This window comes from Rutidosis leptorrhynchoides, chromosome 4 (genome assembly GCF_046630445.1).
Source record: "Rutidosis leptorrhynchoides isolate AG116_Rl617_1_P2 chromosome 4, CSIRO_AGI_Rlap_v1, whole genome shotgun sequence".
Classification (NCBI taxonomy): domain Eukaryota; kingdom Viridiplantae; phylum Streptophyta; class Magnoliopsida; order Asterales; family Asteraceae; genus Rutidosis; species Rutidosis leptorrhynchoides.
In genome coordinates this window covers 174825223-174897311 of record NC_092336.1, presented here as the reverse complement: position 1 = coordinate 174897311, position 72089 = coordinate 174825223, and the positions used below count along the sequence as shown (strand labels likewise).

The window sequence follows — 72089 nt, the reverse complement described above, 5'->3', positions numbered from 1 at the left end:
AACGGCCAGCCCAAATCTGTAAATTCTACAATGGTCTTATGGTAAATCATAGGACGACAATCGATGCAGCAGCTCAAGGGAATCTGATGAACCAAACCGCAGACGAAGCATGGTAATTGCTCGAGAACATGACAATGCATCATCATGACTGGAACAATGGTGAAACAACTTCATCATCTGCCCCACTCTCTGCACTTAACAATCAAACAGAGGCCATCAAATCCCTCACGGATAAGATGGAATCTCTTGCTAAACCACTCGGAGAACTGAAGACGCAGCCGCAGCAGGTTAACCAAGCTCAGGCTTATGTTAATTGTACCAACCCGCAACCTACTAAAGAATATCAAGTTGAGTACGAAAACCCTGACGGTTCAGTCTGTTACGTCCAATACCCAGCTCGTCTATCAAATCCCGGATTCAATCAACCACCTAGGGTTAATCAATTTCAGCGAAGCAATTAACCTTTTCGCTATCGCTATCCACCTTATCCAGCCCAACAATCTCAATTCACCTACGATCAACCACTCCCACTCACTGTCCCCCCCAGTTGAGGAAAATTCCCCTACCACCCAGATTACAAAAGCAACTAACCCCACTCTCGGAGCTGATGATCAGTTAACTCGGTTCATTCAAGAGCAATAATAGTTAAATCAGAGAACTGCAACCAGACAAGATCAGACGGAGATACTAATGAGAAATCAATTGGCTCTGCTCAAAAGTTTGGAAACGCGGCTTGGACAGTTATCACAACGCCTTGAAACCCGACCGCAGGGAAGATTGCCAAGTAATACTATCCAAAATCCCCACATAGAAGAAGCAAAGCAAATGGGCGCCGTAATCCCAGACAAAGAACCACGGAGAAGGTTAACTAGGCTCAAGAACAAATCGACATATACTCAGAAGCTGACTCCTGAAACTCCAGTTCGCGTACCTTATCCTGGAAGGCTACAATAAGAACCATCCAAGCTCGATTCCTTCAAACTTGATGGAAGATTCCTGGACACCATGTCCAAAGTTCCCAACCAGAAGAGATACATCCGAAGGCTTCTCTCTATAAAGGAGAGGATACCAGACTCTAACAAAATTCCACTGAGTGAAGAATGCTCTGCATTACTCAGAAACTCTTTACCACCAAAGCTAGGAGATACAGGCCAATTCGTTTTCCCGTGTTCAATCTACCAATATGGAACCATTCATGCGCTAGCAGATTTAGGAGCAAGTATCAACCTAATCCCCTACTCTCTCTATCAGAGATTAGAGTTAGGAGACTTGTCACCAACCAAAATGACAATTCAACTTGCCGATCACACAATTCGATATCCTAAGGGCATAGTTGAGAACGTCTTGGTGAAAGTCGACAAATTCTTGTATCCTACGGATTTCGTAGTGATGGACATTAAGGAAGACCTACACACACCAGTGGTGTTAGGAAGACCTTTCATGAATACGGCTAGGACTGTCATTGATGTGTACAATCAAACCTTGATCTTACGATCACATGGGGAGAGCGTTACCTTCAAAATTGACCGACCAACCGATCTTTCTGGACAGGCAGAGATGTTTGCTATTTCCACCAGATGGATCACTTACGATGACGAGTCTTCACCACCAGCCGACGATATTGAGATGGGTGTTGAATCACAGTCTGCAGACGACCCAGAAATGGAAGAAGAGGATCCCAGCGAAGAAATAGAGGAAGAGGAGGACTCTGAAGAGGAAGAGGAAATGGAAGACGTAAAAGAAACTGTAACAATACCCGCTCCAAGCATTGAGCGTCATGAAGAAATAATGAGGCTTGAGACGGCAGATCACAGTTTAATCATTCGTTTCAAGAAAAAGACCGATAAGGCTGAGGTTAAGGATATAGAAATTGATCCTGCAAGTATCAAAGTGGAGAATCAGAATACTAACGAAACCCGTTCATCAGACGCATCCTCAGAAGAACAATACACTGATGATGATGAGGTAGAGCAACATGAAGACATTCTGAATAACTCACACTCTCCAACCGAACCAGATCAAGGGGAGCCAGACTCTTCTTCAGATCGAATTCCGGTTATATCCACACACGCAGACATGATAACCTTCATCAACGATACTGATGAATTTGAAGACATTCTCGAAGCCATCCGAAAATCAACCATTGATTTTTCGCTACGCTTAACAGAACGAATTATGGCTATCCGAGAAGAACACCACCTCTATCTCCAAAGAGAAGACAATGATGTTGAAATCCTAGAAGAACGCATTCAAGACTTTATCAATTCTCTTCACGGTCATATCTATCACGAAGAAAGGCAACGAGAGCACAATTCAGTGGTTCGCACTATTCTCAGGATTTTTTCGCCAAGACTCACTTTCCCTCAAAAAGACCAAGATCACAACCATCAGCGAGGAATGTTTGATTTTTGAAGCATCACTACGGTCGAGCCAACGACCTTAAACAAAAGCGCTTCTCGGGAGGCAACCCGTGCAATAAAGTAGAGTAGAAGAATAAAGAACGACAAATGAGCCGATAAAGATGCAAGGATTGGAAACCATCCGCATCTGCTAGGGGAATTTCTTTCTATTCGCTACTAGCTCAAGATTCAAAGTATGCTACATCCTAGCTTATCACTAAGTGTGGGATAACACCCAATTAAAACACTAGACAAATACTCCCAAATCTTCAGCTAAAACTCCTAAGTGTGGGATACACTAGGAACATTGAGGACAATGTTCGTCTAAGTGTGGGATGTTGGTATAATCTTTTTATGCTATATTATAATAACCCATTACGAAGATTCCAAGTCCTTAAGCCAAATTTCAAATTTTTGCAAAAGAAACCCTTTTCGAAAGAGTATTTTTGAAAACCTGAAGCGTTTGTCAATAAAAATAAGGCTTAAGTAAGGTGAAAATCTTGTTAGATTGAAATCTCTAATAGAGCATTGCATGACTAAGGCATTATCGACCTAAATTGATTATGGTGAGGCACCCCATCATTGACAAATGACCTATAAAGCTGAGATTACTACCGTTCTCGCATTAGTAGCAAGGATTTGAGTCTTTATCAAGCCTATGACGATGGGTGCAGCATGACTGGCTATGAGTGTATTCATTTCTTAGATCTATAGGGAACCCTAAACAATTGAGTGATTCGAGTGACCCATGAAAGCTAGCCTATGTCATGTAACCTCCCCGCATGCTTGCAGAGATAATTTCAATCCTAACATAGATAACTCATCATCTTTTGCTCTTACAATAAAAGTAAACCGCTTAGGCTAATAGAAAAGAAACGCCGAAAAGATTCTTAAGGAAATGAGAGTTTGCTTGAGGACAAGCAAAGTCTAAGTGTGGGATATTTGATATCGGCTAAAAAGTCACGTTTTCATCCCGGTATTAGGGCCCAAAAAGAACAAAGATTTGAACTTTATCGGCAAAATACTTACTTCGTCGGTTAGAATTGAAGAACAAGTAATTACGAAGGCGGTGCAAAAAGAATCAAGAGAATCGGAGCTAAAACGAAGATTCTAGAGCGAAAACGGTGAAAGACAATAAATCAAGTTACGATCCAGTGAATCAAGGCTGACCAGCGTCAAAAACAGCCTGCTATATGGCCTGTCATACGGCCTGCCAGTATGGAAACAGCCTGCCAAATACGGCTCACCAAGCGGGCTGCCAGGAAAATGACCTGCCAAATACGGGCCACCAAACGGCCTGCCATACGGCCTGCCATACGGCCTGCCATACGGCCTGCCAGCCGTATTTTGGCAAATTCCTAGTCTATTTAAAGGGTCTTTGCCATTCATTCCAACACACACTTCAATTCACTTCTTTCTCTCTCTTGTACAATATTAGTCATACTCTCAAGGCTTTCGACTCCGTGCGGGAAACCTAGTACCCGGAGAAGAACGCTGAAGATTGTATTAGGAGCGGTCTGGAGTCTTGAAGTTGTCACTTTTGTATTCGAAACTTGTTTAATCTACTGGTACTTCTATCCTTTATCTTATATAATGCTTTATGATATTGTTGCCATGATTAGCGAGTAGTTATCTTTAGTGTATGCTACGATGTAAGCAGTTATAATGCCGAAATAATATTATGGTCTGTGTATGCTGTTGAAATGCTTTCCGATTATGCTTTAAACTCAATCGCTTTTCCAACTAATAGAACGTAGTTATAGGCTCTGTTATTGGGAAGTCACGAACCCCGATTCAGAGTACACTATCTGTGTCACCCCTTGGTAAGAGAAGTCTATCGGATACAACGTAAGATCGACCGAGGCATACCGGTTGTAGTAAGTCTATCGAGCTTTGGATTCTGACTGAGGACTCTTTCATAGTGAAACATCTGACTAGACCCTTAGTACATTGTCGGTCCTAGACCATGCTAGTGTAGTCACCAAGCATATAAACTTCGTATGTGCACGCTGAAGCACATCGGTTGTTGTAAGATGTACCTCTGCTAAGTAAGGGCATGGAACCCGGTTAGTGTTGACCAGTACACTGCACCATAACGCGGTCTCATGCATTGCACCCTGCTTGAGGGATTCTTAGTTAATTAAGGAACTGTTTGTTTAGACACATAAAGGATTGTACCGTTAGGATAACCGAACGTGTTCATGAAAGTCAGCTTGACTTGGCCATGGTGTTCTTTATGGTTGAACTCTTTTTAAGGGCCTAACTACCTTTTACCAATCATTAACGAAAGCATTGCAACACATCACGTCTCTCGGATATGGTAAACCATGTATTCTATTATGCTTAAGAAAGTTTAGACCATTTCGGAATGTTAATACGTCACCCAACCGAGTCGCTCAATTGGATGAGCCATCTGAACGTGTATGCCTGTAGTCAGACTGCACGGGCGTCGGGGGTAAGGGACGTTGTTGTCTATTCAGAATCTTCAAGACTAACGCAGTACCCAGTGACATGTCTTATGACATGGGCGTTTAGGACCAGTGTAATGAATACAGGGCCTCTACCTATTCATGAGCCAGCATTCCATAATCTCGGCAGAATAACTGATGAAGTCATAGTATGCACTCACTTTAACCTTATCTGAATTACGAATTTTATCGCATTTAATTTATCTGTCTTATAAATTAGAAAACCCAAAATAAATATTCACTACTCCCTAACTATCTTAGGCTTAAATATAGGTTCGATTCTACTGATATCTCAAAAATACTACCCTAGGTCATACTTCCCTTACTTATAAGGAGTAGTAAGATTTATGCCCCGCTAAATATAAATTTAAAACAAGTACCTTCCTCCCACGAGTGGCTGATCCTGGTGAGCCGCGGCCTGACGACACCGCGCGAATAAAAAACGTCCGTTTCGGCCATATCACATATCATAGCGTATCTATTACTGTAAACTTTGCCTGACATATTCCGTAAATCCCTCCGTAATCTACGAAATCTTTTGTTCTATATATATATATATAGATATTCTATGTAATTAGAACACCATTCGATAACCGAAAATCATTTCACATTGGAAAATCCTTTATTCAATCGTACGAAATGGAACTCGCCACTAGTTCAAGTCCCTCGAATTTCGATATGGAATTCCACTCAAGCTCCGAAAGCAGTGTGACCGGAATGGATCAACTAATAATCCATCATCTATTCTGGATGAATTGGGGATGGGTTCGTAGTCTACTTAATCACTGAAGATAAGAAGAAGGTGATCCATTCCATCCACCACATTGCCCTCTTGGCGAAGAACCTGAAGCACTTACCGGTGAACCTGTTCGAGACACCATTTTCTATCTCATCTCCAGAGTGTCTCGTCATGATTATATATTATCTCAGATTCTAGATCTTATTCATCCGCTCGTCAGAACCGACAATCATTCCGGTGTAATAGAAGAAGTCAACGAGCTTCGCGCTCGGGTGGTGGCTTTAGAGAATATGGTGCAAAGGTTACAAGCACCAGCAGCAACACCGGCATCAACGACACCACCATCAACAACAACAACAGTACCATTACCACCACCAACAACAATCACATCGCAAACCTCAACTTCACAATCCGTCCCACGAGCATCGACGTCATACACACTGTAGATACCAATGTGTACAACAACAATAACCGATGAAGTATGGATTCATAACTTCATTGGAGAAACATCCTGCGGTGATTATGTAATCTCTAAAGTCTTAGAGATTATCTATTCTAGCCCTAACCATAAATCAGATGAATGAACCAAAATAATAGAAGGAAGAATAGAAACCCTGACAAGAATGGTGCGTGATTTACAAGCTAGACTTGTTTTACCAGCAGCATCAACAGTAGCGTTAGCATCACCAGCACAGTCAGTGCCGTCAGCATCGTCAGAATCAGTAGCACCTATAACATCACAAGCTCCGCCAGTTCAAGAATCACCGTGGACATCATTATGAATCAACAACGATTATATTGTATTAATAAAATTATGAAGTATTAACTCAATTCGTCTGAAAAATTTATTTGTATATCTTATATATATAAATTTTGAAACCATCATAAATCTTTTCGTACTAAGTTATTATGTATGAATTGAAAAAGGGTAGATATTACTCAGTTAAATTCATATTACTAACATGCTATAATCCTTCGTTAACAACTTAACTATCGTTAACTACAATTTCTGTTTCAATTCAATAAATTCCATTTCATAATAAACCAAGTGTATTATTCACCTATATGTTTGATTTTACACCTTCATCTTCGATGTACTCGAAACTTTCTAAGAAAACATCATTCGTACCTTGCAAAGTTCGCAAGAATTCCACAAGCACCAACATCATTCACCGAGGAAATATCAATAAAAATAAATAATGAAGTATTGATTCATTACGAAATTTCTAAAGTTTTAGAAGTTATTCATTTCTAGTTTCAGCTGAAAATCAAATGAGTTTAATTTAATATTAACTCATTAAATTTGTATTACATCTGAAGAAAATATACATACATATATATTTTCATAGAGACTGTAATAAAATTCATTTGTACAAAAATGTTACTTGTGAATTTTTTTTAACGGGTAGGTAATACCCGAAAGAGATATAAATTCACAATTAATATGTTACATTCTTCGATTCTGATTCAGCAATCATCAACTATACTCACTACCTTCACAACGATATACATTCTTTCATAGAAATCAAAACAACCATTCTCATCCAAATTCAATTTCATATTCTAATCAGAATCCAAGTCAAGACTCAACAGGAGACATCACTCTTAAATCTCTACATCTTTCAAAGCTATACTTTGACTTCAAAATTGTGCTAGAACATCACTTCTACTCCAAAAAATATTCGTAACATTCTAGAACATCATATGTATATTAACGATTACAATTTGTGTTCAAATCCTTCGAAATTCCTGAAGGCACTTCAAATAATGAACAAAAAAACTCTCGAAACCAAAGTCATAGTTTAACACGTATTCGTGTCAGACCCTTTGGCATTTATTAGCTAAAATAATTTTTCAATCCCTTTTTCAAAATAGACAGTTTTGTCACAGCTCCAGCAAGTCAACTTCAACTTTTTAGTTGAAACAGTCTTATTATAACCTCGATATATATGTTGCCTTTCGCCATCGTTACCGGAGAACCGTTTATGTTCCACCACATTAGCAATAAGCTTACCAACAACTTCGCTGATCTTTGATTGTCCAAAAAATCATTATATATTTATCGAAATCCCATCATTTACTCATCCGCATCTTGTAACAAGAATTGTCATGCCAATTACTGGGAATCAGCAATCAGTATTTTGAAATCTCGCAGCATTTCTACGCCAACAGTTACATGTATACATATAACATCTATCTCCTATACTTACGTACTTCAAATGTGACGTTTCTGAAAAACATCTTAAGCTGCGAACTAGCTCTCCGAATTTTTGGAAAAATACTGATGAAGCAGCAAAAACTGTAAACGACCTTAACGGTCAAAAGTTTGATGATAAAAAATAGTGTATTGGTAAAGCTCAAAAAAAGAGAAGGTTTGGAACTGGAAAACGGATTGAGCAAACTAGGAAGGAGGCTGTGGACAAATCACAAAGACTAAACCTGCCTTCAAAGAATCCAAATGATTCCGTGTCTGCTGAAGTCTTTAGCGAATACCTTGCTCCTTACTCTCAACTTTTGTGGATAATATTCTTCATCATCCTCTGATATTAGAAATTCTAAGATATCGTCATATCTTTCATTATAAATATCTTCGATGTTCCTGAAGATATCTTCATACCGATTGTTATCCGAAATCATTTACCTCTTCGCGCTATCTGTGTAATATCATAAAAGAAACTATTTTAGTTTCTAAATTTTGAAACCTTCGAGTTTAAAATATGAATGTTTTGAAGTAGTGTTGGGAACTGAAGCATGAGTTAGTATAATATAATGACACTTGATCAACGTGATTATATTACAGTAAGCCATGTTGAGTTTCTAAATGGAACGTGATAATTCACAGATCATAACGTCATCATGTGTCATGTTACACGACTCTTGTATTTTACTTAACCTCTAAATATATCAAGAAAATATTTTTCTTGATGATTCGGTCTTTTCCAGGTATTCTGGTAAGTTGACAAATCAAGATCGTGCCATTACAAATTCCTTCTTAGAACATTAACTAAGTTCATTTCGAAATTCATTTCTACAAATTCTGGACCATTACATGTGGTGCATAATCGCAAGAAGAGGAAACGAATGAATGAAGCTCCGAAATAGAAATAGGAGTATAAATCGCAGCAAATAGAAAGGAATATTAACTGTGGATGACAGTGATTATAGAAGACAGAAGCAGGGACTTCAAAAAAAATAAAGGAAGATATAAAGCCCACCAACAACCCAGAAATTACAAACCATATATATCGATGCATATAGCAATGTAAAGACACGGGAGAACTAAAAACACTAAAAAACCAAGAGTATAATAGAAGTAAATAGATTCTTCCGGTGGTAGATGAAAAAGAAGAATGACAGATATGAAAGTTAGGAATATATCAAGAAGCAGAACCGGATGGAGAATATTAACGAATGCTTTAAAGTATGAGTTGAGGGAGAAAGAATAGAAAGTATGAGTTGTGGAAATAAGGAAACGAAGGGAGTGGATTTATAGTAAACTATCCGACAGAAAAATCGAAACAGATTATTACATTTAACCAAAGAAGATCTTAATTTTCTTGATTACCGAATAATCAAATCTTATTTCGAAGATTTTATCCAAATCCCTTGAACTCTGAAAATCAATCCTATCTACGTCAAAAGATATGACGAATCTACAATTACTCATTTCACTCTTTTGTGATAACTTCACTCGTACGCTTCACTTAAGCAAATTATTTTATCCATATTACTCGCTGAAGATAAAACTCAAATTTTCAGATCGTATGCGTCATGAAAACATATTTATTGTCAACCATAACCATCCTAATCAAATTTCGGGACAAAATTTCTTTAACGGGTAGGTACTGTGACAACCCAGAAATTTTTGACCAAATTTAAACTTGATCTTTATATGTTTCTAACACGCTAAGCAAAGTCTGTAATGTTGAAATCTCAAAAACTTTGAACTATGTTATGTGTTCAATTACCCTTCGACTGCTCTCGACGATTCACGAACAATTATGTGTAAATAGATATGTATGAATATATACATATGTGTGATTATTAAATTGGGAAATATTAATAAAACATTTAACGGTTTGGTTGAAATGAAAATAAGTTATGAAATCTATTATATGATTTGAAAACAAAGTATTAAGCATATAATGTTATACTCTTTTGTTTTAAGATAAACATATACGTAATAAACGTGTTATGTGAAACGTGTATATATATAGAGATAAAATATATTGAACTTATATATAAGCGGTTTCGAATACAATTAATAGATATAGTAACACTTGATTATTATTAAACTAGTTAATACAAACTTATAAGGATTTAAAATAAACATAAGTTCTAGTAATAGATTATGTGATCTGAATATAATTAGTTTTAGAAGAATAAACTTTATAATAGTTATTTGATTTCAAACTTATGAAAACATTTTCAGTTTAAAAGAATTTTATTACTAAAACGTTTGATAATATAATTTGAATATGTATATAAAACCCAATTAAAGATTTATGCTATAAAGTACATATAGTTATTGTTTCCAAGATATAAAACGTACTGCGATATATTTCAAAAGATTTGTACATTTTACAACATGTCAAGAAGTAGATTATTAAAGTTATTATCATTATCTTTTAGAAATTATATAAAATAATTTGAGTGTCACGTCTTCTTTAAAAAGGAATATAACTTTATAAATATCTGGAACCACTTTTGACAAATTGTTACCGAGTCATTTTAATAAGGGTAAATGTTTTAACGTTATCTTAAAATTTAGAATCTTTCTATAAACCTTTTGACAAGTTATAAATGATAACGGTCCGTGATTTAATATAAATATATAAATAACTTGTAACGTATAATTAAAAACGTGTTTATATATATTTCAAACTATTTAACGATATTAATATTCGATTAGTGACTCGATTGATATTTAAATGAGTTAATTAGAATATTTGAGTAGTCAGAGTAAATGCTAGTACATAAAAGATTCATATCCAATTATGTTATATTATGAAAACGATTTTAAATTATATATGATAAACTCAGAAATATAATTAGTTTTGAAAACCTAAATATTATACTATTAAATAAATATTTTCTAATATATATAAATTTACGTTTCTAAATATATATATTTTACAAAGTGTTAAAATATAATATTAACTTGGTCATAAAACGTTTTGATTTAAAACAATATTAATATATATATATATATATATATATATATATATATATATATATATATATATATATATATATATATATATATATATATATATATATATATATATATATATATATATATATATATATATATTAGTAAATAACGAAATGACAATTTACAGAAGCAAATGACCAAAACACTCAAAAAATTTACACTTTGAGTGGGTTAGTTTTTCATTAATTTAAGTCTAATTATTAATAAAGGTACACGTCGCGTAACATAAAGTATCAGTTTTCTAAGCGTACGAAAATGCGTTCGAGAAACCGGAAACGAGACATAAGTCGAGTGACAACGTACGATATATTGGAACGAAAATTTCAAATTAACTATGCACATGAATATAATATAATATATAATTAATTATATAGATTAAATATTAATTTATATATAATATTAATTATAAAACCGTCGACAAGATAAAAATAAGCGATTATGAGCTGGCCAAGGTGCCCATGCGATCGCATGGCCCCAAGGTACACACCCCATGCGATCGCATGGGGGTTAGTTGTGGATTACATGTATAAAAGCTCGAGCATTCAGTTTCTGATTCATTTCTTATCTATCTCTCGCTCACTACAAACACACACACACACACACACACACACACACACACACACACACATATATATATATATATATATATATATATATATATATATATATATATATATATATAAATTATATACTATTATTATTATTAAGATTATTATCATTATTAATCTTATTATTATTATTATTATTATTAGTATTATTATTAGTATTATACATAAAATACTACGACGGAGTGCTGCTCGAGTGATCTAAAACGAATTTTCAAAACTGGTTTTTGAGAGGGATAGAGCTAAGGAAATTATGGGTTATTGCTTTGGAGGTTATGGGGATGATTTGGGGGTATGCTTGAGAGGTCGAACTAGTGTTTATCATCTCCGTTACGTCTACGTACTTTCCTGCTGTAGTGACCCGAACTTTTCCATGTTTATATATATTAATTGAGATTGATATTTACATGATTAAATGTTTCCAACATGTTAAGCAATCAAACTTTTTAAGACTTGATTAATTGAAATAGGTTTCATATAGACAATTGACCACCCAAGTTGACCGGTGATTCACGAACGTTAAAATTTGTAAAAACTATATGATGACATATATATGGTTATATATATAGTTAACATGATATTATGATAAGTAAACATATCATTAATTATATTAACAATGAACTACATATGTAAAAACAAGACTACTAACTTAATGATTTTGAAACGAGACATATATGTAACGATTATCGTTGTAAAGACATTTAATGTATATATATCATATTAAGAGATATTCATACATGATAATATCATGATAATATAATAATTTAAAATCTCATTTGATATTATAAACATTGGGTTAACAACATTTAACAAGATCGTTAACCTAAAGGTTTCAAAACAACACTTACATGTAACGACTAACGATGACTTAACGACTCAGTTAAAATGTATATACATGTAGTGTTTTAATATGTATTTATACACTTTTGAAAGACTTCAATACACTTATCAAAATACTTCTACTTAACAAAAATGCTTACAATTACATCCTCGTTCAGTTTCATCAACAATTCTACTCGTATGCACCCGTATTCGTACTCGTACAATACACAGCTTTTAGATGTATGTACTATTGGTATATACACTCCAATGATCAGCTCTTAGCAGCCCATGTGAGTCACCTAACACATGTGGGAACCATCATTTGGCAACTAGCATGAAATATCTCATAAAATTACAAAAATATGAGTAATCATTCATGACTTATTTACATGAAAACAAAATTACATATCCTTTATATCTAATCCATACACCAACGACCAAAAACACCTACAAACACTTTCATTCTTCAATTTTCTTCATCTAATTGATCTCTCTCAAGTTCTATCTTCAAGTTCTAAGTGTTCTTCATAAATTCCAAAAGTTCTAGTTTCATAAAATCAAGAATACTTTCAAGTTTGCTAGCTCACTTCCAATCTTGTAAGGTGATCATCCAACCTCAAGAAATCTTTGTTTCTTACAGTAGGTTATCATTCTAATACAAGGTAATAATCATATTCAAACTTTGGTTCAATTTCTATAACTATAACAATCTTATTTCAAGTGATGATCTTACTTGAACTTGTTTTCGTGTCATGATTTTGCTTCAAGAACTTTGAGCCATCCAAGGATCCATTGAAGCTAGATCCATTTTTCTCTTTTCCAGTAGGTTCATCCAAGGAACTTAAGGTAGTAATGATGTTCATAACATCATTCGATTCATACATATAAAGCTATCTTATTCGAAGGTTTAAACTTGTAATCACTAGAACATAGTTTAGTTAATTCTAAACTTGTTCGCAAACAAAAGTTAATCCTTCTAACTTGACTTTTAAAATCAACTAAACACATGTTCTATATCTATATGATATGCTAACTTAATGATTTAAAACCTGGAAACACGAAAAACACCGTAAAACCGGATTTACGCCGTCGTAGTAACACCGCGGGCTGTTTTGGGTTAGTTAATTAAAAACTATGATAAACTTTGATTTAAAAGTTGTTATTCTGAGAAAATGATTTTTATTATGAACATGAAACTATATCCAAAAATTATGGTTAAACTCAAAGTGGAAGTATGTTTTCTAAAATGGTCATCTAGACGTCGTTCTTTCGACTGAAATGACTACCTTTACAAAAACGACTTGTAACTTATTTTTCCGACTAGAAACCTATATTTTTTTTGTTTAGATTCATAAAATAGAGTTCAATATGAAACCATAGCAATTTGATTCACTCAAAACGGATTTAAAATGAAGAAGTTATGGGTAAAACAAGATTGGATAATTTTTCTCATTTTAGCTACGTGAAAATTGGTAACAAATCTATTCCAACCATAACTTAATCAACTTGTATTATATATTATGTAATCTTGAGATACCATAGACACGTATACAATGTTTCGACCTATCATGTCGACACATCTATATATATTTCGGAACAACCATAGACACTCTATATGTGAATGTTGGAGTTAGCTATACAGGGTTGAGGTTGATTCCAAAATATATATAGTTTGAGTTGTGATCAATACTGAGATACGTATACACTGGGTCGTGGATTGATTCAAGATAATATTTATCGATTTATTTCTGTACATCTAACTGTGGACAACTAGTTGTAGGTTACTAACGAGGACAGCTGACTTAATAAACTTAAAACATCAAAATATATTAAAAGTGTTGTAAATATATTTTTAACATACTTTGATATATATGTATATATTGTTATAGGTTCGTGAATCAACCAGTGGCCAAGTCTTACTTCCCGACGAAGTAAAAATCTGTGAAAGTGAGTTATAGTCCCACTTTTAAAATCTAATATTTTTGGGATGAGAATACATGCAGGTTTTATAAATGATTTACAAAATAGACACAAGTACGTGAAACTACATTCTATGGTTGAATTATCGAAATCGAATATGCCCCTTTTTATTAAGTCTGGTAATCTAAGAATTAGGGAACAGACACCCTAATTGACGCGAATCCTAAAGATAGATCTATTGGGCCTAACAAACCCCATCCAAAGTACCGGATGCTTTAGTACTTCGAAATTTATATCATATCCGAAGGGTGTCCCGGAATGATGGGGATATTCTTATATATGCATCTTGTTATTGTCGGTTACCAGGTGTTCACCATATGAATGATTTTTATCTCTATGTATGGGATGTGTATTGAAATATGAAATCTTGTGGTCTATTGTTACGATTTGATATATATAGGTTAAACCTATAACTCACCAACATTTTTGTTGACGTTTTAAGCATGTTTATTCTCAGGTGATTATTAAGAGCTTCCGCTGTCGCATACTTAAATAAGGACAAGATTTGGAGTCCATGCTTGTATGATATTGTGTAAAAACTGCATTCAAGAAACTTATTTTGTTGTAACATATTTGTATTGTAAACCATTATGTAATGGTCGTGTGTAAACAGGATATTTTAGATTATCATTATTTGATAATCTACGTAAAGATTTTAAACCTTTATTGATGAAATAAAGGTTATGGTTTGTTTAAAAATGAATGCAGTCTTTGAAAAACGTCTCATATAGAGGTCAAAACCTCGCAACGAAATCAATTAATATGGAACGTTTTTAATCAATAAGAACGGGACATTTCAGTTGGTATCCGAGCGTTGGTCTTAGAGAACCAGAAAATTTGCATTAGTGTGTCTTATCGAGTTTGTTAGGATGCATTAGTGAGTCTGGACTTCGACCGTGTTTTCTTTAAAAATGATTGCTTAACATTTTTGTTGGAAACTATATATTTTTAACATATGAATATTATGTGATATATTAATCTCTTAACGTGTTTGATATTATGTGATAGATGTCTACCTCTAGAACAAGTCCCATTGACTCACCTAATAATAATGAAGAGTCAAATGTAAATTGGAATGATTTGTGGACTGATTCACAAGTTCCCGAAGAGGAACCGGAAGAAGAGTCAGAACCGGAAGAAGAATCGGAACCGGAAGAAGAATCGGAACCGGATGAAGAAATAGAACCGGTGGGGGAAATAATAAAACGGTTAAGTAAAAGAAAATCCTCAACCAACCGACCAAATTTAATTATGGTCAATGGTGTTTCCGCCAAGGAAGCAAAATATTGGGAGGATTACCAATTCTCCGATGAATCGGATTCCGACGAGAATTCCGATGATGTTATAGAAATTACCCCAACTGAATTTAAAAAGGCAAAAGAAAATAATAAGGGAAAGGGCATAAAAATAGAGAAATCTAATTCCAACCCCGATGAACTTTATATGTATCGTCAACCCCCGAAGTCCTTAAGTTGTAACAATGACTCGGGAACCTCTAAACCACCAGGTTTTTCTAAACCAATGTGGACAACGACGGCTCGTATTAGGGGAACATCATATATCCCTAGAAACTTGGCAAAACGAACCAAAACCGAAGAAGAAGAAACGAGCGAGTCGGAATAAGATAGTTGTATTCGTGTGGTGTAATATATGTAATATAGTGTTCTTATGCTTTATGATATATGTAAAAATTGCTTGTATTAATAAGTATTTTTTTATGAAACTAACTCTTGTCTATTTTACAGTTTAAAAACACAAAATGGATAGACAACCCAATATTTTAAGAGACCTACCCGGAGACATGATTGATGAAATCTTGTCTAGAGTCGGCCAGAATTCTTCGGCACAACTATTTAAGGCGAGATCAGTTTGTAAGACATTCGAAGAACGTTCCAAGAATGTCTTGGTTTATAAGAGACTTTCGTTTGAAAGATGGGGGATATCACATTGGGAAACCCATAAGTTACGATGTGTTTACTTTGACGCATATATTGCGGGGAACCCAAATGCTATTTTACGCAACGGGTTAAGAAATTATTTTGACTCAATATATCCGAATATTGGACTTCGTGATTTAGAAAAAGCGGCTAACATGCAACATAAAGAAGCATGTTATGCTTACGGATTAGTAATGTTCGCTTCTCACCAAAGTGAGAACAAGAACATCGGGCTACAACTATTAAACAAAACGTTTCCACAAGTGACGGAGTCGGTAATTGGGGTAAGAAATGAGGTTTTTAGATTATTACGGGACTGTTGGACATTACGTAACCCTCGTCCCTTTGATGACGTTACAACACGCTGTCTTATCAACGGCCATAACGGTTATGTTGCACAAGACCAAGGATGGGAAGTAGTCCTAGTAAAACCAGAATGCATGACTTGTTTCTGGACGTATGAATTACGTGTCTTTATTGCCTTTGCCGAACGACTTGTGTACTAGCTAGAATTGTCTTCACAACTATCTTGTATCAAAGTTATTGTGTGCTATATTTCATGCTTTATGTAAAATAAGCGGTATTGTAAGTTTGTAAAATATTGTATAAAAGTTTGAACGCGAAATATTATTACAATCAGTTTTTCATATAGAATTGTAGTAGTTGAATTGTATATTAGCTACTAAGTATGAACTTAACGGGTAGGTACTACCCGAATTTAAACTTATAAAACGCTAATATGAAGAAAAAGCTTTTATAAATGAGTTCATATTATGCTACGAAATACTATTAACTACTCTTAATATTCTGTATGATTAACTTGTTCCATTTAACTATTTTGAAGGAAATGGCACCGACTACTCGACACACCGTGAATATGAATGAAGAGGAATTCCGTACTTTTCTAGCTTCAAACATAGCCGCAGTACAGGCTGCGCTACATACCAACAATAACCTTGGATCTAGCAGTACAGGAAATCGTGTAGGATGCACCTACAAAGAATTCACTGCCTGCAAACCTTTGGAATTTGATGGAACCGAAGGACCGATCGGATTGAAACGGTGGACCGAGAAGGTTGAATCGGTGTTTGCCATAAGTAAGTGTACTGAAGAGGACAAAGTGAAGTACGCTACGCATACCTTCACAGGTTCTGCGTTAACATGGTGGAATACCTATCTAGAGCAAGTGGGACAAGATGATGCGTACGCACTACCGTGGTCAGCATTCAAGCACTTGATGAACGAGAAGTACCGTCCCAGAACCGAGGTCAATAAGCTCAAGACAGAACTTAGAGGGTTACGAACCCAAGGATTTGATATTACCACGTACGAAAGACGATTCACAGAATTGTGCCTATTGTGTCCGGGAGCATTCGAAGATGAGGAAGAGAAGATCGACGCGTTTGTGAAAGGATTACCGGAAAGAATCCAAGAAGATATAAGTTCACATGAGCCCGCCTCCATACAACAGGCATGTAGAATGGCTCACAAACTAGTGAACCAGATTGAAGAAAGAATTAAAGAACAGACTGCTGAAGAGGCCAATGTGAAGCAAGTCAAAAGAAAGTGGGAGGAAAACGGTGATAAGAATCACCAATACAACAACAACAGCAATTACAACAATAATCGCAACAATTATCCCAACAATCGCAACATCAATCGCAACTACAACAAACGGCCCAACAACAACAACAACAACAACAACAACAACAGCAACTACAACAATCATCCCAACAACAATAATAACCGCAACAACAACAACAATCAGAAGCAGCTATGCCAAAGGTGTGAAAAGAATCACTCGGGGTTCTGCACCAAATTTTGCAACAAGTGTAAAAGAAATGGTCATAGCGCGGCGAAGTGTGAGGTCTACGGACCAGGGGTTAATAGAACGAAAGGAACAAATGGTGTCGGAACGAGTAATGGCGGAGCAAGTAGTGTCGGAGCAAGTTATGCCAATGTAGTTTGTTATAAATGTGGAAAACCAGGCCACATTATTAGAAATTGCCCGAACCAGGAGAACACGAATGGACAAGGCCGTGGAAGAGTTTTCAATATTAATGCGGTAGAGGCACAGGAAGACCCGGAGCTTGTTACGGGTACGTTTCTTATTGACAATAAATCTGCTTACGTTTTATTTGATTCGGGTGCGGATAGAAGCTATATGAGTAGAGATTTTTGTGCTAAATTAAGTTGTCCATTGACGCCTTTGGATAGTAAATTTTTACTCGAATTAGCAAATGGTAAATTAATTTCAGCAGATAATATATGTCGGAATCGAGAAATTAAACTGGTTAGCGAAACATTTAAGATTGATTTGATACCAGTAGAGTTAGGGAGTTTTGATGTGATAATCGGTATGGACTGGTTGAAAGAAGTGAAAGCAGAGATCGTTTGTTACAAAAATGCAATTCGCATTATACGAGAAAAAGGAAAACCCTTAATGGTGTACGGAGAAAAGGGCAACACGAAGCTACATCTTATTAGTAATTTGAAGGCACAAAAACTAATAAGAAAAGGTTGCTATGCTGTTCTAGCACACGTCGAGAAAGTACAAACTGAAGAAAAGAGCATCAATGATGTTCCCATTGCAAAAGAATTTCCCGATGTATTTCTGAAAGAATTACCGGGATTACCCCCACATCGATCCGTTGAATTTCAAATAGATCTTGTACCAGGAGCGGCACCAATAGCTCGTGCTCCTTACAGACTCGCACCCAGCGAGATGAAAGAACTGCAAAGCCAATTACAAGAACTTTTAGAGCGTGGTTTCATTCGACCAAGCACATCACCGTGGGGAGCTCCTGTTTTGTTTGTCAAGAAGAAAGATGGTACATTCAGGTTGTGTATCGACTACCGAGAGTTGAACAAACTTACCATCAAGAACCGCTACCCACTACCGAGAATCGACGACTTATTTGATCAACTACAAGGCTCGTCTGTTTATTCAAAGATTGACTTACGTTCCGGGTATCATCAAATGCGGGTGAAAGAAGATGATATTCCAAAGACTGCTTTCAGAACACGTTACGGTCATTACGAGTTTATGGTCATGCCGTTTGGTTTAACTAATGCACCAGCTGTGTTCATGGACCTTATGAACCGAGTGTGTGGACCATACCTTGACAAGTTTGTCATTGTTTTCATTGATGACATACTTATTTACTCAAAGAATGACCAAGAACACGGTGAACATTTGAGAAAGGTGTTAGAAGTATTGAGGAAGGAAGAATTGTACGCTAAGTTTTCAAAGTGTGCATTTTGGTTGGAAGAAGTTCAATTCCTCGGTCACATAGTGAACAAAGAAGGTATTAAGGTGGATCCGGCAAAGATAGAAACTGTTGAAAAGTGGGAAACCCCGAAAACTCCGAAACACATACGCCAGTTTTTAGGACTAGCTGGTTACTACAGAAGGTTCATCCAAGACTTTTCCAGAATAGCAAAACCCTTGACTGCATTAACGCATAAAGGGAAGAAATTTGAATGGAATGATGAACAAGAGAAAGTGTTTCAGTTATTGAAGAAAAAGCTAACTACGGCACCTATATTGTCATTGCCTGAAGGGAATGATGATTTTGTGATTTATTGTGACGCATCAAAGCAAGGTCTCGGTTGTGTATTAATGCAACGAACGAAGGTGATTGCTTATGCGTCTAGACAATTGAAGATTCACGAACAAAATTATACGACGCATGATTTGGAATTAGGCGCGGTTGTTTTTGCATTAAAGACTTGGAGGCACTACTTATATGGGGTCAAAAGTATTATATATACCGACCACAAAAGTCTTCAACACATATTTAATCAGAAACAACTGAATATGAGGCAGCGTAGGTGGATTGAATTATTGAATGATTACGATTTTGAGATTCGTTACCACCCGGGGAAGGCAAATGTGGTAGCCGATGCCTTGAGCAGGAAGGATAGAGAACCCATTCGAGTAAAATCTATGAATATAATGATTCATAATAACATTACTACTCAAATAAAGGAGGCGCAACAAGGAGTTTTAAAAGAGGGAAATTTAAAGGATGAAATACCTAAAGGATCGGAGAAGCATCTTAATATTCGGGAAGACGGAACCCGGTATAGGGCTGAAAGGATTTGGGTACCAAAATTTGGAGATATGAGAGAAATGGTACTTAGAGAAGCTCATAAAACCAGATACTCAATACATCCTGGAACGGGGAAGATGTACAAGGATCTCAAGAAACATTTTTGGTGGCCGGGTATGAAAGCCGATGTTGCTAAATACGTAGGAGAATGTTTGACGTGTTCTAAGGTCAAAGCTGAGCATCAGAAACCATCAGGTCTACTTCAACAACCCGAAATCCCGGAATGGAAATGGGAAAACATTACCATGGATTTCATCACTAAATTGCCAAGGACTGCAAGTGGTTTTGATACTATTTGGGTAATAGTTGATCGTCTCACCAAATCAGCACACTTCCTACCAATAAGAGAAGATGACAAGATGGAGAAGTTAGCACGACTGTATTTGAAGGAAGTCGTCTCCAGACATGGAATACCAATCTCTATTATCTCTGATAGGGATGGCAGATTTATTTCAAGATTCTGGCAGACATTACAGCAAGCATTAGGAACTCGTCTAGACATGAGTACTGCCTATCATCCACAAACTGATGGGCAGAGTGAAAGGACGATACAAACGCTTGAAGACATGCTACGAGCATGTGTTATTGATTTCGGAAACAGTTGGGATCGACATCTACCGTTAGCAGAATTTTCCTACAACAACAGCTACCATTCAAGCATTGAGATGGCGCCGTTTGAAGCACTTTATGGTAGAAAGTGCAGGTCTCCGATTTGTTGGAGTGAAGTGGGGGATAGACAGATTACGGGTCCGGAGATTATACAAGAAACTACCGAGAAGATCATCCAAATTCAACAACGGTTGAAAACCGCCCAAAGTCGACAAAAGAGCTACGCTGACATTAAAAGAAAAGATATAGAATTTGAAATTGGAGAGATGGTCATGCTTAAAGTTGCACCTTGGAAAGGCGTTGTTCGATTTGGTAAACGAGGGAAATTAAATCCAAGGTATATTGGACCATTCAAGATTATTGATCGTGTCGGACCAGTAGCTTACCGACTAGAGTTACCTCAACAACTCGCGGCTGTACATAACACTTTCCACGTCTCGAATTTAAAGAAATGTTTTGCTAAAGAAGATCTCACTATTCCATTAGATGAAATCCAAATCAACGAAAAACTTCAATTCATCGAAGAACCCGTCGAAATAATGGATCGTGAGGTTAAAAGACTTAAGCAAAACAAGATACCAATTGTTAAGGTTCGATGGAATGCTCGTAGAGGACCCGAGTTCACCTGGGAGCGTGAAGATCAGATGAAGAAGAAATACCCGCATCTATTTCCAGAAGATTCGTCAACACCTTCAACACCTTAAAATTTCGGGACGAAATTTATTTAACGGGTAGGTACTGTAGTGACCCGAACTTTTCCATGTTTATATATATTAATTGAGATTGATATTTACATGATTAAATGTTTCCAACATGTTAAGCAATCAAACTTTTTAAGACTTGATTAATTGAAATAGGTTTCATATAGACAATTGACCACCCAAGTTGACCGGTGATTCACGAACGTTAAAATTTGTAAAAACTATATGATGACATATATATGGTTATATATATAGTTAACATGATATTATGATAAGTAAACATATCATTAATTATATTAACAATGAACTACATATGTAAAAACAAGACTACTAACTTAATGATTTTGAAACGAGACATATATGTAACGATTATCGTTGTAAAGACATTTAATGTATATATATCATATTAAGAGATATTCATACATGATAATATCATGATAATATAATAATTTAAAATCTCATTTGATATTATAAACATTGGGTTAACAACATTTAACAAGATCGTTAACCTAAAGGTTTCAAAACAACACTTACATGTAACGACTAACGATGACTTAACGACTCAGTTAAAATGTATATACATGTAGTGTTTTAATATGTATTTATACACTTTTGAAAGACTTCAATACACTTATCAAAATACTTCTACTTAACAAAAATGCTTACAATTACATCCTCGTTCAGTTTCATCAACAATTCTACTCGTATGCACCCGTATTCGTACTCGTACAATACACAGCTTTTAGATGTATGTACTATTGGTATATACACTCCAATGATCAGCTCTTAGCAGCCCATGTGAGTCACCTAACACATGTGGGAACCATCATTTGGCAACTAGCATGAAATATCTCATAAAATTACAAAAATATGAGTAATCATTCATGACTTATTTACATGAAAACAAAATTACATATCCTTTATATCTAATCCATACACCAACGACCAAAAACACCTACAAACACTTTCATTCTTCAATTTTCTTCATCTAATTGATCTCTCTCAAGTTCTATCTTCAAGTTCTAAGTGTTCTTCATAAATTCCAAAAGTTCTAGTTTCATAAAATCAAGAATACTTTCAAGTTTGCTAGCTCACTTCCAATCTTGTAAGGTGATCATCCAACCTCAAGAAATCTTTGTTTCTTACAGTAGGTTATCATTCTAATACAAGGTAATAATCATATTCAAACTTTGGTTCAATTTCTATAACTATAACAATCTTATTTCAAGTGATGATCTTACTTGAACTTGTTTTCGTGTCATGATTTTGCTTCAAGAACTTTGAGCCATCCAAGGATCCATTGAAGCTAGATCCATTTTTCTCTTTTCCAGTAGGTTCATCCAAGGAACTTAAGGTAGTAATGATGTTCATAACATCATTCGATTCATACATATAAAGCTATCTTATTCGAAGGTTTAAACTTGTAATCACTAGAACATAGTTTAGTTAATTCTAAACTTGTTCGCAAACAAAAGTTAATCCTTCTAACTTGACTTTTAAAATCAACTAAACACATGTTCTATATCTATATGATATGCTAACTTAATGATTTAAAACCTGGAAACACGAAAAACACCGTAAAACCGGATTTACGCCGTCGTAGTAACACCGCGGGCTGTTTTGGGTTAGTTAATTAAAAACTATGATAAACTTTGATTTAAAAGTTGTTATTCTGAGAAAATGATTTTTATTATGAACATGAAACTATATCCAAAAATTATGGTTAAACTCAAAGTGGAAGTATGTTTTCTAAAATGGTCATCTAGACGTCGTTCTTTCGACTGAAATGACTACCTTTACAAAAACGACTTGTAACTTATTTTTCCGACTAGAAACCTATATTTTTTTTGTTTAGATTCATAAAATAGAGTTCAATATGAAACCATAGCAATTTGATTCACTCAAAACGGATTTAAAATGAAGAAGTTATGGGTAAAACAAGATTGGATAATTTTTCTCATTTTAGCTACGTGAAAATTGGTAACAAATCTATTCCAACCATAACTTAATCAACTTGTATTATATATTATGTAATCTTGAGATACCATAGACACGTATACAATGTTTCGACCTATCATGTCGACACATCTATATATATTTCGGAACAACCATAGACACTCTATATGTGAATGTTGGAGTTAGCTATACAGGGTTGAGGTTGATTCCAAAATATATATAGTTTGAGTTGTGATCAATACTGAGATACGTATACACTGGGTCGTGGATTGATTCAAGATAATATTTATCGATTTATTTCTGTACATCTAACTGTGGACAACTAGTTGTAGGTTACTAACGAGGACAGCTGACTTAATAAACTTAAAACATCAAAATATATTAAAAGTGTTGTAAATATATTTTTAACATACTTTGATATATATGTATATATTGTTATAGGTTCGTGAATCAACCAGTGGCCAAGTCTTACTTCCCGACGAAGTAAAAATCTGTGAAAGTGAGTTATAGTCCCACTTTTAAAATCTAATATTTTTGGGATGAGAATACATGCAGGTTTTATAAATGATTTACAAAATAGACACAAGTACGTGAAACTACATTCTATGGTTGAATTATCGAAATCGAATATGCCCCTTTTTATTAAGTCTGGTAATCTAAGAATTAGGGAACAGACACCCTAATTGACGCGAATCCTAAAGATAGATCTATTGGGCCTAACAAACCCCATCCAAAGTACCGGATGCTTTAGTACTTCGAAATTTATATCATATCCGAAGGGTGTCCCGGAATGATGGGGATATTCTTATATATGCATCTTGTTATTGTCGGTTACCAGGTGTTCACCATATGAATGATTTTTATCTCTATGTATGGGATGTGTATTGAAATATGAAATCTTGTGGTCTATTGTTACGATTTGATATATATAGGTTAAACCTATAACTCACCAACATTTTTGTTGACGTTTTAAGCATGTTTATTCTCAGGTGATTATTAAGAGCTTCCGCTGTCGCATACTTAAATAAGGACAAGATTTGGAGTCCATGCTTGTATGATATTGTGTAAAAACTGCATTCAAGAAACTTATTTTGTTGTAACATATTTGTATTGTAAACCATTATGTAATGGTCGTGTGTAAACAGGATATTTTAGATTATCATTATTTGATAATCTACGTAAAGATTTTAAACCTTTATTGATGAAATAAAGGTTATGGTTTGTTTAAAAATGAATGCAGTCTTTGAAAAACGTCTCATATAGAGGTCAAAACCTCGCAACGAAATCAATTAATATGGAACGTTTTTAATCAATAAGAACGGGACATTTCACCTGCAATATTGAATCACAATATTGAGACGTAAGCACTCATAACTTAACTTTTATCACAATTAATAACATTATTATTAAATATAAATATTGTTATTATTATTAGTAGAATAATAATAATTATTATTATTACAAAATAATACAACTTTTACTTATTATTATTATTATCAATATTATTTTATCAAATAGATATGTGATACAAAGATATTTTTACCACACGTAATATAATTACATTAATAATACATACCACTATATTTTTATGATATTAAGTGAACTTTATAAATTTTATTACTTAAGATATATAAAGATATATTTTTATTATATATAAACTTTAATATAAATTTTTATTTATTAATAAATGATTTGTATTATTTACTTTAATAAAATTTGTTAAATATATAAAACGACTATATTTAAGATATATAATAATCATGTATAGATCTTGGAAGTCATTTTGGATCAAGTTGACTTTTGTTGACTTTTGAATATTAGTCTCGAGCATTAGGATTGTGATACACTACGACTTGACATAAATTGTTAGACAGATATTGACCAACATATAAATATATATATTATATAAGTTCGTGAATCCGAGGCCAACTTTGCACTTGTTCAATGCCATCATATGTATTTCAACTACGAAATACAGTATTGTGAGTTTCATTACTCCCTTTTATTATATTTTTGGGGCTGAGAATACATGCGCTGCTTTTATAAATGTTTTACGAAATAGACACAAGTAATCGAAACTACATTCGATGGTTGGATTATCGAATTCGAATATGCCCCTTTTTAGCTTGGTAGCCTAAGAATTGGTGTTTATGATAATTGCCACCAATTGGCGCGAATCCTAAAGATAGATCTATGGACCTCGACACGTCCCATTCGGGTTACGAATGCTTTAGTACTTTGATTATCATGTCCGATGATAGTCCCGGAATGATGGGGATATTCTATATGCATCATGTTAGTTCGGTTATCAAGCGTTCACCATATGAATGATTTTTAATTCTCGGGTTACGCGTGTTATATTGTACTCGGGTTACGTGTACAATTAAATATCTGAAAATCTTGTGGTCTATTAAAATGATGAAAATGATTGTTTATGATAAAATAATGAACTCACCAACCTTTTGGTTGACACTTGAAAGCATGTTTATTCTCAGGTATTAAAGAAATCTTTCGCTGTGCATTTGCTCATTTTAAAGATATTACTTGGAGTCATTCATGGCATATTTCAAAAGACGTTGCATTCAAGTCGAGTTCAATAAAGATTATTATTAAGTAAATGACAGATTAGGTCATTTATAGTTTGGATATTATGAAATGGTATGCATGCCTGTCATCTTTCGATGTAATGAAAATTGTCTTTTAAATACGAATGCAATGTTTGTAAAATGTATCATATAGAGGTCAAATATCTCGCAATGTATTCATATGTTATTGTATTCGTCCTTATGAATTAGGACGGATCGTCTCAACGAATATGGCCAAAAATATTAGCCCGTTGACAAGTACACGAACTCAAGACGGATAAGGAAAAAATCATGATGAACGTGTCGCAAATATAAAGAATTTCTACCCACCGCATGAAATGTCATCCACTCATTTCTATAGACATTAAATAACATCTTATAGTTTATTCTTATAATTTACACGCTTAATAATCACAACTATTAAAGACATCATATATAACTAACTTATATAAATTTATCATATTAGTAATAACATGTTAAATTCCACAAAAACGTGGATAATAAACTAGTTACACTTTATAATAAATTCTCAACCACACATGCTCACCAAGCTTTTCATACAATTGCTCAACTGTTTTCTTATGTAGTTCAGCAGGTTTGTTTATTTATGCATGATCCCTGTGAGCCTCATTTCTCGGCTCTTAAGTGGATCATTCGCTATGTTCGGAGGACTTTGGACATGGAACTTCAATCATTTGCAGCTTTTGCTTCTTCTCTTGTGACATATTCAGACGCAGACTAGGCAGGTTGTCCAACCACTCGTCGTTCTACTTCTGGGTATTGCGTATTTCTTGGTAATAACCTTCTGTCGTGGTCTTCGAAGCGACACAACACATCTTCCAGATCCATTGCAGAAGTCGAGTATCGTGGCGTCGCTAATGCGGTTGCTGAAACTTGTTATTTACGCAACCTTTTACGTGAGCTCCATTGCCCGTTGTCTACCGCTATTCTTGTTTATTGTGACAACTTAAGCGCTGTTTATCTTTCGTATAACCCGATCCAACATCAGCGGACGAAACATATTGAAATTGACATCCATTTTGTGCGAGACCTTGTCGTCACAGGTAGTGTTTGTGTTCTTCATGTTCCCTCGCGAAATCAATATGCAGATATTTTCACAGAGATTACCATCAGCACTGTTTGAAGAATTTCGCTCCAGTTTGACCGTTCAATCATGCCCCGCTTAAACACAGATGTTAACAGAAGTCTATTCATATTTCCAATATATTGTTATACCAGTGAAATGACCCGTGGAATCACGAGTTTGTTTAAACGAAACAGTTTAATGATATATTTTAGGTATTAAGTGAATGTTAAAGTCATTTAGTTTAATGACCTGTGGAACCACAGATTCCGATTAAGAAACTTGTCGTCGTTTTTACAAACATATTGTTGTACTTAATTTGGTTAGAATAAATGAACTACATTCATTTTCTTACCACCTTCTAATTTTCATCACAATTATTGTTTTCTTTGTCATAAAAACCTACATTACAACCTTTTATTGAGATATGTAGTTCGGGTACATATGTAACGTAATTAATCTCTTTACGAGAACTCATAATAATAATAATAAGAATAATAATAATAATAAAGTTTGTTTTAAAATTGAGTATTTATATTTTAATAATAATAATAATTACATAGTAATAATTTATTTAAGCTATTAAATAATTAGTTACTATAATTACATATTTTTTAATAATAAAATATTTAAAATTAATGACATCATCTAAGTGATCTAGATTTTTTTTCTTTTTGATTTTTTTAACTAAAGAATTAGCTTCTTTTTGATTTTTTTTAACTAAAGAATTAGTCTAATAATGAAATCATTATTATAGAATTTTAATAGAAATATAAATGTCTAGATAGACTTTTGATTACCCCTTTCTGTGTGTATATATAATATATATATTCTTCTTAATGAATTATGAGATCAAATGAATTATGAGATCAAAGAAACATATGAGTTTATCAAGTAATCCTTATACTAAATCTATTATTTATATATTTCTGGCATACAAAACAGAGAAGAGAAACTTAAATCAAGCAAACATCTTATTCATTAATAAGAATTACAAAAAGTTACATCATTCTTCTTGTACACATCACCAAACAAAGGACAATTTCACTTTAAGCACTTACACAAATCATACCCATAAACATGATAAAGCTTGTTAATACACATTTTCAACCAGATATATCAATACACTTCACTTCAGGTTTCTTAACTTCGTCTTTCGGCACAGTAATGGTTAGCACTCCGTTTTCCATAGCCGCTTTGACCTGATCCATTTTCGCATTTTCTGGCAACACAAACCTCCTTGTGAACTTTCCGCTGCTTCGTTCAACACGATGCCATTTATCATTCTTGTCTTCTTTCTCGATGTTTCTCTCACCGCTTATGTTTAACACCTTTCCATCTTCAACTTCAACTTTAACCTCTTCTTTTTTAATCCCGGGAAGATCGGCCTTGAACACGTGAGCTTCTGGTGTTTCTTTCCAATCAACACGTGCATTTACTAATGCAGATGTTTCAGATGGAAGATTCTGAAAGTCTGTGAATGGATCCCAAACGTCAAGTGAAAACGGGTCGAAAATGCTGTTTCTTCGGCCCCCAAATAAGCTTGGAACAATCGACATTTTTTGGTTGATAGGAATTTTTGTGCTAATGAATTAAGTTGATCAATTTGCTTAATTTGTTGATTATCTTGGTTTGAGATTTGTGTAACGTGATTGGGTTTATATATAAGATCAGAGAACCTTATGGAACTTTCATGATTGCTCGTTTATAATGGATTAGGTATGGGTAAAAATTAAAGATGGATTATTTAGAAAATTCTTGATCGTTCCTTTTATCACAGATACTTCTCGATCATTGATCATTCTATATTTGATTCCATAACTTTCTATAGGTAAATTGTAAGACAATATGAGTTACTGATTTACGCAGCTCTATTGAGTTTGGCGACTCAACTAACAGAGCCTAAATAAAATTTCAGGCAAGATTTAAAACTCATGAAATTTGATTCTACCATTTTCATGGCACTTATTATTATTTTTTTTAAAACTTTTTCTTACTTAAAGGCCGGAGGTCCTCTCGGAAACAATCTCTTTATCCGTCGAATAAAGAGAGAAATGACTTTCTCTACTATTAAGAGTGTTTCACTCTGGGTGGAGAAATGACTTGTCTTTATTCTCGGATAGAAGAAGGATTGTCTACATCTCTCCTCCCCATACACCACTTATGTGGTATTGGGTTTTGTTGTTGTATTGAAAGCTTTAAAATATTATTAGTTATTCATATTCATTCTAAGAAAATACACGGATGGTCATGTAGTATAATTTCTACCAGAATACTACTATAGTCCTATGCTTTTTTCGACGTGAATGGTCCCTGCGCTTTTTTACTTGTATCGTCGGTAATCCCTGTTAGTAATAGTCGTCAAAACATTCCGTTAAATTTTCACATGTACGATGAAAAGAGTATTTATGATTTTGAGTATATTGCCTATTACTATATATACTAATTATGGACAACAGCCAAACAAATCATTGGTTCACATGTCACCTCCACAACCTTCTCCATATTTTACATTTACCCCTACACCTTTTTAACTTTTCAATATTCACCCTCTCATTCTTCTGTATATACTAAAATTGTGACCCATCGGGTTTGATTCGTCATAAACGTAGTTGGGTGAATTTGGGTCGGAAGAATTGAAATTCATTTTTGTGAAGATGATTTGTAGTGAATGTGTGTATATATAGAAAAAGAAAGAAATACAAAAAAAAAAAAAAAAAAAAAAAAACTGAAAAAACTGGAAAAAAAAAAGAAACTAGCCGTTTCAACGGCTGTATTTTTTAAAAATATTCAAACGGCTCCTTTTTTGTCACCGTCGGTTTTGGGTGGTTGGTGATCGACGGTGAGATCGACGCCGTCACGATGTCGACCGACGGTCAATCTCGCCGTCGATTTTCGATGGACGGTGGAAAAAATTTCGGGCACCGAGTGCTCTAAAGACTAAACGTTTTGGGGGACCATTGGCACCCCCCGCCCTTACAATCCTCCGTCACTGGCTTTACCGCTTGCTGGTCATGGGTTAGATGTGTCTAATTCGTTTTAGTTGTATGAATACATATGATGGGATCAAACCAGATATATTTACTTACACTTTTGTGTTAAAGGCCTGTGTTGCATGTGATACTTCGGTTTCGTTGTCACTGAAAGGGGAAGAGATACATGCCCATACACTGCGACATGGGTTCGAGAGTAATGTTCATATTATGACTACTTCAGTTTATATGTATGCTACTTTCGGATGTGTGTTAGAACCATGGTATCTGTTTAATCAAATGCCGTCGGAGAATGTGGTTTCTTGGAGCGTTATGGTAGCTAATTATGCTAAGAACACGGAGGCTTCAAGGCGCTGCAACTTCTTGGTCATGTTTGTAAGCATACTCAGATCCTCATCTTTATAATCAACAAGGGTTTCTTGTTTGTAGAGTTTGCAGAGGACCCTAAAGGAATTATACATGTATAGTTTCTAGCTAATAAAAATAATCTTTTATAAATGATAAATGTTGGTTTTCAGAATCTTTTCAGCAATGATTAGTCAGTAAAGAGATTAATCAAACTTAGGTTGTAACTATGATATAACCAGTATGAACAAACTGATACACACATAATATTATACAGGTCACATTTTTTGTATTGGTTTACCAGAAATGTGTTCCTTCTCCAGTTTAATGCACAGCCAAAGAGCCATCTTGCTTCATCCTGAGTAAATTACTTTCAATGTTCCGTAACACAGGTTTGTAGCTGCCATATTTAATCAATTTATGAACATAAAAATAAGTAACAAGATTAAACTTAAAAGAGGATTATGTTGAAAAGGGGAAGTAAGCATACAGGCGAGTAAGACTGTTATAGGCTTGAATAGATTGTTGAAGCTGAGCTGAGAGCTGCAAAACCTCTGCAGACAATGTCTCAGCCTTGCTCTGTTCTTTAGCCAGTTCACCCTGCATCCAACATTATGATATGCTTATTAGAGGGGGGAAATAGGCGGGTCAGATATGATTACAGTAACATTAATTCAAATATTAATCTGCTGAATATGGAGGTTTAAATACGGTAGGGTATCTTCAAGTTTGGACCCATTTCTTTTGAGCTAATTTTCTTTATTTTACCCGTTTGACTTGCTAGAGATAAAAAACAAACGCACTCATTCAGAAAGAGATGGCTTGTAACTGCACTTATACTACTAATCAACATATACTCATAAAGAACAAAACTGATAAATGCACAACCACACAAACAATGCATACACATAGACAAAGATCGGACCATCTTGAGAAGATCATATGACTAACCTTTAGAAATACAACTTCAGCAGTATAACTCTCATTCAACCCTTCTTTGTTTGATTCTGTTATACCTCTGTGACTCTCAGCGGATATATTAGCTTGTTCTGTTCTTAATTTGGCTAACATGCTGCGCAGATCCTCATTCTGTTTTAAACAATCTTTTACCTGCATAGATCATGAGCAAGACATGTTAGGTAATGCAGTTCACCGTTTGAATGTGAATAACATGTAAAATTGTACAGGTGTGGTCGGGTAGGGTTTTGACCTATAACATTATTTGTCCTGATATATAACATTATTTGTCCTGATATAAAAACTTTTTTGATATTATGATTCTGGAGAGTTAATGCTTTATAACTACACTTTAGGGGACTTCCTATTTTCGACCCATATCCTTTCAAGATATACCCATTCCATAGTCAATGGATCAAAACTTACATTTAAATTTCTTCAAATGAAAACAAGTTTATGATGAATGGTTAAGTTAGTAATTTGTACAATTTACCTGATTTTCCCAGTGTGCTACCATGCCTGTTGCCTCTTGATAAGCTGACGATAAGCTAGAATTCTCCTCAAACAGCCTTTCTATCTCGGAAGATTGTGAATCAATCTGTACAAATGAATATAAAATCTCAATATCATAACAGGATGTTGACAATACAAATTTTAACTTAAAAGTTGAACCTCCAATAGTAGCTTTTGTCTGCTGCTCTCCAATCTCTCAACAACAACTGCCATATCATGCGACTGCTTCTCAAGTCTCTCCTTGTCTTCCTACAAGCATCAGACACACGTTCTAAGGAAAAATCAAAATATATAACTGTGGTAATACTGTTAATATATAGCCACTTGACATTTAAAAGTTACTTTACAACAAAATCTGGACCACTCAAGAGTGCATTTGATTCCTTCTACTTTTTCTTACCACTGTGAACTGGGATCCTCTTTCAGAAGTTCCTGCATCACACACAAAATAGTCAAAACAAAATAGTCAACTAAAATCCTTTGAATACAATTTAATCATTTAACCAGATATTGAAATTTTTTGAAAATTCTGTTACCTGAAGCCTGTCTGGACAAGACTGCTAGCTTTTCTTCCAATTCATTCTTTTGAGAAATGATGGCAGATAACTTCATTTGTTCCTCCGCTAATTGCTGTTGCTCTTGCCGCCTCAACATTCCCTCTTGCCGCCTCAGCATTGACTCTTGCTATTGATTAAATAAAGGATAGTATTCATCAAAAATGTTTTCTTTTAATTTTCTAAGCAACAACACATACAATTAATTCAATTCAAACTCATTCTAACCTCCAGTTGGGACTTTAATTCAGCAAGTTCCTTCTCAATAGCTTGCATATGATCAGGTGGGCCTCCCCTCGAAGCAACAGAACCAAGATCACCACTAATTGCTTGTTGTTGAAGCGAATTTAATTCAGCTCGTAGTGCAGCTGCATCTTCCTCGGCCTATTTAAACAAATTTATATACAAATAAACATCCATCAAATCCAAAAGAATCAATATAGAATACATATTACAGTCACTTATTTACTCGATATTGCTCTTCTTCTGCTTCCTTCATACGCTTCTTAAGTGCTCGAACCTGTGCTGAAAAATCCTCCTACACTAAAATATATCTGTTAATTCTAGTATATATAAAATGGTGAAACTCCATTGCACAAAATAAAAAACAATAAAATCTCCATACCCTCGCAACAACTGCTGCATCTTTTTCCATTGCAACATCCTTGAGAGCTCTTCGTAATGAAGGTACCGTGTTTTGTTCCTGCAACGATAACAGCATTAATCCTATATTAAAATTTTCATGCACAAATTAACATCTACCTATATTTGACACATACCAAGTCGTTCACACGCTTCCGAAGCATATCACTATCCACTTCATTAGAACGAAGCTAAATCACAAACAATATCATAATAATCGTTAACACCATTAATCACATATTCCAAAATCAACAATGATAATATTCACACCTCAGAGCTAAGTTTTTTATTCTCTTCATCCAATTCGACATTCCTTTTCTGTAACTCCTGTATTTGTGTTACCAATCCACTAATATCACTCTGCAACAAAATCATCAAACAACACACACAATTTAAATTAAAATTTTCATATCATAACCAAATCCTAAACAATTTAACCTAATTGTTAATTAAATTAGATAACACGAGATGAATTGAATTAAGCAACCTCAGAGATTCCACTTCCGCTAGCGGACTTTTTGATTCCAAAAACCTCTGATACGTTAAATCATGACACAGATCCACGCGAAAATTGAGAAGTAAATACAATTATATATGATATACATACATACATACATATATACACGCGATTATACGATATGTGTATAGAAAATGGTTACCGGTAGGGTTAGGAGGTAATGTGAGATCAGGGCCAGATGAGGTCTTGTTTAATTTTTGAGCTGCTCTTTTTTGACGGATTTCTTCAAGCTGTTGTAGTCAATAATTATGTAATTGATTGATGAAATAGAACATGAATTGTAACAGATTTGAAATTAATTGAATAAATAATAATACCGTTCGGCGACCGAGAGATGCATGATGCGATGCCATTGCTGAGAGAAAAAAAAGGTTGGTTGAGGTTTTTGAGCTTTTTGACGATTGTGGCCTGCTGTCAACAGGTAACGGCGGTGGGTTAAACGGGGATCAAACAATTTAGGAATTAATATATATTGAAAATAACAAATCGCTAATAAGTTGTCTGGGTGGTGTAGTCGGTTATCACGCTAGTCTCACACACTAGAGGTCCCCGGTTCGAACCCGGGCTCAGACATCAATTTTTTCCTTGATTAAAGGAACTCTTTAGTGTTTAGATTCTACGCATATTAAAATTAAAATTAAAATTAAAATATTTAAAAAAAGGTAATCCAATTTAATGTTTTTTTTTTTTTTTTTTGGATAAGCGAGGAAACCACATTGGCTCCCTCATAGAAGGTAAAACCTCTATTAATTGCGCACTCGATTGAAGGTAACACCAATGGTTATCGAACACTAGCTCGGGTCGAACCAAAGGTTCAAACCCATGGTTACCAGTAGGTTACCCGAGGTTTTACCTTTTGTTTTACACTCGATTGGTTTTACCATGTCGTGAGACCTTCAAAGACCTACTATGGCTCCATCATAGAAGGTAAAACCAATGGTTACCGATAGGTTACCTTTTTTTCTTTCTAAAGACTATGTCGTTTCTTTTTTTCCATAATAGGTAGCCAGTGATCCACTCGATTGCTTGCCAAAGTTTGAAGTAGTTGTTCATATTTGACGAGCTAGTGGTACCCAAAAACGACGCACTGTAATTCGAAATAGAAGAAGGATTAGAGGACCATCATCTTGATACACGAGACCAAATATCGACCGCGAAAATGCATTGAAACAGGATGTGTTCTGAGTTTTCAATGTGATTGCTGCAAATTGGACAAAGCACTGAATCGAGGTCCACTCCTCGTTTGTCTAACTCACTAAGAACCAGTAACCTATTAAGCTTGGAACGCCAAATAAAGACGTCGAGTTTTTGTGGAACTAGATTGTTGCACATGGTTTATAAAGATCCATTCGTCCCTGGCGATATCTTGGTATTGATCAATTCGTTTAGAACCGAAGTAATGAAGCGACCGTTGTTACCTCATCGATTTTAGATTAAACGATTCGAACGCTAACACTTTTTGTAAACCACAAAAAACGAAGAAACAACAGCTGATCGAAGGAATCGATGGAGGAGGACGCGTTAACTGGCCAGAAAAATATTGGGGATTTCGATTCATGAAAATTGATTGTACGAATTTGGAGGACACATAATCGCTGGTTAGAAATTGAAGGAAACGAAGAGTAGTTTTTTTGTGAAACAAAGAAGATGAAAGCTAAAGGAGCCATCCCCAGAAAGTATCTGGCCTAACCAACAAATATCTAAAATGTTAAAAGATGAAATTACCCCTAAAATTATAATATTTGTGTGAAACCAATGGTTTGAGTTCTAATGATATATTATTAATCAGATAATATGAAGGTTCTACCATCATGTGCAACTCACATGACACTATTAACGAGAAATTTTGACGAACGGCGGGGTTAGAGAATATACGTGCAAAAATTGTAAATTACAAGGACTGCCTGAGTAAGAAAAATAGTACAGGGACTACACGTGAATCTGTACAAATTACATGGACTATTCATGTAATTATGTCTCGTAAATTATTTCTTGGGTCGGTTTGGATGTGAAAATGGGAAACAGCTATAGTAACAAAGTGATGGTATATAAAGCCACGTCAAACATATAAACGGATGCAAACCTATTTATATTCCCGTCTTTATTCCTTTTTCTGCTCTGCTATCCCCCCAATCTCAATCGTTGTACACTTCCAAGCCCTAATTAAAATCTTCCATCAATTCACCTTCTCAATTCCTAAATTAGGGTTTCTATTTCACTCCTAAAGTTTTACCGATCATCGTAATGGCCGGTTCCACCTCCACCAGCGGTGTTTATATCCAAGTAATTGAAGACGTCATCAACAAAGTTCGTGACGAATTTATCAACAATGGTGGTCCAGGTGAAGGCGTTCTCAGCGAACTTCAAGGAGTGAGTGTTTTAATTACAATTTTCGTTCGATTTCTGTTCATTTCGGTAGCTTAGATCTAGTAATTAGGGTTTTCTTATTGCTCGTGTGATGTGATCTAATTGAGGTGATATGAGGCTGTTTGGATCTGTTGTTGTGAATTTTATGCGTTTTGTGTAGTTATGGGAGTTGAAGATGATGCAAGCTGGGGCGATAGTTGGTCCTATTGATAGATCTGCTGGGGTAAACTCGATGGTGCCTGGGGCTGGTTCAAACACGGTTCATGATCTCAATGTGCCCTACGAAGGGGCAGATGAGTATGAGACTCCTACTGCTGATATGCTATTCCCTCCTGTAAGTTATCTGCTGTTGAAATTGAATGCATATGAGAAGTTGTATGTATTTGTAGTGGTGTTTATTGATGCCTATGCTGTATTATACTATAATTGGATGTATAGCGTATAGTAATAGCAATACATAATGGATTTATGAGCTCAATTCGCATTTATTATGCAAAAAAGAATAAAGGTTGTCGATTGTCGAGGTTTAAGAGGACAAAATGGTCATTTATTTAAGATATGGTTGTTTTTTATAGTGTATGTCTACTATATAGGATGAAATTTTGGGATGTCTTTATTTTAATCATTGTTTGTACTTTTGTTGCTGGTTTAGTTGTTTTACTAAGCTGACGGTTGTTTGTGGACACCATTGCAGACTCCAATGCAAACGCCTTTGCCTGGCCAAACACCACTACCGGGGACTGCTCCTACACCTTTACCGGGGACAATGGACAATTCATACAACATAGCTACTGGAGGTACTCCCATTACGCCAAGTGATTATTCCTCTGTAAACGAGAATGGAGCTGCAGACAAAGTTGGGCGGCCTAGCACATTCATGGCAAGTGCTTATTTATTTTTTTCACCTGTTATGTTAAATATGTTGTTGGCTATCTTATTCTATTTATCTGATATTTATTTTTTTTGCATTTGGATGTTCGTTGGGGTTTCATATAACTACAATATCTACTATGTATAATATACTATATACTTATACTATTTAATTTATAGAAGAGGTTTATTGGATGTAATTTGTTTTCTGATTGAAAATTCTGACTCTATGAACTCTCATCTTATTGACAGCAACCACCATCTCCATGGTTGAACCAAAGGCCTAATCTCGATGTGAATATCGGTAAAATCTCTTTCAGTGCTGATATTATATACATGCATGATTTAAATGTGCTATTTTCTAAACTGGATATTGTTGCAGCCTACGTGGAAGGCCGTGAAGATCCTGAAAGAGTAGCAGCAAGTCAACCAACAACCCAGGTTACCATAGTGGATTTGTTGTCATTTATTATCTCCTGATTTACTTTTTATAGAATCTCCTGGTTTACTTTTTATAGCTCTTGTGTCGGTGTAATTTTTTTCTAGACCCTTATTACATGAATTTATACTCTCAACTACTTTTCTGTCTTATGTGGTAAATGGTGGGGTTGGGGTAAAATGGAAACAACATAATTTGCATAGATACATTGGTATCACAAGAAAGCAAAAGGTCAACAGTTTACTAGAATGTGTGTGTCATCATTCAAGTTGTCAAACTGTCAATAAATGTGCTATCCTTTTCCTAACGATGTGAGAGAAACACCCTTATACTCCCCATGCTGACAACTTTCGATCTTCGTATTCATGTTAGAAGCCCAACTGGAATAGATCCTGGTGTAATACATATCAGATGTACTATATTCCGGTCATTTTTAGATGCTCAACACAATATTAGTTCTTTTATCTTTTTAAGGATTGTTTTTTCTTGAATAGCCTATTTAAGAAAGAAAAGAACATTTGTTTTCATCATTTATTAATAATTGCTTATATGCGAAAGTGAAGGGCATAAAATAAAAGAAAACTATTTGGAGGTATACTACAATACTAGAAACAATGAACCAGCAAGTAGTGAACTTTGCACTCTATATTAATTACAGCCATAGTTCTGAATAATAATTACTACACTTGTACATATACTGAGTCAGCAATTTGTATTGCACACTTGCATCATTAATGCTCTTTCTATGTGCGTAACAATGGGAACATTTGTATCTCGAGAGTAATCTTCAAAATATCAAATTGATTTTGGCAATCCTCAAGTGAATATTACAGTTGGTTGTTGTGTCTACAACTTACACAAATGATCTGTTTGGAATTTTTTTGTTATTTTTTAATATTGTATTTCATAAAAGTGCTTGTTATTGATCGTAATTATTTTAGGATTTCTTTCTTTTATCTGGAAAGCGTAAGCGGGATGAGTTTCCTCCTCAATATCGTCCAGGTGGATTTATTCCTCAGCAAGATGGAGCTGCAGATGTGATAGCTGATACATTTGAGGTGATATTTCAATATTTCATGGTGTCCAATCCAACTTTAATTTCTACATGCTGACATCATGACATATATGGTGTATTATCCATTATTGTAGTATATATTGAGGATACTATATACAATATTTATCCCAGTGAACTTGCACAAATCTTACTTATCATCATGAAACTTTTGTTCAGTTAACACCTACACACGAGCCTGAGTTAAAGATTGATGTCCTACCTTTGGTGTTATTAATTATGACAATGCTTAGAATTATTATTGGAGAAAACATTACCTATTGTCATTTGGCAAAGTAAAATCCTAATTTGAATTAGTAACGTCTTGTTTTTCGTATGTATTAAGCATTCAAATGAATCCATGATATTAATAAGCATCAAATTAGGTTTTTAATGCTTGGACATATTGAGTTAATGCGTTCAACATTGCATACATGCTTCATATGAGGACAGAATAAAGACATATTTATTGGAACATGATTCATGAATGATGTGCTTTTATGCATTTTTATCGCATAATCTGTAGGCTATCTTTTTAATTTTTGGCATCATATGATAAATTATTGGGTATATATTTTGTTTATTAGGTTGGTCAAAGCAGCAATCCTCAACATGGTCATGGACTTGCGCTGTCTTCTAGGATTCCTCAACTGGATGGACCTATTCCTGATCCCTATGATGAATCACTTTCTACACCAAATGTAAGCATTTCTCTCTTGTTTCTACCAAATATCATGCAGGTCAAATGGGTCAGATATGTTGAATGTTGTCTAGAGTGTATGTATAATGTGTTAAACATGTCTTCCAAAAATTTAGATTAGCATTGATTGATATAATATAAATTCTGTGATATATTTAACACTATCAATTTATTAAAAATATTAAGTTAGCTGGATAAAGTGATTACGTCAACCCAACTAGACATGTTTGACTAGTTTAAATATGACCCGTCACATCCATACCATTATTAAGTTATTCCAGGGGTTGACTAGTTTAAGCATGCCTCTTACATAGAGGTGGTAGTTTCGACCCCTTACCTTGACTTGAGTCAATGTCTGTTAAATTCTTTATTTCAGTGGGTCAAACAGGCAAAAAAATTTAACTTTGCTGAAAAGGGAACATGTCAAATGGCGGGTCAAAAATTGCCTGAAGGTGTTCTCAAATGCACTTGAAGTAAAAAAGAAGTGTGACGAAACTTAACTGTATTTGAATCACTTGCTAACCTCGCCCTTTTTGCCACACATACAACACTTGCACAATTACACAATACCTATAACAATCATGACACTACATTCAATACATTTAAGGGGACTGGTATTGTAATATGTTGTTTCATCAAATTATTATTCTCGTGAAGCGATATGTGTTCAATTACTAACTAATTCATATCCTGTAATTAAAGATATACAACTATCAAGGAGTTGTAAATGAAGACTATAATGTAGCAAACACCCCAGCTCCACAAGGTAAACTCGTCGAACCAAATTTGTCTGCATGTTTCTGTGTTCATCTTGGTCTAAAATCATTGTTTCATGTTGTTGCAATCTGTGCAGAGCTACAAGCACCAACTCCTGCTATGGTTAATCAAAATGATCTTTTAGATGATGATGATGAAGAGCCTTTGAATGAAAATGATGACGATGATGATCTTGATGATGTGGACCAAGGCGAGGAGCTAAATACTCATCATTTGGTTTTGGCTCAGTTCGACAAGGTATGTTACCCATGTTCTATGATTATGAAGTCTGTGTGCCACTCTTTTTTTTTTTTTTTTTTACTTTTGGCGGACCATTTCATGCAATTTGCATTAATATTTATGTTATCTTTACCAACATTTTACTTCTAAAAAGGTAACAAAGGTAAAAGGTAGGAAGGCGAGTAATCAGACCCCATACTGTGATGTAAGCAGCTGAGCTGTTTCCACTCCTTCCTTGGGCACTACAAAATATTCGTCCTAGACGGGATTCGAACATGAGACTTCTAGCAAGGAACTCATATCCCCAACCACTGGGCTATCTTGTGATGGCTCAACATTTTACTTTTATCATTATTTATTTATATGTCATGAACAATATAACTCGTTGGCAGGTGACTCGTGCAAAGAGCAGGTGGAGGTGCACTCTCAAGGATGGCATTATGCATATAAACAACAAAGATGTTCTGTTCAACAAGGTTTGTTATGTTATTTAACATTAGCATTTTTTCTACAAATAAAAATCTGCCTCAAAAGTGAAATTCTGCCTCGATGCATTTGTTCAAATTCTAAATTTACTTCTCATCACCAATTTACTTTTAGGGGCTATTGCCTGTTGGTTTCATCAAGTTGTAAATGGTGAGCGTCTCAGCCAACTAGTTGGTTTTGGTGACTAGCCCGTCTCGTGTCGCCCAAAAACGTCTAATAAGTGGGGTCAATGTTATTCAAAGTCGGTCTGGGTCGGTCAAAGTCAGGTTGGTCAAACTTAGGTCAAATTTTTAATATTTTTATACCAAGATTTTGTGCCCTTGACTGACTCGACTCATCTATGTCTTGCGACTTATCCAACCTTGGGTTTGGTTTGGTAACATTCTCTTATTTAGTCAATCTTGGAAAGCATACAAGTGAGATCCAATAAATAGTTCAAACTAAACAGTTCCATAGAGCCTCCTGTTTTCATTAATGTTCGATCTTTATGGGACAGGAGGTCGCAGTTTCAGCTTGTTTACTTATGAATAGGTTGTTAAGGTAATATCAAAAAAATACGTTGTTTCCCAACCTTCGATGGTACCGCCAACATCGTCGTGAATTGGGTTTTCTCCTAACGCGTGTGTGGGTGACAAATGAGAGCATTCAATGTCGATATCGTTGTTAAAAAAAAATTCATGTAATTATATTTGGCACACTAATCATCTCAAGATGTTCCATAGTTGTTGCTCTTTTTGTTAGCCTACCAGTACCTAATACTGCCTATTTGGCACATATTTAAGTAATCTTCATTATTCTTTTCTAATTTTTTGATTATCGTATACTGTCTCAGGCAACTGGGGAGTTCGACTTCTGATTATGGGAGAGATCTGAGCACTAGTCAACCAAGGGCGTAGAGCTATCATCGGATAATTAAAGTAGTGATCGTCTCTTTTAAGTGAAGAATCTGAACTCAATTGACGTAATTGATGTTTATGATGTGAAAAGGCCTACCTGATGTATATAAAGATGAAAGAGTTTTTTGTTTGGCCCTAGTATTTATTGGCTATCTTTAGTCCCATGAAAAAACACACATGTATTTCATGGGACAAGTAATTCAGGTTATACCCTTCGGGTTTTGGTGAACCTTTTACATTAAACTGCATCATTGAATCTTTGATTCTATGTTATCTGCTTTGGAAATAGTTGGGTTCTTACCATATCAAAAACAACCAAGACTCGTACGCACCCACCCACCCACCCACCCACACACACTGCCTCATCTATCTAAAACGTTTCTCTCTCAATTTCAATCTTCACTTTTACCGCTCATTGTCGTCTACTGTTCTGGCCATCGGCTTCTGCTGGTGGTTCGACTATTCGCTTGTTTTTCTTCTCCTTCCCTTCCCATTTTCTTCCGGTTTTTGACAATGTGGAGAGGGTTGGTGAAGGTCTCCGGTTACTTTTACGAGCTCACAGATACTTTTCTTGAGTATTCAGAGGGAAGTGGTGGTCGTCGTAGGGTGTTATCGTGCGCTCTTCTCTTTTTTATGGATTTCTCTCTTGTTCTGTCATCTCATTTTTTCGACGTCTTTTCTGGCGCTCTTCTTTCGATAATGGCTTAGCTTTCTCTTATTCTCCGTTCTCCGCGAGTTATAGGTTTGTGATTGTTTGTTACACTTGTTTGGGAGTGTACGGTTACTCGTCAGTGTGCTTGTTGTCGAAGCTCAACAGGTGACTTTTGGTCACCAGTGTTCGCTTCTTTGGTTTAACTCACCAGTGTTTAGTCGGGTTTGATGGTGACAGGTTGTTTCTTGACCCTTCATTGTTCTCAACTCTCGACTTTCTCCTCTTCTCGGTTCCTTCTTTCCCTGTCCGGATTTCTCAACGACGGTGTTTGCCCTGGTGCCGTTGCCTCTGACTAGATCTATTTTCCTTCTCGCATCTCGGTCTTATACTCCACTCTTCAAATGGTTGTGGCTTCGGGTTTTCAAAGATGCTTTTGGTATCCACAATATTTGGGTGGCAGTGGTTGTTTTTTCGGTTGGGAAACCGGTGACCTAGTACTTGATGTTCAGTGTACAGTCTGTGACGAAGTTCCTTTTTTGAATATGATTGGGTGATTCCTAGTTCGGTGTTTTAGATTTGGTTTGCGATGGGCATTCATCGCTTATTTTGTTGTCTTTGTTGCGGGTTGATTTCGGCTTTGATGATGTTAGATGGTTGGGGATCTCAAATGATGTGTATAACATGTTGGTTCGTTCATTTGGCCTATTTTGCTCAATTTGTTTCTTTGTAATAGTTTATTTTGGTTTGTTTAATTGGTGTTTGGTTGTAATGTTTTGCATTCAAAAGGGTCTAGATCATTGGTGTTCAATGGAACGTTAGATCATTCAGACGCTGGTCGAAGTATTTTGTATCAATTTATATCTCGGGTCTTTATAATTCAAAATTTTTTTTTTCCCAACAAAAAACAAATGTGTTCTCTATGGAGATTTGTGGTTACTATATGCATCGTTTGATTTTACTTTTGTTCAGGTTTAGTTTGGATGAAAATTTTATAAAAATGCAACTTTTCGGCATTTAGTGTGTACTTTCTTAGACCACTACTCCCATTGAATCCTATGTGGCACTAGCACACTGCTTGTTATGGGGCATGATTAGACCATTCGTATTGGTGTAAGATGACGCCGTTTCTTGGTGAGGTGGCAGGAAAGAGACACCGGAAATGGCCATATCCAAGCGTCAGTCAAAGGCGTTTGGTGGTGGTGCCTTCGAAAGTGACGAGGACAGCAACGGCTGTCACTTCCACGTAGCAGCTGTTGTGTGGTTTTTTTTGTGCAGCTGTTGGGAATTAAAAAAAAAAATTGATTATATATATATATATATATATATATATATATATATATATATATATATATATATATATATATATATACCTATCCATTTTAATTTTATACACACACACCTTAATTTCCTTCTCATTATCTTATCAAAAACGTACAACCTACAATTTTATTCACAATGGATAAAACATTCAAGATGCTCGAGTTTCTCATGGATGATTCGGGTGCTGAAAAAATTGTTAGTTTTGTTAATAGTATAACGGAAGAAGAAGTCGAGGGAGAAGCAAGTAGTTCTCGAGTCCCTCGATCCCGGGTTTATATTGCTAGGGATCGTGAAGATGCGGCTATAATGTTATACAATGATTATTTTGCAGAGTCACCAGTGTATGCCGAAAAAAATTTTAAACGACGTTTTCGAATGAGTCGTCGGTTATTTCTTCGAATTGTTGAAGGTATATCTAATTTTAATAGTGCCGTTATTCCTGATTATTTTATGTATTTTAGGGAACGTCCCGATGCAACGGGCCGTCAAAGTTTGACAATTCTCCAAAAGTGTACAGCAGCCATATGGCTCAAAAACGATTGCACTAATTCCTAACGGCTATATTCAAACTACACCTTCATCAATCTTCTTAATCGCGAATATCGTATTGCTGAAACGGTGGAGATTCAGGGACATCTTCATCTTCACTTTCCTCAATGGCCTAGCTTTCATCCCTAAATTCGGTGTAAAGCGTAATTGGTTGATTACGTAACAAGACTCGCCTAATCAAAGCAAACCAATCGTGATCTTCTTCAAGTAGCGAGGCAGGACCGTTGCGTTTTTTGAAAAACCATACTTGTTTGAAAATGTAAGGTATGTCTTGCTGGAGAAACTCAAGCAGTTTCAAAAAATTAGGACACTTACGTACATCAAGGAAATAATCTCGTGTTTCGTAAGGTGTATAAATCATCAATTCTCGATCAAATTCGCCTCCGTAATGAACTTTTACGCAAACATTCAACGGACTCATTTTGAACTGTGTGATTTGAGAGTTTTAGAAGAGATGAAGTGTGTGTTATGATTTGAGAAGAGTGGTTGTTTATATAGGGGAAAGAACTAGCTGTTTTTTTGAAAGAAAAAAAAAAGGGTTCAATAATATAGCCGTTATAATTTAAAAATATTTTTGAAATATAAATATAATCATAATAATAATAAAAAAATACAAAAGAAATTAATAAATCATAAAAAATAAAAATAAAATGCCAGCCCAACATTCCATTAAAAATAACACCAAAAAAGAAACACCGCCACTGCTCCACTCAAAAAAGAAACACGTCATACTCATCCAAAAATTGCAAAAAGACAAGTGACACGAGCAAGAATGTAACATCCCGTTTTTCCTTGTACATGGTCCAAATGTGCGTATTTAACCTTGTGAACGTTTAACTTTAACCGGGGTCGATTTAAATGGATTAAACATTTGAAATTGGACTGAACTGGCAAACCATCGCGTTTAAAGTAGGTGTATCGCGTTTCAGGTCGTCACGGAACGCGACAGGGTCGGTCAAAACACGACAGCTTAAAACCATTGACCTGACCACTTTATCGCGTTTTGGTTAGCATTATCGCGTTTGGGTCGTCGCGAAACGCGACATGTGGGCAGACCTGCTTTTCCAGCTCGTTTTTAAAGGGTATTTTTTGGGGTGTTTTGGTCTTTTCACTTTGTGGACGGTCTGAGACCATAAAAAATGATCCAAAACTTATCCTTATCCCATTTCTCACTCTTTCACCTACACACTTCCATTTTAGAGAGAGAAATAGAGTTTTAGTGAGAGAGAGAGAGAGAGAGCTTCTTTTGGGGAAGAAGGAGACCGATTCTTGCCCAAGTCCAAGCTTTAAAGTTGTTCCCTACATCTCTAGCTATGTTTTAACTCCGAGTTTCTAGTTCAAATTGATTTATAGCTAGGGTTTGTTCATGTGTAGCTTGTAAGACCCATTTTAGTGTTAAAGGGGTGAATTTGGGCAAACTTGATGTTTGGAAATCCTAAGGTTTGTAACCTAGGGTTTAGTCTTGTGATATGGAGTTTGTAGGGTTATTTGTGTTGTTGAATCGCTAACATACTTATGTGTTAGTGAAAGTTTGTCAGTGGGATTCAAGTTTGACCCAATTGTGGGTCTTGACCTTAGAATGAATCAAATGGGTAATGGTTGACCTAGTTGGGCAAGATGGGTATGAAAATACCCCAAATTTGCGTTAGTTGGTGTTATTAGACGTTAATCACTAGCTTTTGGTGATTAATGATAGTCTTGACTTTGAATGGGCGGTTTTGTGCAAATGGGTCATTTAATGCAATCAAGTCATTAAATACACAAGAGTTAAGTGTTGGTGTCTAGCCCAACTAGTTGTATGTTGATTGTGTATTTAATGTATTACGTACTTTGCATTGAAGCTTGCGGAATTGTATAATCATCACCTAGGCGATAAGGTGAGTGGAATAATTATGCATGTATGTATATGGTGTATTTATTTGCGTGCTATGGTATGAACCACATATCCGGTAGTGCCATAGCATGTGCGAGTGTGCTATGATGTGAACCACGGAGCCGGTAGCATCATGATGCGTGTATTGTAGTGTGAACCACGGAGCCGGTAGCACTATGGTATGTGTATTGTAGTGTGAACCACGGAGACGGTAGCACTATAGCACGAGTTGTTGAGGTGTGAACCACGGAGCCGGTAGCGCCTCAACGAGAGTATGACTCGAGTTGTGATGTGAACCACGGAGCCGGTAGCATTATGACAATGCGTATGGTGTGAACCACGGAGCCGGTAGCACCATGACACGCGTGTGGTTAACTATATAGTTGGTGTTGTGTTGTAGTGTAGCATATTGTATTGTTCCGATTATATGCTATTGATTATGCTAGTTGTGGTATTGGAGGTTATTTAGCTTCGTACTTGAGATGGTATGCTAATTATATTGCTAGTATGTATGCGGTATGTGTTTAAGTGTTTGCAAATAGGTATATTATATATGTATGTGTATAATTATTGCATTCACTAAGCGTTTTCCTTATCCTCTCGTTGTTTACTCTTTTTAGGTTCTTGCGTGGACAAGGGCAAGGGTATTCGTTTGGATTAGAGACCTCCATCTAGTGGGCTATTGGAGGGTATTTTTGGATGCAACCTAGTGGGTAGTTTAACCTCAAACGCCATGCTCGTATTTTGTTTGGCAATTAAACTCATGGGTCGTTATTACAATTTGAATTGTACTAAATTTTAATACTCGAAGCGTTGTAAGAAACCTTTTATGTCATGGTGGTTATTTATTATTCGAGTAACGTATTTGAATGTGTACAATGTCATTTATGATTTTAAAAAAAAAAATTGCGGGTTAAAGACGGGTTGGGTCGTTTCAAGTGGTATCAGAGCATGGTCTAAGGGATTTAGGCGACTTGAGATAGGTTCCTAGACTTAGACTTTATTGTGTGTACATTTTATGCGGGACTTGTAGGATGCGGGTCGGACCAGGATTGGTTAGTGCCTTAGCATAGGTTCACTAACTATAGGATAATTGTATTTGTGTTATGGTTGTTATCATGAAATGAGGTGATCGTTGTACCAACGAGTTGATGCGACGTGCTCGCATGGCAATGACTAGCTACCATTGCTACGGGATCCAAATCGTATTAAACGAGTGATGTACGACGATTATCAAGAAAGATGGGATGGTGTGTGTATTTTGTGTGTGTGCTTCACTAATTAATCTATTTCGTTTCTTAGAATGAAGATGAGAAACGGGCATGATACCGATAGCGGAGGTACGAGCGAAGACTCCAAGTTCACGGCTAAGGTTGAGGCCATCTTTAAACGTCAAAAAGCGGAATTTCTCACGGATGTCAGAAAGGTCTTCCAAGAATCGGTTGATGAGCAAATAACCGAGTTAATCAACGAACGAATGAATGCCGCGATCGAAGAGGCATTCGAAGCTAGAAACATTAATCCTCCGGGTGAAGGGGGTGGTGGTAATGGTAGACATGGAAGGCGAGACTTCCATTATAAGAACTTCAAGGATGCTCAACCTCCTATGTTTAATGGGGTGAGAGATCCGTTGAAGAGTACATGTTGGATCTCCGACATCGAGGGGGCTTTCCATACCGGTGAATGTCCTTCTGAGAAGAAAACGAGATATGGTTATAGTATGTTGCGTGAAGAGGCTAAGTTGTGGTGGGATGGTAAAATTCAAGTGTACGGTGAAGAGCAATGTATGAGCTTGTCATGGGAAGAGTTTAGAAAGGAATTCTTTAAGGAATACCGAACTCAAGCCGACCTTAATAGAATCCGGGATGAGTTACGCAATTTGCGACAAGGTTCGATGGACTTGGTTACTCTCAAGTCTACCTTCTTGTCAAAGACTCGTTTTTGTCCGGAGTATATTGGTGATGATCAAATGTTGATGCAAGATTTCTATCGTACCTTAAACGATGAGTTGAAAGGTAAGATTAGTCGAGGAATGGCTAAGTCTTTTGAAGAGTTGTTTGAGTTGGCTCGGGGTTTCGAACCGGAGGTCCCGAAAAGAAGCGATTGTTCTCTCTCTAAGAGAAGATTTGAAGGTTCTAGTCATTCAAACTTTTCAAACAAAAAGAACAAGAAGGGTTCCGAAAGTGTTAATAGTGTGAAGAAGGGTGCGTCCGGGGGTTATGGACCCACGTGTTATAATTGTGGACGACAAGGACACGTGGCTCGTGATTGTACAAACTCATCCTCAACACCCAAACTAACTTGTTACAATTGTCAAAAGGAAGGGCACCGAAGGACGGAATGTCCCGAATTGCGGAATGATCAAGTTAAGAAGTTAGAGAAAGCGGTGGGTACGGCAAGGGGACGCAACTATTTGATGACTAATGAAGAAACCAAACAATCCAATGAAGTTGTCTCAGGTACTTTCATGGTTAACTCTAATCCGGCAAAGATACTATTTGATAGCGGTGCTAATTTATCGTTTGTGTCTCCAAAGTTTGTGCTTAAGCTTAATAGACCGCTAGCTAAGTTAAGCCATCCGGTAGAAGTCGAAATAGTGGATGGTAAGACGGTGCTAGGGGTTGATGTGTTTAAAGATTGTAATGTTGTGTTTGGTACCGAAACGTTTAAAATCGATCTCATTCCGATGAGTTTGGGTGAGTTTGACATCGTTGTTGGCATGGATTGGCTCGATCGTTATAGAGCCGATATTGCATGCCATGAAAAGTTTATTCGTGTAAAGACCCCAAATGGGGGAGAGTTGATTATTCATGGTGAGAAGTGGAGAAGACTTGTACCACTATGCACTTATGTACGTGCGCGTCATTTCCTTAGTAGTGGTGGCATGGCTTTTCTTGCCCATGTAGTTGATACTCGTGAAGAGCCACCATCCATACGTGAAATTCCGGTGGTTAATGAATTCGAAGACGTTTTTCCGTACGAGTTACCGGGCGTTCCGGCGGAAAGACAAGTTGAATTTCGCATTGAGTTGGTTCCGGGGGCTACCCCCATTGCTAAGACTCCTTATCGTTTAGTGCCAACGAAAATGCAAGAGTTGTTGAATCAAACCCAATAGTTGCTTGAAAAGGGTTTCATTCGACCGAGTACCTCGCCATGGGGTGCTCCGGTTTTGTTCGTGAAAAAGAAGGACGGTAGTATGCAGATGTGCATTGATTATCGGGAGTTGAACAAAGTGACGATCAAGAATCGTTATCCATTGCCTCGGATTGACGATTTGTTTGACCAACTCCAAGGCGCGACTTACTTTTCTAAAATTGACTTACGGTCCGGTTATCACCAAATGGGTGTCCGTGAGGAAGATATTGAGAAAACAGCCTTTCAAACTCGTTACAGGCATTTTGAATTTGTAGTTATGCCTTTCGGTCTTACGAATGCACCGGCGACATTCATGGATCTTATGAACCGAGTGCGCCAACCTATGTTGGACAAGTCGGTAATTGTGTTCATTGACGACATACTTGTCTATTCTAAGAGTATGAAGGAACATGAACACCATTTGCGCGAAGTGTTGAAGACGTTACGGAAGGAGAAGTTGTATGCTAAATTCTCCAAGTGTTAATTTTGGCTAAGGGAAGAGCAATTCCTTGGCTATATTGTGAATAAAGAAGGCATTCAAGTAGATCTGGGGAAGATAGAGACGGTAAAGAGTTGGGGACAACCGACTACACCTACGAAAATCCGAAGTTTTCTCGGATTGACCGGTTATTTTCATCTGTTTATCCAAGACTTTTCTAAGATCGCCTCTCCATTGACAAAGTTGACGAGGAAGAACGCGAGATTTAATTGGGAAAATGAGCAAGAGATTGGTTTCCAATTGTTGAAAGAGAAATTGTGTCAAGCTCCGGTTTTAGTGTTACCGGAAGGTGTAGAAGATATGACGGCTTATTGTGATGACTCATTAAATGGGCTCGGGTGGGTTCTAATGCAACGAGGTAAGGTCTTCGCTTATGCCTCTCGACAATTGAAGGAACACGAAAAGAGGTATCCGACTCATGATCTTGAATTGGCGGCGGTGGTTCATACGCTGAAGATTTGACGCCACTACTTGTATGGTGTCAAGTGTACAATTTATTCGGATCACAAGAGTTTAAAGCATCTCTTTGACCAACGAGATTTGAATCATCGTCAACGTAGATGGATCGATATGGTAAAGGATTATGATTGTGAGATACTTTACCATCCGGGTAAGGCGAATGTGGTCGCGGATGTGTTGAGTCGAAAGAGTCAATATTCCGTGATACGAGTTGGATCATTACGCATGACTATTACTAACGATTTTCTTGTAAAGCTGGGTGAGATTCAAATTGAAGCTTTCATTAACAACAAGCATGAAGAGCGAATTATGGGGCAAACGGAGTCTATTACTTTAGGCCCGCATAGTTTGTTGTCCTTTCAAGGAAGAGTGTGGGTGCCTAAGATGGGTGATTACCGACAAGTGCTACTTGATGAAGCACATAAGTCAAAGTATTCCATTCATCCGGGTGCGACGAAGATGTATCTTGATTTGAAGAAAGAGTATTGGTGGCCCGGGATGATGTGACGACCCGGGAATTTCCGACTAAATTTAAACTTAATCTTTATATGATTTCGATACGATAAGCAAAGTATGTAACGTTGAGTCTAGCAAATTTTGAAACGATGTTCATATATTCAATTGACCTTCGACTGCTCTCGACGATTCACGAACAATTAATTGTAAATAGATATGTGTGTATGTATATATAAATAATAATTCGAAATATAATTTGAAGTATTATATGTTGTTTTTATAAAAAAATTAATAAAATAAAAATAGGATATTATAATAATTATTATTTAAAATATATCTCTATATATAAATAAAGTATATTAAAAATAAATATTAAATGATTGTAATACTCGTTTGATGTTTCGATTGATATTAAGCAAGTTAATTTCAAACTTATGTAATTTTAAAATGAACGGTGATACGAAATTGAACTCTATAAATTTTAGGCTTATTAAAAATGTATTTAGGAACTATTTGTTAAGTTTTAACACTTTTTATATTTTACCCAGAAATGAGAGGGACAGTTGATGTAATTTTTATTTAACAAATTAAGGATCGAATTTTATACCATAATGACCAAAATAAATAAATATAGTTAATTTAAAAATATGAGATTTTTCTGAATACTTTTATTCGCCACTAATTTCGCACGATTCACAGTCCGGGAAAACCGTCGGTAGAAGAAGCCAATTCATCCGATGGCTTTTCTATTTGAGATACTGCATATTCACATGTTTAACTTTTATTATATTATAATGTAATTATTATTATATATTAATTATTACATATCTAATTTTATATATGTATACTTGATACATAAGAGAAGGAGCCACCACCACCTTCATTCAAGTTTTGAAGAACCATGAGCACTAACTCTACCATCTTCTCTTTCACCCGGGAACCACCACCGCTATCATCATCTACATATTTTCTCATTTTTCTATTTGTTTCAATCCTACAACCATGACAACATGACCACTATCGTGTTTCTTTTCTTCATTTCAAGGTCAACCATAATCCATCACCACCCTAATGCTTGTTTCTGTATTGTTCGGGAACCACCTTAACCCACCATCAAAACCCATCTTCAAACACCATAGCCATTACCACGACTGTACTTTTGAACATCACCTTCTATCACTTGCACGATACATTAATATTACTTTTATCCTCTATATCTACTTAACAAACAACCACACCCATGTGATGCTGTCATAACCCGACCTTAACCATAAGGACGATTACAATAACATATGATTTCATCGCGCGGTATTGACCTCTATATGCGACATTTTTCAAAAACTGCATTCGTTTTTACAATACAAACCATAGCTTTTATTACAAATACAAGGTTTAAACAACTTAATAATGATTATCGTTTAGCGATAATCTTAGACTTACAAACTTTACATGTGATAATAACAATACGACTTCCAACATATTTTACATTACAAATCCTCCGATATGCAGTTTTATTTTTGACACAAATATGCATACTCGAGATCTTGCTTAAATTCAACATGTTGCAGCGGAAGCTTTTAGTTATCACCTGAGAATAAACATGCTTAAAACGTCAACATAAAGTTGGTGAGATATATGTTTAATGCCAGCAGCGTTATAAATATAGACCACAAGATTTCATATATAAACGTTTTAATAAAAATATTCTAAGTTGTTGAGCACTTGATAACCATACTTAACATTTAATCAACGTCGCATATTCCCTTTATTATGAAATCTTACTACACCGTACCAAGTGTAGTCACCGAAACGAAGTACTGTGCAACCGTTGAATACTGGTCGTCCAGTCCGGTTGGGGTTGTCAGGCCCGATAGATCTATCAACAGGATTCGCGTTTACAATACCTCATGTAAATAATAGTTACCAAGTTACAGGGAAGTATGCCAGTGGTACAACTCAACGTAGAATATATATTTTTAATCACTTGTGTCCATAACGTAAATCATAAAATGCATGTATTCTCATCCCGAAATATTTAGAGTTTAAAAGTGGGACTATATACTCACTTTTGCCTTGAAGGTATTTATCACGACTTGGTCTCCGATAGATATCACGAACCTAACCATATATAATATATCAACATATTTTCTTTTTAAGTAATCGTTATATATATATATATATATATATATATATATATATATATATACATACTTTTAATACTTTTAATATTTTCTTAGTCCGTAGTTAGCAGTCCGATGTTAGTGGTCCACAATTAGTTGCTTAAATAAAATAAATAAAGACCCCATCGTATTCGTATTGATCAGAATTAATCTCGACCCATGGTACCATGTTGTCAAGTGACGTGTTGCGTACATCAAGTACCGTGTTGTCAAATGACGTGTTGCGTACAATCATGAGGTCTTATGATTAATCTTCTCGTGTTATTTACGGGTGGTCCTGAAATATATAAAATCAAATCATAAGTAAATATATATGAAATATCATATTAATTAGAAAATATATGATTAATTTAATTTTTCTCCAAATATTTTCGTAGCTAAACTAGCCACTTCCTTTTTTAAGAATATTCTCATAACAACTCCGTTTTTGTTGGTTCAACTTGCCACTTCCTTGGATCGAATCAAATTTTAAGAATATGAACTGAAAATACCTTAGGTTTGTAGTGACCCGAACTTTTCCATGTTTATATATATTAATTGAGATTGATATTTACATGATTAAATGTTTCCAACATGTTAAGCAATCAAACTTGTTAAGACTTGATTAATTGAAATATGTTTCATATAGACAATTGACCACCCAAGTTGACCGGTGATTCACGAACGTTAAAACTTGTAAAAACTATATGATGACATATATATGGATATATATATAGTTAACATGATACTATGATAAGTAAACATATCATTAAGTATATTAACAATGAACTACATATGTAAAAACAAGACTACTAACTTAATGATTTTTAAACGAGACATATATGTAACGATTATCGTTGTAAAGGCATTTAATGTATATATATCATAATAAGAGATATTCATACATGATAATATCATGATAATATAATAATTTAAAATCTCATTTGATATTATAAACATTGGGTTAACAACATTTAACAAGATCGTTAACCTAAAGGTTTCAAAACAACACTTACATGTAACGACTAACGATGACTTAACGACTCAGTTAAAATGTATATACATGTAGTATTTTAATATGTATTTATACACTTTTGAAAGACTTCAATACACTTATAAAAATACTTCTACTTAACAAAAATTCTTACAATTACATCCTCGTTCAGTTTCATCAACAATTCTACTCGTATGCACCCGTATTCGTACTCGTAAAATACACAGCTTTTAGATGTATGTACTATTGGTATATACACTCCAATGATCAGCTCTTAGTAGCCCATGTGAGTCACCTAACACATGTGGGAACCATCATTTGGCAACTAGCATGAAATATCTCATAAAATTACAAAAATATGAGTAATCATTCATGACTTATTTACATGAAAACAAAATTACATATCCTTTATATCTAATCCATACACCAACGACCAAAAACACCTACAAACACTTTCATTCTTCAATTTTCTTCATCTAATTGATCTCTCTCAAGTTCTATCTTCAAGTTCTAAGTGTTCTTCATAAATTCTACAAGTTCTAGTTACATAAAATCAAGAATACTTTCAAGTTTGCTAGCTCACTTCCAATCTTGTAAGGTGATCATCCAACCTCAAGAAATCTTTGTTTCTTGCAGTAGGTTATCATTCTAATACAAGGTAATAATCATATTCAAACTTTGGTTCAATTTCTATAACTATAACAATCTTATTTCAAGTGATGATCTTACTTGAACTTGTTTTCGTGTCATGATTCTGCTTCAAGAACTTCGAGCCATCCAAGGATCCGTTGAAGCTAGATCCATTTTTTTCTTTTCCAGTAGGTTTATCCAAGGAACTTAAGGTAGTAATGATGTTCATAACATCATTCGATTCATACATATAAAGCTATCTTATTCGAAGGTTTAAACTTGTAATCACTAGAACATAGTTTAGTTAATTCTAAACTTGTTCGCAAACAAAAGTTAATCCTTCTAACCTGACTTTTAAAATCAACTAAACACATGTTCTATATCTATATGATATGCTAACTTAATGATTTAAAACCTGGAGACACGAAAAACACCGTAAAACCGGATTTACGCCGTCGTAGTAACACCGCGGGCTGTTTTGGGTTAGTTAATTAAAAACTATGATAAACTTTGATTTAAAAGTTGTTATTCTGAGAAAATGATTTTTATTATGAACTTGAAACTATATCCAAAAATTATGGTTAAACTCAAAGTGGAAGTATGTTTTCTAAAATGGTCATCTAGACGTCGTTCTTTCGACTGAAATGACTACCTTTACAAAAACGACTTGTAATTTATTTTTCCGACTATAAACCTATACTTTTTCTGTTTAGATTCATAAAATAGAGTTCAATATGAAACCATAGCAATTTGATTCACTCAAAACGGATTTAAAATGAAGAAGTTATGGGTAAAACAAGATTGGATAATTTTTCTCATTTTAGCTACGTGAAAATTGGTAACAAATCTATTCCAGCCATAACTTAATCAACTTGTATTGTATATTATGTAATCTTGAGATACCATAGACACATATACAATGTTTCGACCTATCATGTCGACGCATCTATATATATTTCGGAACAACCATAGACACTCTATATGTGAATGTTGGAGTTAGCTATACAGGGTTGAGGTTGATTCCAAAATATATATAGTTTGAGTTGTGATCAATACTGAGATACGTATACACTGGGTCGTGGATTGATTCAAGATAATATTTATCGATTTATTTCTGTACATCTAACTGTGGACAACTAGTTGTAGGTTACTAACGAGGACAGCTGACTTAATAAACTTAAAACATCAAAATGTATTAAAAGTGTTGTAAATATATTTTGAACATACTTTGATATATATGTATATATTGTTATAGGTTCGTGAATCAACCAGTGGCCAAGTCTTACTTCCCGACGAAGTAAAAATCTGTGAAAGTGAGTTATAGTCCCACTTTTAAAATCTAATATTTTTGGGATGAGAATACATGCAAGTTTTATAAATGATTTACAAAATAGACACAAGTACATGAAACTACATTCTATAGTTGAATTATTGAAATCGAATATGCCCCTTTTTATTAAGTCTGGTAATCTAAGAATTAGGGAACAGACACCCTAATTGACGCGAATCCTAAAGATAGATCTATTGGGCCTAACAAACCTCATCCAAAGTACCGGATGCTTTAGTACTTCGAAATTTATATCATATCCGAAGGGTGTCCCGGAATGATGGGGATATTCTTATATATGCATCTTGTTAATGTCGGTTACCAGGTGTTCACCATATGAATGACTTTTATCTCTATGTATGGGATGTGTATTGAAATATGAAATCTTGTGGTCTATTATTATGATTTGATATATATAGGTTAAACCTATAACTCACCAACATTTTTGTTGACGTTTTAAGTATGTTTATTCTCAGGTGATTATTAAGAGCTTCCGCTATTGCATACTTAAATAAGGACGAGATTTGGAGTCCATGCTTGTATGATATTGTGTAAAAACTGCATTCAAGAAACTTATTTTGTTGTAACATATTTGTATTGTAAACCATTATGTAATGGTCGTGTGTAAACAGGATATTTTAGATTATCATTATTTGATAATCTACGTAAAGCTTTTTAAACCTTTATTGATGAAATAAAGGTTATGGTTTGTTTTAAAATGAATGCAGTCTTTGAAAAACGTCTCATATAGAGGTCAAAACCTCGCAACGAAATCAATTAATATGGAACGTTTTTAATCAATAAGAACGGGACATTTCAGTTGGTATCCGAGCGTTGGTCTTAGAGAACCGGAATTTTGCATTAGTGTGTCTTATCGAGTTTGTTAGGATGCATTAGTGAGTCTGGACTTCGACCGTGTTTACTTGAAAAATGATTGCTTAACAAATTTTGTTGGAAACTATATATTTTTAACATGTGAATATTATGTGATATATTAATCTTTTAACGCGTTTGATATTATGTGATAGATGTCTACCTCTAGAACAAGTCCCATTGACTCATCTAATAATAATGAAGAGTCAAATGTAAATTGGAATGATTCGTGGACTGATTCACAAGTTCCCGAAGAGGAACCGGAAGAAGAGTCGGAACCGGAAGAAGAATCGGAACCGGAAGAAGAATCGGAACCGGATGAAGAAATAGAACCGGTGGGGGAAATAATAAAACGGTTAAGTAAAAGAAAATCCTCAACCAACCGACCAAGGTTAATTATGGTCAATGGTGTTTCCTCCAAGGAAGCAAAATATTGGGAGGATTACCAATTCTCCAATGAATCGGATTCCGACGAGAATTCCGATGATGTTATAGAAATTACCCCAACTGAATTTAAAAAGGCAAAAGAAAATAATAAGGGAAAGGGCATAAAAATAGAGAAATCTAATTCCAACCCCGATGAACTTTATATGTATCGTCAACCCCCGAAGTCCTTAAGTTGTAACAATGACCCGGGAACCTCTAAACCACCAGGTTTTTCTAAACCAATGTGGAAAACGACGGCTCGTATTAGGGGAACATCATATATCCCTAGAAACTTGTCAAAACGAACCAAAATCGAAGAAGAAGAAACAAGCGAGTCGGAATAAGATAGTTGTATTCGTGTGGTGTAATATATGTAATATAGTGTGCTTATGCTTTATGATATATGTAAAAATTGCTTGTATTAATAAGTATTTTTTTTATGAATCTAACTCTTGTCTATTTTACAGTATAAAAACACAAAATGGATAGACAACCCAATATTTTAAGAGACCTACCCGGAGACATGATTGATGAAATCTTGTCTAGAGTCGGTCAGAATTCTTCGGCACAACTATTTAAGGCGAGATCAGTTTGTAAGACATTCGAAGAACGTTCCAAGAATGCCTTGGTTTATAAAAGGCTTTCGTTCGAAAGATGGGGGATATCACATTGGGAAATCCATAAGTTACGATGTGTTTACTTTGACGCATATATTGCGGGGAACCCAAATGCTATTTTACGCAATGGGTTAAGGAATTATTTTGACTCAATATATCCGAATATTGGACTTCGTGATTTAGAAAAAGCGGCTAACATGCAACATAAAGAAGCATGTTATGCTTACGGATTAGTAATGTTCGCTTCTCACCAAAGTGAGAACAAGAACATCGGGCTACAACTATTAAACAAAACATTCCCACAAGTGACGGAGTCGGTAATTGGGGTAAGAAATGAGGTTTTTAGATTGTTACGGGACTGTTGGACATTACGTAACCCTCGTCCCTTTGACGACGTTACAACGCGCTGTCTTATCAACGGCCATAACGGTTATGTTCCACAAGACCAAGGATGGAAAGTAGTCCTAGTAAAACCAGAATGCATGACTTGTTTCTGGACGTATGAATTACGTGTCTTTATTGCCTTTGCTGAACGACTTGTGTACTAGCTAGAATTATCTTCACAACTATCTTGTATCAAAGTTATTGTGTGCTATATTTCATGCTTTATGTAAAATAAGCGGTATTGTAAGTTTGTAAAATATTGTATAAAAGTTTGAACGCGAAATATTATTACAATCAGTTTTTCATATAGAATTGTAGTAGTTGAATTGTATATTAGCAAATAAGTATGAACTTAACGGGTAGGTACTACCCGAATTTAAACTTATAAAACGCTAATATGAAGAAAAAGCTTTTATAAATGAGTTCATATTATGCTACGAAATACTATTAACTACTCTTAATAATCTGTATGATTAACTTGTTCCATTTGACTATTTTGAAGGAAATGGCACCGACTACTCGACACACCGTGAATATGAATGAAGAGGAATTCCGTACCTTTCTAGCTTCAAACATAGCCGCAGTACAGGTTGCGCTACATACCAACAATAACCTTGGATCTAGCAGTACAGGAAATCGTGTAGGATGCACCTACAAAGAATTCACTGCCTGCAAACCTTTGGAATTTGATGGAACCGAAGGACCGATCGGATTGAAACGGTGGACCGAGAAGGTCGAATCGGTGTTTGCCATAAGTAAGTGTACTGAAGAGGACAAAGTGAAGTACGCTACGCATACCTTCATAGGTTCTGCGTTAACATGGTGGAATACCTATCTAGAGCAAGTGGGACAAGACGATGCGTACGCACTACCGTGGTCAGCATTCAAGCACTTGATGAACGAGAAGTACCGTCCTAGAACCGAGGTCAATAAGCTCAAGACAGAACTTAGAGGGTTACGAACCCAAGGATTTGATATTACCACGTACGAAAGACGATTCACAGAATTGTGCCTATTGTGTCCCGGAGCATTCGAAGATGAGGAAGAGAAGATCGACGCGTTTGTGAAAGGATTTCCGGAAAGAATCCAAGAAGATATAAGTTCACACGAGCCCGCCTCCATACAACAGGCATGTAGAATGGCTCACAAACTAGTGAACCAGATTGAAGAAAGAATTAAAGAACAGACTGCTGAAGAGGCCAATGTGAAGCAAGTCAAAAGAAAGTGGGAGAAAAACGGTGATAAGAATCACCAATACAACAACAACAGCAATTACAACAATAATCGCAACAATTATCCCAACAATCGCAACATCAATCGCAATTACAACAAACGGCCCAACAACAACAACAACAACAACAACAACAACAACAACAGCAACTACAACAATCATCCCAATAACAATAATAACCGCAATAACAACAACAATCAGAAGCAGCTATGCCAAAGGTGTGAAAAGTATCACTCGGGGTTCTGCACCAAATTTTGCAACAAGTGTAAAAGAAATGGTCATAGCGCGGTGAAGTGTGAGGTCTACGGACCAGGGGTTAATAGAACGAAAGGAACAAATGGTGTCGGAACGAGTAATGGCGGAGCAAGTAGTGTCGGAGCAAGTTATGCCAATGTAGTTTGTTATAAATGTGGAAAACCGGGCCACATTATTAGAAATTGCCCGAACCAGGAGAACACGAATGGACAAGGCCGCGGAAGAGTTTTCAATATTAATGCGGCAGAGGCACAGGAAGACCCGGAGTTTGTTACGGGTACGTTTCTTATTGACAATAAATCTGCTTACGTTTTATTTGATTCGGGTGCGGATAGAAGCTATATGAGTAGAGATTTTTGTGCTAAATTAAGTTGTCCATTGATGCCTTTAGATAGTAAATTTTTACTCGAATTAGCAAATGGTAAATTAATTTCAGCAGATAATATATGTCGGAATCGAGAAATTAAACTGGTTAGCGAAACATTTAAGATTGATTTGATACCAGTAGAGTTAGGGAGTTTTGATGTGATAATCGATATGGACTGGTTGAAAGAAGTGAAAGCAGGGATCGTTTGTTACAAAAATGCAATTCGCATTATACGACAAAAAGGAAAACCCTTAATGGTGTACGGAGAAAAGGGCAACACGAAGCTACATCTTATTAGTAATTTGAAGGCACAAAAACTAATAAGAAAAGGTTGCTATGCTATTCTAGCACACATCGAGAAAGTACAAACAGAAGAAAAGAGCATCAATGATGTTCCCATTGCAAAATAATTTCCCGATGTATTTCCGAAAGAATTACCAGGATTACCCCCACATCGATCCGTTGAATTTCAAATAGATCTTGTACCAGGAGCTGCACCAATAGCTCGTGCTCCTTACAGACTCGCACCCAGCGAGATGAAAGAACTGCAAAGCCAATTACAAGAACTTTTAGAGCGTGGTTTCATTCGACCAAGCACATCACCGTGGGGAGCTCCTGTTTTGTTTGTCAAGAAGAAAGATGGTACATTCAGGTTGTGTATCGACTACCGAGATTTGAACAAACTTACCATCAAGAACCGCTACCCACTACCGAGAATCGACGACTTATTTGATCAACTACAAGGCTCGTCTGTTTATTCAAAGATTGACTTACGTTCCGGGTATCATCAAATGCGGGTGAAAGAAGATGATATTCCAAAGACTGCTTTCAAAACACGTTACGGTCATTACGAGTTTATGGTCATTCCGTTTGGTTTAACTAATGCACCAGCTGTGTTCATGGACCTTATGAACCGAGTGTGTGGACCATACCTTGACAAGTTTGTCATTGTTTTCATTGATGACATACTTATTTACTCAAAGAATGACCAAGAACACGGTGAACATTTGAAAAGGTGTTAGAAGTATTGAGGAAGGAAGAATTGTACGCTAAGTTTTCAAAGTGTGCATTTTGGTTGGAAGAAGTTCAATTCCTCGGTCACATAGTGAACAAAGAAGGTATTAAGGTGGATCCGGCAAAGATAGAAACTGTTGAAAAGTGGGAAACCCCGAAAACTCCGAAACACATACGCCAGTTTTTAGGACTAGCTGGTTACTACAGAAGGTTCATCCAAGACTTTTCCAGAATAGCAAAACCCTTGACTGCATTAACGCATAAAGGGAAGAAATTTGAATGGAATGATGAACAAGAGAAAGCGTTTCAGTTATTGAAGAAAAAGCTAACTACGGCACCTATATTGTCATTGCCTGAAGGGAATGATGATTTTGTGATTTATTGTGACGCATCAAAGCACGGTCTCGGTTGTGTATTAATGCAACGAACGAAGGTGATTGCTTATGCGTCTAGACAATTGAAGATTCACGAACAAAATTATACGACGCATGATTTGGAATTAGGCGCGGTTGTTTTTGCATTAAAGACTTGGAGGCACTACTTATATGGGGTCAAAAGTATTATATATACCGACCATAAAAGTCTTCAACACATATTTAATCAGAAACAACTGAATATGAGGCAGCGTAGGTGGATTGAATTATTGAATGATTACGAATTTGAGATTCGTTACCACCCGGGGAAGGCAAATGTGGTAGCCGATGCCTTGAGCAGGAAGGACAGAGAACCCATTCGAGTAAAATCTATGAATATAATGATTCATAATAACCTTACTACTCAAATAAAGGAGGCGCAACAAGGAGTTTTAAAAGAGGGAAATTTAAAGGATGAAATACCCAAAGGATCGGAGAAGCATCTTAATATTCAGGAAGACGAAACCCGGTATAGGGCTGAAAGGATTTGGGTACCAAAATTTGGAGATATGAGAGAAATGGTACTTAGAGAAGCTCATAAAACTAGATACTCAATACATCCTGGAATAAGGAAGATGTACAAGGATCTCAAGAAACATTTTTGGTGCCCGGGTATGAAAGCCGATGTTGCTAAATACGTAGGAGAATGTTTGACGTGTTCTAAGGTCAAAGCTGAGCATCAAAAACCATCAGGTCTACTTCAACAACCCGAAATCCCGGAATGGAAATGGGAAAACATTACCATGGATTTCATCACTAAATTGCCAAGGACTGCAAGTGGTTTTGATACTATTTGGGTAATAGTTGATCGTCTCACCAAATCAGCACACTTCCTGCCAATAAGAGAAGATGACAAGATGGAGAAGTTATCACGACTGTATTTGAAGGAAGTCGTCTCCAGACATGGAATACCAATCTCTATTATCTCTGATAGGGATGGTAGATTTATTTCAAGATTCTGGCAGACATTACAGCAAGCATTAGGAACTCGTCTAGACATGAGTACTGCCTATCATCCACAAACTGATGGGCAGAGTGAAAAGATGATACAAATGCTTGAAGACATGCTACGAGCATGTGTTATTGATTTCAGAAACAGTTGGGATCGACATCTACCGTTAGCAGAATTTTCCTACAACAACAGCTACCATTCAAGCATTGAGATGGCACCGTTTGAAGCACTTTATGGTAGAAAGTGCAGGTCTTCGATATTTTGGAGTGAAGTGGGGGATAGACAGATTACGGGTCCAGAGATTATACAAGAAACTACCGAGAAGATCATCCAAATTCAACAACGGTTGAAAACCGCCCAAAGTCGACAAAAGAGCTACGCTGACATTAAAAGAAAAGATATAGAATTTGAAATTGGAGAGATGGTCATGCTTAAAGTTGCACCTTGGAAAGGCGTTGTTCGATTTGGTAAACGAGGGAAATTAAATCCAAGGTATATTGGACCATTCAAGATTATTGATCGTGTCGGACCAGTAGCTTACCGACTTGAGTTACCTCAACAACTCGCTGCTGTACATAACACTTTCCACGTCTCGAATTTGAAGAAATGTTTTGCTAAAGCAGATCTCACTATTCCGTTAGATGAAATCCAAATCAACGAAAAACTTCAATTCATCGAAGAACCCGTCGAAATAATGGATCGTGAGGTTATAATACTTAAGCAAAACAAGATACCAATTGTTAAGGTTCGATGGAATGCTCGTAGAGGACCCGAGTTCACCTGGGAGCATGAAGATCAGATGAAGAAGAAATACCCGCATCTATTTCCAGAAGATTCGTCAACACCTTCAACAGCTTAAAATTTCGGGACGAAATTTATTTAACGGGTAGGTACTGTAGTGACCCGAACTTTTCCATGTTTATATATATTAATTGAGATTGATATTTACATGATTAAATGTTTCCAACATGTTAAGCAATCAAACTTGTTAAGACTTGATTAATTGAAATATGTTTCATATAGACAATTGACCACCCAAGTTGACCGGTGATTCACGAACGTTAAAACTTGTAAAAACTATATGATGACATATATATGGATATATATATAGTTAACATGATACTATGATAAGTAAACATATCATTAAGTATATTAACAATGAACTACATATGTAAAAACAAGACTACTAACTTAATGATTTTTAAACGAGACATATATGTAACGATTATCGTTGTAAAGACATTTAATGTATATATATCATATTAAGAGATATTCATACATGATAATATCATGATAATATAATAATTTAAAATCTCATTTGATATTATAAACATTGGGTTAACAACATTTAACAAGATCGTTAACCTAAAGGTTTCAAAACAACACTTACATGTAACGACTAACGATGACTTAATGACTCAGTTAAAATGTATATACATGTAGTGTTTTAATATGTATTTATACACTTTTGAAAGACTTCAATACACTTATAAAAATACTTCTACTTAACAAAAATGCTTACAATTACATCCTCGTTCAGTTTCATCAACAATTCTACTCGTATGCACCCGTATTCGTACTCGTACAATACACAGCTTTTAGATGTATGTACTATTGGTATATACACTCCAATGATCAGCTCTTAGCAGCCCTTGTGAGTCACCTAACACATGTGGGAACCATCATTTGGCAACTAGCATGAAATATCTCATAAAATTACAAAAATATGAGTAATCATTCATGACTTATTTACATGAAAATAAAATTACATATCCTTTATATCTAATCCATACACCAACGACCAAAAACACCTACAAACACTTTCATTCTTCAATTTTCTTCATCTAATTGATCTCTCTCAAGTTCTATCTTCAAGTTCTAAGTGTTCTTCATAAATTCTACAAGTTCTAGTTACATAAAATCAAGAATACTTTCAAGTTTGCTAGCTCACTTCCAATCTTGTAAGGTGATCATCCAACCTCAAGAAATCTTTGTTTCTTGCAGTAGGTTATCATTCTAATACAAGGTAATAATCATATTCAAACTTTGGTTCAATTTCTATAACTATAACAATCTTATTTCAAGTGATGATCTTACTTGAACTTGTTTTCGTGTCATGATTCTGCTTCAAGAACTTCGAGCCATCCAAGGATCCGTTGAAGCTAGATCCATTTTTCTCTTTTCCAGTAGGTTTATCCAAGGAACTTAAGGTAGTAATGATGTTCATAACATCATTCGATTCATACATATAAAGCTATCTTATTCGAAGGTTTAAACTTGTAATCACTAGAACATAGTTTAGTTAATTCTAAACTTGTTCGCAAACAAAAGTTAATCCTTCTAACCTGACTTTTAAAATCAACTAAACACATGTTCTATATCTATATGATATGCTAACTTAATGATTTAAAACCTGGAGACACGAAAAACACCATAAAACCGGATTTACGCCGTCGTAGTAACACCGCGGGCTGTTTTGGGTTAGTTAATTAAAAACTATGATAAACTTTGATTTAAAAGTTGTTATTCTGAGAAAATGATTTTTATTATGAACTTGAAACTATATCCAAAAATTATGGTTAAACTCAAAGTGGAAGTATGTTTTCTAAAATGGTCATCTAGACGTCGTTCTTTCGACTGAAATGACTACCTTTACAAAAACGACTTGTAATTTATTTTTCCGACTATAAACCTATACTTTTTCTGTTTAGATTCATAAAATAGAGTTCAATATGAAACCATAGCAATTTGATTCACTCAAAACGGATTTAAAATGAAGAAGTTATGGGTAAAACAAGATTGGATAATTTTTCTCATTTTAGCTACGTGAAAATTGGTAACAAATCTATTCCAACCATAACTTAATCAACTTGTATTGTATATTATGTAATCTTGAGATACCATAGACACGTATACAATGTTTCGACCTATCATGTCGACACATCTATATATATTTCGGAACAACCATAGACACTCTATATGTGAATGTTGGAGTTAGCTATACAGGGTTGAGGTTGATTCCAAAATATATATAGTTTGAGTTGTGATCAATACTGAGATACGTATACACTGGGTTGTAGATTGATTCAAGATAATATTTATCGATTTATTTATGTACATCTAACTGTGGACAACTAGTTGTAGGTTACTAACGAGGACAGCTGACTTAATAAACTTAAAACATCAAAATGTATTAAAAGTGTTGTAAATATATTTTGAACATACTTTGATATATATATGTATATATTGTTATAGGTTCGTGAATCAACCAGTGGCCAAGTCTTACTTCCCGACGAAGTAAAAATCTGTGAAAGTGAGTTATAGTCCCACTTTTAAAATCTAATATTTTTGGGATGAGAATACATGCAGGTTTTATAAATGATTTACAAAATAGACACAAGTACGTGAAACTATATTCTATGGTTGAATTATCGAAATCGAATATGCCCCTTTTTATTAAGTCTGGTAATCTAAGAATTAGGGAACAGACACCCTAATTGACGTGAATCCTAAAGATAGATCTATTGGGCCTAACAAACCTCATCCAAAGTACCAGATGCTTTAGTACTTCGAAATTTATATCATATCCGAAGGGTGTCCCGGAATGATGGGGATATTCTTATATATGCATCTTGTTAATGTCGGTTACCAGGTGTTCACCATATGAATGACTTTTATCTCTATGTATGGGATGTGTATTGAAATATGAAATCTTGGGGTCTATTATTATGATTTGATATATATTGGTTAAACCTATAACTCATCAACATTTTTGTTGACGTTTTAAGTATGTTTATTCTCAGGTGATTATTAAGATCTTCTGCTGTCGCATACTTAAATAAGGACGAGATTTGGAGTCCATGCTTGTATGATATTGTGTAAAAACTGCATTCAAGAAACTTATTTTGTTGTAATATATTTATATTGTAAACCATTATGTAATGGTCGTGTGTAAACATGATATTTTAGATTATCATTATTTGATAATCTACGTAAAGCTTTTTAAACCTTTATTGATGAAATAAAGGTTATGGTTTGTTTTAAAATGAATGCAGTCTTTGAAAAACGTCTCATATAGAGGTCAAAACCTCGCAACGAAATCAATTAATATGGAACGTTTTTAATCAATAAGAACGGGACATTTCAAGGTTGTATTCAAAATCACAGGTTATAGATCAAACTTTGGTGAAACTTATGAAAGTGATCATTTTCCATCATAAAAACAACATTTAATGATCATTTTTCTAAAAATACTTACACTTTGAGTTAAACCATGAAATTTTTATGTGTTAACATATTCATAAGAAATATTATTTTTCCAGAACATAAACTTTCAATTCAAAGTTCAAGATAGTTTTTAATTATCCAACCCAAAACAGTCCCCGATTGTACTCCGACGACGTAGATTCAGTTTTTAAGATGTTCTTTGTAAAACCAAGTTATATCTTGTTAAGTTAGCATATCATTATTATATTACAGGTCTTGAAGTGTTTTAAAAGTTAAGTTAGAAGGATCTATTTAGTTTGCAAACAAGTTTGAAATCATTCAAACTATGTTCTTGTTGTTAAAATTTTACAACACAAAATAAGATAGCTATATAAATATGAATCGAATAAGGTTATGAACAAGGTTACTACCTCAAGTTACTTGGACAAAGTTACTGTAAAAGATGAGAAAAATCTTAGAACCAAAAGAGTGGTGGAGTTGGATCAAAAGGTTGGAAGTAAACTTGTATTTTTGGAAGGATTATTGAAGTTTTCTTGTAAGGAATTTATTATGATGATTAAGGCTTGTTTTTGAAGCTAGATCTTCATGGTTATTTGCTGAGATTGTGAAGAACACTTAAGGTTCCTAAGAGTGTGTTTTTGGTTAGAGAAAATGTGTAGTAAAAATGAAATTGGAATGGAGTATAAATGGTGGTGAAAAGATGTATAAATTTGTAATATTGTGCAAAAGTCTTGTAATATGCCAAATTGATTAATCATGCATGCTAAGATCCAAAATTGGCTGACTCATGGCTGCTAATAAAGTGATTGTGATGTGTATATACTAATAGTAAATACGTATAGGAGCTGGGTATGATACTAGTACATATACTCTAGGTATACATGTAGAAATTTTGAGGAAACGGAACGAGAATTCAAATATAGCTATCTTTTGTAAATATACTTATATTGTTTTATGTATATAAGCCCTTTAAAAGTGATTAAATACATATTTATACGATACTTGTATAAGTATTATAGGTTAAAGGTATATATGTCAAATATCGTTACGTATAGTTATCATTTTGAAAACTTAAGTTAGTAGTCTCAAAGTATACTTATAACTTATTGTTATTAGTACACAATAAGATGTTAAACCATTCTTAGATCATGTTAAATATATATAAATACATATATATACACAAACGTATAATTATCTTTGTTATATAGTTCGTGATATCATCGGTCAAATTGGACGGTTAAACGTTGTGTAAAACTTTTTTTAAAAACATAAATCTCAACAATTTAGATTACTTATCATGTTGGTATGGTTTAATTTATGTAAATATTAATCTCATAGGTATAAAATGATCGGAAAAATCCGGGTCGTTACAGTACCTACCCGTTAAATAAATTTCGTCCCGAAATTTTAAAATTGTACCTATTTTGCGTTCTCGGGAAACAAATGTGGGTACTTTCGTTTCATCTGATCCACTCATTCCCAAGTAAACTCGGGACCCCTTCGAGCATTCCAACGAACCTTAACGATCGGTATGTTGCTCTGCTTGAGTTGTTTAACTTCACGGTCCATGATTTCGACTGGTTCTTCTATGAATTGTAGTTTCTCGTCGACTTGGATTTCTTCAAGAGGAATGGTGAGATCTTCCTTTGCAAGACATTTCTTAAGGTTTGATACGTGAAATGTATTATGTACTCCGGCGAGTTGTTGCGGTAACTCGAGTCGATAAGCTACCGGTCCAATGCGTTCGATGATCTTAAACGGGCCTACATACCTTGGGTTCAGTTTACCCCTTTTACCGAAACGTATTACACCTTTCCAAGGTGACACCTTTAACATAACCATGTCACCGATCTGAAACTCTAATGGTTTCCTTCGGACATCGACGTAGCTCTTTTGGCGACTACGGGCTGTTTTCAATCTCTCCTTGATTTGTACTATCTTCTCAGTCGTTTCGTGTATGATCTCGGGACCAGTTAATTGTCGATCTCCTACTTCATTCCAACAGATAGGGGATCTACACTTCCTTCCATACAGTGCTTCGAATGGTGCAGCTTTAATGCTCGCATGATAACTGTTATTATACGAGAATTCTGCTAATGGTAAATATTTATCCCATCCGTTTCCAAAATCGATCACACATGCCCTGAGCATGTCTTCAAGAGTCAGAATTGTTCTTTCACTCTGCCCGTCAGTTTGTGGATGATATGCGGTGCTCATATCCAAACGAGTTCCCAGGGCCTCCTGTAGTGATTGCCAAAACTTTGATGTAAATCTACTATCACGATCGGATATAATGGAAATAGGTATTCCATGCCTTAAAATAATTTCCTTTATGTATAATCGTAATAGTTTCTCCATTCTATCCATTTCCTTTATAGGCAAGAAATGTGCAGATTTGGTGAGACGATCAACTATTACCCAAATGGTGTCATAACCCCAGGCAGTCTTAGGTAACTTTGTGATGAAATCCATGGTAACACTGTCCCATTTCCATTCTGGGATTTCTGGTTGTTGAAGTAACCCTGACGGCTTCTGGTGTTCTGCTTTGACTTTGGAACAAGTTAAACATTCCCCAACATATGTTGCAACGTCTGTCTTCAAATTAGGCCACCAATAATGCGTCTTAAGATCTTGATACATCTTTCCAACTCCAGGATGTATCGAGTATCTTGTCTTATGTGCCTCATTCAATATCAACTTCCTTAATCCACCCAACTTCGGTACCCAAATAAGGTTTGCAAAATATCGAATTCCGTCTTCCCGCATAACGAGTTGCTTCTCATACTTCTTCATTATTTCATTTCCTATGTTTTCTTTAGTAAGAGCTTCTCGTTGAGCCTCTTTGATTTGTGAGTTGAGATTCATGCGAATTTTTATGTTCATTGCTCGTACTCGAATTGGTTCCCGTTCCTTTCTGCTTAGAGCGTCGACCACTACATTCTCTTTCCCAGGATGATAGCGAATCTCACAATCATAGTCGTTTATTAGCTCGACCCACCTACGTTGCCTCATGTTCAGCTGTTTCTGATCGAAGATATGTTGAAGGCTTTTATGATCGGTAAACACAGTGCATTTAACCCCATATAAGTAGTGTCTCCATATCTTCAATGCAAACAATACTGCTCCCAATTCTAAATCATGCGTCGTATAATTTCGCTCATGAATCTTCAATTGTCAGGATGCGTATGCTATAACTTTCTTCCGTTGCATAAGGACGTAACCAAAACCTTGTCGCGAAGCGTCACAATATATCTCAAAATCATCGTTCCCTTCAGGTAACGATAAAATAGGTGCTGTAGTCAACTTCTTCTTCAGTAATTGAAATGCATTCTCCTGCTCAGAAGTCCATTCGTACTTCTTCCCTTTTTGTGTTAGCGCTGTTAATGGTTTAGCTATTCGGGAAAAATCTTGAATAAACCTTCTATAATAACCAGCTAAACCCAAAAATTGGCCTATCTGCGTTGGTGTCTTAGGAGTCTCCCATTTTTTAATGGCCTCAATTTTAGCTGGGTCAACCTGAATTCGTTTGCTACTAACAACATGGCCAAGAAATTGCACTTCTTTCAACCAAAACGCACACTTAGAAAATTTGGCGTATAATTGTTCTTTTCTTAACAATTCTAATACTAATCTTAAATGTTGTTCATGCTCTTGCTCACTCTTGGAATAGATAAGAATACCGTCAATGAAAACGATAACAAACTTATCTAAATACGGACTACAAACTCGATTCATGAGGTCCATGAATACAGCTGGCGCATTCGTTAATCCAAACGGCATGACCAAAAATTCATAATGACCATGGCGTGTCCGAAAAGCAGTTTTCGAAATATCTTCTTCTTTGGCGCGTAGTTGATGATTGCCCGACCTTAGGTCGATTTTCGAGTAAACACATGATCCTTGCAATTGATCAAATAAGTCATCAATTCTCGGTAGTGGATACCAATTCTTGATAGTTAACTTATTTAATTCACGATAATCTATACACATTCGGAAAGATCCGTCTTTCTTCTTGACGAATAAAATCGGAGCTCCTCACGGTGAAGTGCTCGGTCGAATGAAACCACGGTCCAGTAATTCTTGTAACTGGCTTTGTAACTCTTTCATCTCAGATGGTGTAAGTCTATATGGAGCACGAGCCATTGGTGCAGCTCCCGGTACTAGATCTATTTGAAATTCTATAGATCTAAATGGAGGTAATCCTGGTAACTCTTCCGGAAATACTTCAGGAAAATCTCTTGCCACAGGCACGTCGTTGATGCTCTTCACTTTTTCCTTCGTTTCGACTTTATTAACATATGCTAAGATAGCATAGTACCCTTTCTTCAAGCACTTTTGAGCTTTCAAACAACTAATGAGTTTTAGCTTTGAGTTACCTTTCTCTCCATAAATCATTACTGGCGTTTTATCCTTACGAGGAATGCGAATTGCCTTCTTGGTGCACACAACTTCAGCTCCTATTTTGGACATCCAGTCCATGCCGACTATTACATCAAAACTTCCTAATTCTACGGGTATCAAATCAATCTTAAATGTTTCTCCGGCTAAATTTATTTTACAATCACGGCAAATTTTATCGGCTTTAATTAGTTTACCATTAGCTAACTCAATCATGTACTTAGCATCTAGAGGTAATGATGAACAATTCAATTTAGTGTGAAAGTCTCTACACACATAACTTCTATCGGCACCAGTATCAAATATAATAGATGCGGATAAGTTATTAATGGTAAACGTACCCGTAACAAGCTCCGGGTCTTCATACGCCTCTCTAGCATTAATAACAAATGCTCTTCCACGTGCAGATCCGTTATTCTTCTCTGGATTCGGGCACTGACTCTTATAATGACCCTGTTTCCCACACCCATAACAAGTAACAGTGGCCAAGGCAGTTCTATTTGCATTGGTGGTAGGAGTCTTGGTACCGTTTGTATTTGTAGCGGGAACCCTATAATCTTCAGCAAGATGAACTTTTCGATTACAATTGTTGCACACCACATTACAATAACCAGAGTGATGTTTGTGGCATCTGTTACATAAAGGATTTCGTCCTTTGTAACCTGAGTTCGAACTGCTACCCGCACCTTGCGTGGTTTCTTGTTTCTTGTTGGATTGTTGATGATTACCTTCCCACTTTCTTTTGTTTCCCGATGTCTTAACATCGGTGTTCTTATCTAGAATAATCTGGTCCATCAACTCATTCGCCATGGTGATAGCTTCATGAATAGTCTTGGGTTTGGATGCTGTAACATTTGCCTTGACCTTTTTAGGCAAACCGTCTTTGTATAGTTCAATATTCCGTTTTTCGGTTGGTACTAATTCGGGACATAGCAAAGCTAATTCCATGAATCGCTGATTGTAGTTGGTGAGTTCAGTACCAACAACTTTCAGGCTTCGTAATTCAGCTTCCAACTTCCTAACCTCGTTCCTTGGACAATACTCGTTGATTAGCATTATTTTGAATTCTTCCCAGGGAGTATCATAAGCTACATCTCCTCCTACGGCCTTCACATAGTTTTTCCACCATGTGAGTGCACTATCTTGTAAGGTGCACGATGCATACTTAGTCATGTCCTTCTCAATACAACCACTGATTTTAAACACAGACTCAATCTTTTCGATCCACCGGGTTAAACCGAACGGTCCTTCTGTTCCACTGAATGATGAGGGCTTGCAACCTTGAAAAGTTTTGTAAGTGCATCCCACACGAGGATTTGGGTTAACTGCAGCACCTCT

General features: G+C 35.6%; 3 protein-coding genes and 1 non-coding gene across 5 annotated transcripts; 2 read left to right on the top strand and 2 right to left on the bottom strand.

Annotated features, from left to right (window-relative positions):
- Nucleotides 1-28321: 28321 nt before the first annotated feature.
- On the bottom strand, nt 28322-28774 carry LOC139840867 (18.2 kDa class I heat shock protein-like). The gene has a single exon (XM_071831109.1). It carries the CDS (start codon nt 28772-28774, stop codon nt 28322-28324), a length of 453 nt encoding a protein of 150 aa, XP_071687210.1.
- A 1926-nt stretch (nt 28775-30700) lies between these two features.
- Nucleotides 30701-34182, bottom strand: LOC139843205 (uncharacterized). The gene is made up of 15 exons (XM_071833270.1): nt 34054-34182; nt 33879-33966; nt 33707-33753; nt 33490-33579; nt 33357-33410; nt 33203-33280; nt 33047-33115; nt 32806-32961; nt 32560-32707; nt 32424-32455; nt 32183-32272; nt 32004-32108; nt 31505-31663; nt 31044-31153; nt 30701-30953 (listed from the first exon to the last, which is right to left on the bottom strand). Exons 1-15 carry the CDS (start codon nt 34087-34089, stop codon nt 30878-30880), a joined length of 1338 nt encoding a protein of 445 aa, XP_071689371.1. The 5' UTR covers nt 34090-34182; the 3' UTR covers nt 30701-30877.
- Nucleotides 34183-34235: 53 nt separating this feature from the next.
- On the top strand, nt 34236-34309 carry TRNAV-CAC (transfer RNA valine (anticodon CAC)). Its single transcript has one exon. It is a non-coding gene; the product is annotated as a tRNA-Val (tRNA).
- Nucleotides 34310-35832: 1523 nt separating this feature from the next.
- On the top strand, nt 35833-41789 carry LOC139840860 (transcription initiation factor IIA large subunit-like). 2 transcript variants are annotated; one of them, XM_071831103.1, is made up of 11 exons: nt 35833-36106; nt 36264-36437; nt 36798-36983; nt 37226-37277; nt 37356-37414; nt 38354-38470; nt 39051-39164; nt 39866-39929; nt 40017-40177; nt 40552-40635; nt 41478-41789. In XM_071831103.1, the coding sequence occupies exons 1-11, from the start codon at nt 35981-35983 to the stop codon at nt 41499-41501; spliced, it is 1161 nt and encodes a 386-aa protein (XP_071687204.1). In that variant the 5' UTR covers nt 35833-35980; the 3' UTR covers nt 41502-41789. The 2 variants fall into 2 exon arrangements, with proteins under 2 accessions (XP_071687204.1, XP_071687203.1); XM_071831102.1 differs by having other exon boundaries at nt 37226-37414.
- Nucleotides 41790-72089: the final 30300 nt, after the last annotated feature.

Excerpts from the sequence above, each read along its gene's own strand:
- LOC139840867 (XM_071831109.1), bottom strand. The coding sequence starts at position 28,774 with ATGTCGATTGTTCCAAGCTTATTTGGGGGCCGAAGAAACAGCATTTTC.
- LOC139843205 (XM_071833270.1), bottom strand. The coding sequence starts at position 34,089 with ATGGCATCGCATCATGCATCTCTCGGTCGCCGAACG. Across the intron at positions 33,281-33,356 it reads GGAAGCGTGTGAACGACTTG|GAACAAAACACGGTACCTTC; the intron begins GTATGTGTCAAA and ends TTATCGTTGCAG. Across the intron at positions 33,116-33,202 it reads ATGCAGCAGTTGTTGCGAGG|GAGGATTTTTCAGCACAGGT; the intron begins GTATGGAGATTT and ends ATTTTAGTGTAG.
- LOC139840860 (XM_071831102.1), top strand. The coding sequence starts at position 35,981 with ATGGCCGGTTCCACCTCCACCAGCGGTGTTTATATCCAAGTAATTGAA. Across the intron at positions 38,471-39,050 it reads TGATAGCTGATACATTTGAG|GTTGGTCAAAGCAGCAATCC; the intron begins GTGATATTTCAA and ends TTTGTTTATTAG. Across the intron at positions 39,165-39,865 it reads AATCACTTTCTACACCAAAT|ATATACAACTATCAAGGAGT; the intron begins GTAAGCATTTCT and ends CTGTAATTAAAG.